Below are 60948 nucleotides of genomic sequence, written 5' to 3'. Positions count from 1 at the left end.
CCATCCTCTTCTATAACCCGATTTCCCCTTGTTTCCCCAAATGGCCCAGGCCCAGCCAAGTCCCCTGGGGACTGGTTGTGGACTGTCAGACAGACAGACAGCTGGGCTGACCTGGATGTTTGTCAACAGCCCAACGGAAATCTCCTCTTTATGCTTAAAATAAAACCTACATCAAACCTGTCACCAGGGCCCCCATTAGAGCTTCCTGTTTCTGAGTGCTGCAGCCCAGGCAGCCTGCGGGAGAGGAAGCACCACCCAGCCCTGCCACCCACCCCCACGGGAAAAGGGGATACAGAGGCCACCCAGGCTCTCACCCTTTGTGTGCCCGGCCCTGGTTGCTTCACCAGCCAAGGGTGGGGGACGGGGGTCTCCTAGCAGGTAACTAACCTGGAGGGAGACGGGAAGGAGCCGAGACCTCAAAGCCCAGTGCCAGCCACCTCCTTCCCCTTCCCCCAACCCAAACAGGACCGTGCCTCCAACTCTCCCACTGAGGCCCACAGAGGGAGGACTGGCTTGCCGAGGGTCACCTAGAGTTGGAGGCAAGGCCACTCATTTTTGCTATCCACCTCAAGTCCCTCTTCCTCTAAGAACTTCCACTTCCAATCTCCAATCGATGGCCTGTGTGACCTCAAGTTCAGGGCTTGCCCTCTCTGAGCTTCCTGCCCTCTTGGGAACTGGGCTGGGATGGGAAAGGGCAGAACACTTAACGGTTGGGGAGGGTCCATGTACCTGTCAGCCTTTCCCAGGCAGGTCCCCTTCCTGGTGCAGGGGCAAGTCCCCAGTCCTCTTTCCAGTTCTTTCCCGATTCACTGTGGCCAGACCCAGCGTCCTCCACTATGAAGGAGGCCCATCAGCTAGCCTCCCAGAGGGGTTATGAGGGTGCCCTGTGAGGCAAGCCTCAGGCAGAGCCAGCCAGCCACTGGCCTCATGCCCCCCCCCAGATACTGGGGTGGACAATCACTGAGTTTTGAAGGCCCCACCCCAAGACTTCCCCCACCCCTTCCCCTTGTGTACACAGAAGAGTCTGATGACCCAGCCCTTGAAAAACAAGCATTTGTGTTTATTAACCAAGAGGAGGGAAGTCAGAGCAGTGCAGACTCCTACCAGTCCTTTCTGTAGTCTACCCACCTACGCCCAGGCTGGCAAGCCCCTTAAAGAATGTGGATAGGCCACTCCTTCCTACCCCCACCCCAGGGTGAGTTCCCAGGGAACCAAGGCCCACTGGGTAAGGAAGAGGAAGTCAGTAAAGGACAGAGGCCAAGGAAGGAAGAAAGAAACAGAGCTGCTGGGCAGACAGCTCTGGTGAGATCCCTTAGTCCCTCACTCTCAGTGGGAAGGGCTAAGTGCCCCAAATCCAAACCTACAAGCAGCGGTACATCCATGTCAAAACCCTACATGTGAGGCGTAGGCGGTAGTCCAAAGTCAAGAGCCAACTCTCTCCGGGTCAGTCCTTGTCAGATGGATGCTGGTCCAGCCTCTGAGCCTTTGCCTCTATAGCAAGTTCACACGAGGCAGCAGCCTCTGGTCTGCCCCAAGCCAGGGAATGGATGCAGGAGAGGTCAAGGGGCTTCTCTAAGATCTGTCCCGTGGCGAATGTCGAGTCCCATGGAGGCCTAGCCCTCAGCTGCTGGAGTCTCCCGCGCTTGTCGCAACCCATACAGCCATTTGATCACCCGGGCGTTGCGCTCTATCACTGACACACCATAGGGGACGCGCTCCCGAGCCAGCTCCTCGATGGTGGCAGAGCTGCGGCGGGAGCAGCCCCCCTCGGAGCTAGCCGGCCCAGCACTGGGCCCAGCCAGGGACACGATGTCTGAGTTGGCCCGGGCTAGGTGGGCCACACCCAATCCCCGTGCCTCCTCCTGGTCCAGGCCGCAGAAGTTAAAAAATCGCTCCAGGTCAGCTGCTGCCCGGGAGAAGCGCTCACTCAGGTCTGACTTGGAGCGTTGCAAACCTGGGGGCCGGGCCGGGCTAGAGATGGCAGCAGTGCCTGGTGATGGGCAGGGCTGGGCAGGTGACGCCGGCAGGGGAAGGACATCCACTCGACGGACTGCAGCAATACTGGGTGGTGGGCGTGGGGGGGTGGCTGGGGGAGCCTGGCGGGCCCCCTCTGACCGTCCGGGGGTACGGCTGGCCTCAGCAGGGGACACAGGACTATCACACAAGTTGATGAGGCTGCTCAGGATGTCCAGGTCCAGCTGGGGCCGGCGGCCGGGGCCAGGCAGGACTCGGCGGCTAGGCGTGAGCACCGTGCGACGAGTTCCAGCACTGAAGAGTGGCTGTTTGCACAGCAGGGGCTGCACAGGTTCCTGGCGGGTACTGGCCACATGCAGGCTCTTGACGTACTTGGCCTTGTCGGCCTCCAGGCGCTCTACAGCACTAGGTTTCCGGGCTCCACAGTCTGCTGGCCGCTGTAGCAGGTAGCCGGGGACCTTGGTCTGTAGGCGGAAAGGTAGGGCGGGGGTGTCTCGGGTTCCCGGAGTCAGCGTGTCCACAGGCATGGCTGTTACATACCCCGAGGGCTTCTCTCTGAGGAGACTGGAGAAATGAGGAGACAGAGATCCAGGCAGAAAGCTGGCAGCTGGACACCGCAACGGCTGCAGGGGAGGAAAGAAAGAAAGGGTCAGAGCACACTCAGACAAAGGCTCAGCAAAGACTGAGAGAGGCTGAAGACGCCTTCCCCGTTAAAAGGTGAAGGCCACGCCTCTGATTCACAGAGAGCCAATCAGCAGGCAGAAAGCACCCGTTCACGGCCCTGTGGCTCCGCCCATCCCCCCTCCTTCTCCGAGGGCCCAGCCCAGCTGAGGCAGAGAGAAAAAAAAGGTGCCAAAGAAGAAAGACACGGGCAGCCTGTGCAGAAAAGACGGGACATGGCACATTTTAAAGGAAGCAAAGGGGGTTCCAGGCTGAGTGCTGGGCACCAGCCGGCTCAACTTTAGTGGGTCCTCTTCACAGTTCCATCTTGCAAATGGGTAAACTGAACCCCAGGGAGGCGAGCTTGATTAACCTAATTCAGCAAGTTGGTGGCTCTGCCCCTTGCCTCCAAGCAGGGAGGTGCTTGCGCAGGGGTCTTGGGGTTGAGTGACCAAGAGAAAGGGCTCCAACCCCACACCCCACCTGGAATACCCACAGGAAGCCTGGTACCACCTCCACCCCACTCTCACCCAGGCAGGAAGCTGCCCTGTGCCACCCGCCTAGACATGCCAGGCCCCAGGCATAGCAGCAGAGCTTGTGGAGGAGGAGTGTAGAAAGTCCCCGCCCCTGCCCCAGTGGAGTCCAGACACCCATTAGCTTCCAGTATGAAATTCCAATGCCAGGCCCACAGTGATCCATGGATGCCTGTCAGGTGGAAACGTCAGCCCTGAGCTATGCTGCTCTGAGAGAAGCTGGAAATGCCCAAGATCACACAGCCCTGCTTAGGAGCATCCAGCAGACTCTGGATCTGCCAGCAGCAGTAGGATGGACACGCATAGGCAGGAGGGCCCACATCTGGATGCACAAGTCTCCACATGATCACCTAAGCATCAGGGCCCAGTACCCCAGCCATCAGGCCACCCCTGTCCCTTTTTCCAAGGAAGGGCTAGAGCCACAAATTGCCCCCCGCAGTCCCCTGGAGATGGGCCGGAAGAAAACCCATAGAGCAAGTCCTGAACCCTTTCATGTGTAAAATGGGGGAAAGGGACTCTGTCTAGGTGATCCTCAAGAGGACCTGTAGCTCAGGCCATCTAAACCTGTATTGTCTCATTCAACAGCCACTAGCCACATATGACTACTCAGCCTTAACTTTAAATTTATAGTAAATACACACAATTCAGTTCCTGAATCACACTAGCCACATTTTAAGGGCTCAATAGTCATATGTGGCCAGTGGTCACTATACTAGACAGCACAGATTAGAGCATTTCCAGCCATAGCAGAAAGCTATGTTGGACAGCCCCACCTAGATATCCAGAATGCCAAGAGGGAAGAGTCTGGATTGGGGAGGGGAGAGAGGAATCTGTCTTCTAGACATTTGACACCATCCTCTCCTGTAATCTTCCAAGTCTGGGATACGGGTCATTGTCACCTCATTTTTACAGATGGAGAAACTGAGACTCAAAGAAGTGACCAACCTAGGTCCCAGAGACAATAAATAAGACACAAATTCATATGAAGCCTAATTCACTTATCTAAAAAAAACGAATAGTTGTACTCATTGTTGCTCACATTCTCCTAAAACAGCTCCATGAAGGGGGTGGGGGTGGGGGGGTGTCTGTTTTGTTCACTGTATCTCAGTTTCAAGATATTGCCCTTTACACATAATAGGCAGTCAATAAATTTTTACTGAGCTGAAATACCTATGGGGACCAAATGTAAGCAGGCAGACCAGGGATAAGCTAGAGAGGGGCCTACCCACCCTACTGCAGGCATATGGGTCCAAGATGGTAGGTATAGAATGTTCTAGGAAGCTGGGAATCCAGAGTGCATGGAAACTCTAGATTCTTAGCATATTTGATAATAATAATTTTAAAAACAGTGCATGGACAGGGCAAACAAAACATGCCTGCAAACATATCTGCCCCCCGCCCCAGTCTGGCCCCCAGCCCCCAGTCTGAGACCTCTGCAGCAAAGGCAAGTTGACAATAGAACCTTGGAGGCTGTTGGCCCAGAGCCAGAGCTGCTCCCGAGTTAGAAGGGATAGAGTAGGTGGGAGAGAAAGGCTGCCCCACTCAGGGCCCACCCCCAAGGAGACCTCAGGAGGGAAAGGTCACGGGAAAGGCAGCCTTGCTGAGCCCTGTCAATGTAGCTAGACTCTGCCCTACCCCCCGGCCGCCGCCTCCCAAACCAGTCCAACCCGTTGGTGGCAGCGGTTTCCTCCCGGGCACCATCCCGGGAAACAGAAGGAGGAAGGAGGTCAGATGGGCAGGGCTAGGGCAAACGTTCTGCGACACCCCCCCCCCTCCGCCCTCCACCCGGCTCGAGCCCCCACCCCCTCCGGCCGGACATGCAGACCCCAGGGGCTCTTCCGGCGGGACCCGGACAGATGCTAGAAGCCAAGCCCGGCTTTGGGGCCGCTGGCCGTCTCGCCCGGAGCTGGCCCCCTCGCCCGCTGTGCGCCTTGCGCAAGCAGCTGCGCCTCTTCCAGACTTGGTTTCCTTATGTGTGAAATGCTGTTAAAAATACACCTTCCTGATCCTCCAGGTCACCGTGAGGATGGAGCGATAAAAACAAGTTGAGGACTTTCCTCAGCACCTGTTAAAAAGGCGGCGCTGCATGAACTGGGCTCCTTGTTTTTATTATGAATTTGACCTAACTCCTGAGACCGCCCCTCTCGCAGGGGTCTCTAAGCATTCTCCAGAAGAGTCTGCCCGAGCCTAAGCGGCGGACAAAGGAGGCTGATCAGTGAACAAGACTCATTTCACAGGTGGGCAAAGCACGATGTGTTGTGGCTCCTGCAAGTTGAAGCCAGGGTCCCGGTCCCCACGTGGGACTCGTGTTCTCTCTGAGGCCTCGTCTCATCGCCCAACGCCCCACCCACGGATTTCAAACACTACCCACAAATGACCGCAGAAGCGCCGGCCCCGGACCCTTCTCATTGGCATCCCCGGGGCACGCAGCCTCACCTTGCTCACTCCCCACCGGCTTCCCTGGCGTCAGCCTCAGGTGGCTGCGGAGGGGGAGTACGGAGAGCACGGATCCCTGGTCTGGCTTTTGCCCTTCCCAATTGGGGGCAATCTTGGAGACTCCCAGCGGCGCAGGACGCCAAGAGCCCGGCGGCATGCTCTGTGATTCTGTCTGCTCGCCGCCCCTCTCTGAGCCCGGGTTGTCCTGGCTCTTAAATGAGGGAGCTGATGGCACGATTCCACAGCCTCGTCTAGGCCTGAAGGTGAGGCCCTGCCCGGGCCCCGCCTTCCCCGAGGAGGAGGGAGAGGTGCCCGGGCAGCCCCCGACCCCGGCCCGTTGCCCCCCGGCTCCGGCCCGCACGTACCTGGCTGCGCCCTTGCCGCCGCTCTGCGCTGCTCCGGCCCGGCCCACCTGGGCTCAGGTAACACGCGTTTGCGCAACTTCCGGCGGCCGGCCCCGGGCAGGTGAACACGCCGGCCCAGGTATTACTCGAAAAGGGAGAACGAAAGCCAGGCAGCGGCGGGGACCCGACCCCAGCCGCCCCCGGCCTACCCCAGGAAGCTCTTCCGACAGCCAGGCCCACCTATCCCACAGCTGCACTGGCCCGCACGTCTGGCGCACAGAGTCTTAGTGGCCAGCTCAGGCAACCGCACCCATCTTGGAGATGGAAAAACTGAGTCCCCCTTTCTCACAGCCACAATGACCACCAGTTAATGTATTAACTTCTCCTGGTGTTAATTAACCCATTTTAATCTTCCCAACAACCCCTACAAGGGGAGCTCTATTATTATCCACATTTGACTAATGGAAAACTGAGGCTGGGACAGGCTGAGTCAGTTGCCAAAGTCACCCTGGAGAGTCCAACCTGGGCACTTTCCCCCAGACCAAGCCTTAATTAATGCCACCCCTTTCTAGCTGTGTGTCCCCAAGCAGGTTGCTGGACCTCTCTGGCCTTCCATTCTGTCAATAAAGGAAAGCCCCACCTTCCAGGCCAGGTCAGTGTGAGTTCTTAGAGCTTGAGAGTGCCTGTAGAAGCTTTGTGCAAGCTGTAAACATTAGTAAGGACAGCAATAATAGAAATAATAATAACTAGAATTTTTGAGTGCCAGACACTGTGCTTATTTAAATCTCTGGACCGCCCTGGGAGGGAGGAACTATTTGATCCCCATTTTACATATGAAGAGACTGTAGCCCTGCAGGAAGGAACTCCTGGGAGGGAGGTGATTGTCTCTTCTGCCAGCCCAAGCTCTATTATGTCACTTCAGGTGGGACATTTGATTAAGCCAGTTTCCACTGGGATTCTGAGGCCCAGAGAAGGAATTGCGCACTGGGCTCCGACCTGAGCCCCAGGGAGGTCAAAGAGGGCCCACTTCCATGTCTGTGCCTGGTAGGGGCTGCACCAGGGTTGAGGTGGAGGGCATGAGGGGACAGGAAGTGACTCAAGGAACAGCTCTCCTCCACCTGGGAGTGAGTCAGCCCTGAAGCCACTTCCAGCCCCTGGGTCCTGATTTTACGGGGATAAGGGAGGTGACAAGACCATCATTCTCCACAGCAGCCTACTGGGTCCCTGCCTAGCCCTCTACTAAGGCAGCAGTGGGGAAGGATTAGGGGGAGTGGTTGTGCTCAGTTAGGTTCTAACAGTAGTAAAAGCAAGACAACAATGACAATTTTTATAAAATGGGTAAGACCTTTTCCAAGTGCTTTCTTTGTACCTGGCATTTGTTCTAAGCTCTTTATATGTGTAAACACATTTAATCCTCACACCTACACTATAAGGTAGATACTACTATTATGACCATTTTACAGTTGAGAAAACTGAGGCATGGAGAGGTGGGGCCACTTGCCTGAGGTCACACAGCTGGTAAATGGCAGAGCCAGAACTTGAACCCAGGCCCGGGTCTGGGGGGCAGGGGTGTGGAGAAGACAGTCCTCAGTATTGGGCTTTGGCCACTCACTGGGGAACTCCTAAGGAATCTATAGCCTCTCTCTCTGGGCCCCAGAGGGAGAAGCCACCTTAGGAATCACTCCCTGGCTATGGTTCTGGGTCTTGTTTCCTCAGCTATAAAATGAGGGCAATAATGGCAATGTTTTCCCAACAGAAATCAGATGTCATCACAGCTCTGCTTAAACCACCCCATCCCCAGCCCCCAAGGCTCCCCATCTCCTTAGAATAAAATCCAAACTCTCCACTTGGCCCTCAGGCCCTCCAAGATCCAGTCCCTGCCCTCCTCTCCCACCTCATCTCCAGCTTTTCCTGCTCTAGCCATAGAGTCCTCCCTGCTGTTGCTGAGCACACCAAGGTCTTTCCTGCCTCAGGGCCTTTGCACCATCCTTTCTCTGCCTGGAACCTCTTCCCTCTTCGCCTCTTCAGAGAGGCTTCCCTGACCACCCTGAGGCTCCTGCCAACTCTCTTACCCAGTCTGTTCCCTTCCAAGCATTCATCTCACCCTGTCATTTTAGATATTCACTATCACTTGTTTCCTATTTCGCCCATTGGGCTAAGAACTCCATCATACTCTTCCATATTTCCTTCCTCCAGTGACAAAGCACAAGAGGGGATGCCATTGACCAAGTGGCAGGACTAAAACCCAGGCCACCTCAAAGACCAAGGCCCCTCAGCACCAAGCCTCCTCCCACCCCCAACCCTCCTCCCACCCCCAACCCTGACCCAGGCCTTCCCCCACCTGTCCCACTCCTCCTCCAGCCTCCAGGAGCCCCTATTCAAGCTGGGATCCAGACAGCTCTAGCTGAGCCCTGTCCGTCCTCCAAAGCTGCCACATCCAAATCTCTGCACACGCTGGGTCCACTGCCGGCAATGCCCTTTTCCACTCCAGCGCCCTGGACACCCCTGTAGCATGGACTCTAGGACCAGCCTGAGTGAGTTCAAATCCCAGGTCCACCAGTGATTAGCTATGAAACTTGGGTAAGATACTTAACTTCTCCATGCTTTGATTTCCCCAGCTGTAAAACAGGATCCCTAACAGTGCCTCCCTCCCAGTGTGAGGCCTGTACATGACAAGCGCCACCAAAATGTGAGCTGTGATAACTATTCAACGAAACAGATGCTCCAATGCCCAACTCCTGGGTGAGGTCTTCATCAGCCCAGACTGAATGTTGACCACTTCTCTCAGAGGTTACAAATCTAAGAATGCAGACTCACTTGAGTAGCTATTTCTCCAAAAGAAGGTATACAAATGGCCAATAAGCACAAGAAAAGATGCTCACCATCACTTATCATTAGGGAAATGCAAATCAAAACCAGAATGAGATACCATATCACACCCATAAGATAGCCATTATCAAACATACAAACAAACAAACAAAAACAGAAAATAACAAGTGTTGATGAGGATGAGGAGAAATTAGAAACCTTGTGCACTGTTGGGAATATAAAATGGTGCAGCCACTGTGGAAATGGTGTGGCGGTTAGGCAAAATTTTTCAATAGAATTACTATAGGATCCAGCAATTCTACTTCTGGGTATATGCCCAAAAGAACTGAAAGCAGGGACTTGAACAGACATTTGTACACCAATGTTCATAGTAGCATTATTCACAATAGCCAAAAGGTGGAAACAACCCAAGTGTCCATTGACAGATAAATAAACAAAATGTGGTATATGGTATATACATACAGTGGAATGTTATTTAACCTTAAAAATGATGGAAATTCTGACACATGCTACAACATGGATGAACCTTGAAGTCATTATGCTAAGTGAAATAAGCCAGCCACAAAAGGACAAATACTGTATGATTCCACTTATATGATGTACCTCGAGTAGTCAAATTCATAGAGGCAGAAAGTAGAAAGGTGATTGCCAGGGGCTGGAGGGAGAAGAGAATGAGGAGTTACTACTGTTCAATGGGTATGGAGTTTCCATTAGTGATGGTTGCACAACAATGTGAATGAACTTAATGCCACTGGACTGTACACTTAAAAATGGTTAAAATGGGGCTTCCCTGGTGGCGTAGTGGTTGAGAATCTGCCTGCCAATGCAGGGGACAGGGGTTCGAGCCCTGGTCTGGGAGGATCCCACATGCCGCGCAGCGACTAGGCCCGTGAGCCACAATTGCTGAGCCTGCGCGTTTGGAGCCTGTGCTCCGCAACAAGAGAGGCCGCGATAGTGAGAGGCCCACGCACCGCGATGAAGAGTGGCCCCCGCTTGCCGCAACTGGGGAAAGCCCTCGCACAGAAACGAAGACCCAACATAGCCATAAGTAAATAAATAAATAAAATTTAAAAAAAAAAAAAAAGCAATCCTTAAAAGCTGTGAGAAGAGAGAGAAAAAAAAATAGTTAAAATGGTAAATTGTATTTTATATACATTAAAAAAAAAAAAAGAAAAAAAAGAGGGTGCAGAGTCTGGAGCCAGACTCCTTGGATTCCAATTCCAGCTCTAGGTGCAAGTTATTAAACATCTCTTGTGCTCAGTTTCCCTTCATAAGGAGAAAATAACAGCAATAATAACTACCATACATCATAGAATTGAGAGAATTAAAGGAGTTCATACTTGTAAAGTACTTAGCACACAGTAAGGGCTCAAGAGGTGTCAGGGATTTCTATTTTTTGCTAAGGGGGCAGGAGGTGTGGTTTCTGATGTTTTTCATTTTCATGACATCGTGCACTCCCACCTCACCCCTCCCTTCCACCTGCTTCTCATTCTATTCAGCAAAAGCTCGGCCCAGACTTGGGCGGAGACAGGGAGGCCCTCTCCTGCCCCAGAGGGATTCAGGAAGGCTCCTGGCAGCAGAGACAGCCAGCCAGTAGGACAGCCCAGCTCGATTTCAGCCCAGCTGTCAGGGTCAGAGACACCCAGCTGGGCATCCTCCAGGGCCACACCAAACCCCACACTATTTCTGGAATTTTCCCAGATGCTCATGCCCTGGCTTGCCTGGAGTCAGCCTTGCCCAGGGCAACCTTGCACAGACCTTAGGAAGGGAGAGGCAAACAGGCTGTGGGAGGGGTGTGGGTGCAGCCACCTAAGACAGCGATCTACTGTTTGGCCCACGACCTCACACATCCACCAACTCAATCCGCTGGGCCTCAGGTTTGCACCTGAGCTTGCAAAATGAGGACAAAGGGACTTGCAGTGGAGACTGAGTAAGAGAGATACCACATGCAAAGCCTTAGGGAAGGGCCTGGCACACAGGATAGGGTAGGGAAGGTGGGGTTGGGACAGACCCACAACCTAGCCCACTTCCTGGCCCAGACTGCCCTCTGCCTGGGCCTGAGCTCACCATCATGGCTTCTTTTCTCGGCCCAAGGAAGTGAAGAAACTTGCCCAAAGTCACAAGCAAGTTAATGACAGATCACAGACAGGGCAGTGGTCTCATGATTAGATAAATAATCTAAAATACATACATACATACTTTTTTCAACCAGATGATACATGTGCATGGCTCAAAATTCAAAAGCTATAAAGGGAATGAAGTTTAAAAAAAAAAAAACTCCCTCCATTCCTATCCCCAGCCACCCAGTTCCCCTCCCTGCAGGAATCGTGTGATCAAACGGTTGTATGTCCTTCCACGGACATTTTAGGCACATATAAGCAATGATGGACATATATTCTTTCTATTTTTTATGCATGTGGCAACATGCTCTGTGCACTGTTTTTGTCTTGCTCTTTCACTGAATAATATATGTTGTTCTTAATAATACGTGTTATTAACATATTATTAATTATAATGTTATTAATAAACTTAATATATGTTGTGCTACATCAGTACATAAAGAGCCCATCAGCCCCTACCGATGGCCATTGAGCGTGTGTGTCTAGTCTCTATTACAAACCACACTGCAGCCTCACTGTGCCTACGTCATTCTGCCTAGAAGTGGGACAGCTAGGTCAGGGGGATGCATGTGTAATTGTGACAGAGATGGGGGACTGTGCTCCATGGAGGCCATACCAGTTGGTCTCCCACCAGCAGAACACAGAGTAAATGATCAATGTTAGCTTTAGTCATTTGATTACTGGGGCTTTGGGTACCCCTCAATTTTGCACTGGAGGCAACTACCTCATTTGTCTCACCCTAGCCCCTCCCTGTATCACATTCCAGTCAGGGAAGATAATAAACTCGCTAATAAGTGAAATTATATGACATCAGATGGGGTAAACGCGACTGAGAAAAACAAAATAGACAAAGCGGAGGGCAGGGCATAGGAAGGCAGTAAATATTTGTTGAAAGAATGAAGGAAAGACTTGTTTTCTTTCTGATCTCCCAGAGCTCCTCTACCCAAAGCCAGGAGACGGGTTTGGAGGAGAGAGGGTAAGTAACTCCCCTTGAAGAGATTCAAGACTCCCAGATGCTACAATTCTGAGTGTCTAGGATTCTAAGATGGAAGCCAGATAGACTGGGAACCAGCCCCAGAGTTGCCAAGTCTGACCATGTGACTTTGAGCAAGGGGCTTAACTTCTTAGAACCTCAGTTTCCCCACCTACAAAAGGAAAACAACAATAGCAACCTGTGGTGGGAGCTCTCCAGGAAGCAAGGACTGGTACAGGTCAGATGCTCTACCAGGAGGGGTCCCGGGCCCACCCCCAACTCCAAAGTCTCTGGTGACTTGTGTCTTCCGTTGAGGGTGTGCCTCTACCTTTTCCCCCAACCTGGGGTAGATTCCCAAGAGTCCTACAGCCAAAGGTCCAAGAGTCCAGGACCAAACCATCAGCTGCTGACCTGGCACCTAGCTCAGGAATGTCAGTCCCTCCCGATCCCCCCAGCTCTTTTTTCTGAGAGGGACAGCACTGTAATTCAGAGCCCCGTGAGCGGAAGGATCCCAAGTGAGCCCTAAATCCACCCGCTGGCTTTCCGGAGAAGTGAAGACAGATGCCCTGGAGGAGACCCCAGGACGCTGCGGGGAAGAGGCAGCCGGGAGGGGATGCAGCCAGGGCTCTACTGGCCATGTTCCGGTTGATAAGAGGCTAAGAAAGTGACCACCGGTTACCCGTCTGGGTTTCTCAAGGTAAATCTAGATCTACCCAGACTAGAGGCTGAGAGATGGAGCAGAAGGACCTGAATCGGATTCTCTGCCAGACTTCGCCTGAGCAAGACACTTGCCTTCCTGGGCCTCAGCGTTCTCATCTGTGAAATGGGGTACCACAACCTCTCGGCAGGTACGACTCGGGAAGGACGCGCACCGCAGGCGCTCGGTGAATGGAGCCCCCCCCCAGACCCGGGCTCGCGCCCCGGACCACCCGTGCCCTCACCTGGAGCCCACGCTAGGCGAGTCCGGCTCCTCCAGTGCGGGTCTTGAAGAGGCTGACAGCTCGGACCCAGGCGGGGAATGGCCGCACCCAACGCGGCTCGAGAGGCCTCAGCCCCACGTGAGGACCCGCGGGGCCTCTTCGGAGCTGTCCTCCTTAACTGAGATAAGCCGGGGGACCTGACTGTCCCAAGGCCCCCAACAGAGCGAAGGTCCTAGGGCGCAGGGGAAGGGGAAGTGAGCGCGCCGCCCCACTCCCACCCCCGACACCGGAATGGTTTGCCCTGGAAATCCTGATTGGTTTCTCTCTTCCGTTCGAACGCCGCGCGGCCCGCGTTGCCAGGCGACCGCTTAGCTTCGGCCGGGCGAGGAAGCACCCCGGCTCCGCAGCCCCTCCCCGCCGCTCACCTCCCCAGTGACCTCAGGTTCTTCCGGCAGCCTCTTTAGCTCAGGCACCTAATTCTTTTCCTTGCTCACCCGGGACTTTCTCTTGGTCCCCAGCTGGTTCCTAGTCCCGACTTCAGCTAACGCGCTGTGTGAGCCAGTGCAAGCCCATTTCCCTCTCTGTTCCCGTAACTGCACAATTATGAGTGGGTTAGCGTTAAGATGTGCATGCCCAGCAGTCCAGAAATTTACTAAGGAAATAACCAAAGATGTGAGCAAAGATTAATATAGTCCAGCGTTATTTATCATAGCAAAATAATGGAAATAACTTCAGTGCTCAGTGAAAGGAGATTGGTTATATAAATCCATCCTGCAGAAGAACTGAGTTTTTTACATACCAGTTAGCTTTGCATGACAAAACTCTTGTCAGTGCTCATGGCATAACCCTCTGAGATAGGTACCTTTAATTATCCCCACTTTCTGATGAGGAATATTATGCAGTCATTAAAAATGATGCAGTTAAAATACACTTAAAGTATGGGGAAAACACTAAGAAAGTATTAAATTTTTAAAAAGTATGTTTCAAAGCACTATGTACAACATAAATATGCATTAAATACATAATGGTAATATCACATGTACTATATTTATGTATAAACATTTATAATAACAGCAGTTAATTTCTTCTTTCTGCTTGTATGAATTTTCCAAATTTCCAATAGTTAAACCAGTCAAGGGAAAAAAAAGAATGCCTTTTTTTTAAAGAGGATTAGAAAAATTAACTCTAACACCCCTTCCAGATGAGCAAATTTTTTACCTGTGAGTCACTGTTTGGGTGTAGGGCATTGCTCAGTTTGGACTCAGCCTCTTTCTATCCCAGGTGGTGTTTTTCATTCTCTGATTGAATTGTCAGTGACTGAGCACTGACTGTGTACATGCCTTGGACAGGTGTGGGAGGAGGCCTAATAATAAACAGCTAACAATGACTGCATGTTCTGGCATGGGCACCAGCTAACCATATCAGAACAGATACTATCATAAACAGGGAGTCTGTGAGGACCAGCTAAATATCAAACCTGGCACTAACTGTGCCCTCTGCTAGACTGTGCTCAAATGCACCCACATTTTCTCATTTGCCTTCATTACTGTCTGAGGAGAGAGATTCTATTAATATTCCTATTTTATAGATGAGAAAACTAAGGTTTGTCTGGATCCACCAGGAGTCCTCTCAGCCATTCTGTTCTATTACCGTGTAACTGCAGTTTGACAGTAGCAGTGAGGAGAGGCAAGGAGGGTCTGTGATCCTAAAAGACAGAGAGAAAACTGAGTAGGAGCAGGTCCAGACTTTGTACTTCCTGGGGCTTAAACAATTTAGGGAGTGTTATTTAAGAAAAGGACTACATAATTACAGATATAAAATTAGGTAATAAAGTGGTGATTTGGTTAGAAAGATAAAAGAAACCTCAACAAATGACAAATTCTACAAAGATTACAAAGTCCAGAAAAATAACATTATTTTTATGAATTACCTGTTTGACATACCTCCATAAAACTTTCCATAAACAAGCTTCCGGTTCCATGTATACATTCCAAACCTCTCCTCTACTACCTCATACTGGTGGTATTGGGCACCGTAAGACCATCCATGTATATGGAGCTGCGACCTCTGACTCTGCACTTTCATGTCACAGTGCCAGGTGAGTCAGCTCAGTGTGCCAGGTAGGGGTATTCCTGGAAGCCATTCCTATACTAGGGCAGTTGGTAATAATTATCTACTCACAAAAGTGACTGGAAACAACATAAATAAAACCACTGAACCCAAATTAAATGTCAGGGTCCTCTTAGCCAGATCCCCACAATGCTCACACTCACTCCAACATCAGCTGACACAAGGGGAAGTCGGAATGGAAGGAGATGGTGGTATTAACAGAATGAGGTTAAATTACCTCACTTTGGAAAATTTTACAAAAGCATATGACCATATGAACACATTACTAGAGTGCCTCTCAGACCTCGGCTTCCCTGTAATTAAAATAGGAATGACAACAATGGTGTCATGGTCTAATTTTTCTCTGAAATGTATAGTTTTAATCAGGAGCTGGGAGATATTTGAGATGCCTGGATAAAGGCCCTGCTGACTCTTGCATCTTCGAAGCTTGCCTCTGCCCTGCACGCCCTGGAGCTTAAAACAAACAACACCAAAACCCTGAGCCTCATTCCCAGATTAAGAAAGTGAGGCAAACGGAGGGCAGAAGGAACTTCCCCCGGATTCCAAATCAGGCCACACAAAGAGAGATTATTTGGACACACTCAGATTCCAGGACGCTGAGCATCTTCATGTGCCAACAACATACTGGTAACGACCTCTATTTCAAGGATTTGTTAAGCACCTGGTGCCAGTTTAGAGTCATTGAAAGCGTCCCAGTCCTTCCCCTTCCCCACTGTGTGGGGTGGGGAGGGAGAGCCCGTAAGAATAAGAAGGTGGCCAAGCTGTCCTTAGTGTGTCCAGAGCGGAGGGAGCTGGAGGATCCTTATGCCTTATCTTGACCCAGCACGTGAGCAACAGTAACATCCCGCCCTGTACACAGGCCTGTGGCTGCTCCGGTGCCTCCTCCGGCAGCCTGACCTTGGCAGTGTTTTCTTTTTTTTTTTTTAATTGGGGTATAGTTGCTTTACAATGTTGTGTTAGTTTCTGCTGTACGGCGAAGTGAATCGGCTATATGTATACATACATTACTTCTTTTTTGGTTTTCCTCCCCATTTAGGTCACCACAGAGCACTGAGTAGAGTTCCCTGTGCTATACAGCAGGCTCTCATTAGTTATCTATTTTATACATGTTAGTGTATATATGTCAATCCCAATCTCCCAATCTCATTCCATGCCCCCTTTTCCCCTCTTGGTGTCCATACGTTTGTTCTCTACATCTGTGTCTCTATTTCTGCCTTGCAAACAGGCAAATGGCCAATCTGTATCATTTTTCTAGATTTCACATATATGTGTTAATATACAATATTTGTTTTTCTCTTTCTGCCTTACTTCACTGTGTATGAGAGTCTCTAGGTCCATCCACGTCTCTATAAATGACCCAATTTCATTCCTTTTTATGGCTGAGTAATATTCCATTGTATATATGTACCCTGTCTTCTTTACCCATTCATCTGTTGACAGACATTTAGGTTGCTTCCATGATCTGGCTATTGTAAATAGTGCTGCAATGAACTGTGGTGCATGTGTCTTTTTGAATTATGGTTTGCTCAGGGTGTATGCTTGGCAGTGTTTTCTTCACTCAGCTTGAAACCAAGATGAAATCAGCCTCAGATGTCAGTTCCCTATTTTCTGTGCACCCCATGGCTGTATTTTGTTTTGTTTCATTTAATTCAAAGGGTGTTCTCTCCATACACATTTCCTTGTATCTGAATTTCTCTGGAAGGACTCACCAGAAACTGGTCCTAGTGGTGGCTACTGGGCTGACTGGGGAAAAGGGGAAAGAGAAAAGCTTTTTAGAAAGTATTTTTTAAACCTTTTGGATTTTGTACCTTATAAACATATTATCTATTTTAAAAAAATAAACAACACTTTTAAGGATATTCTATGAGAGAACAGAATAAGGTAGTGAATTAAAAGAAAACTCAGCCCAAATATGTCCCTCCCAACACAGCAGCTGAGAGAGTCAATTGAGATGTTCTTTCTGGAGGGCAACAGAGTCAATTTTCTCAAAAAATTTTGAGAAATTTTGTGCTGTGTCAATAGTCCTGTATTTCTGATCTAGCAACTGTTTCTAAAAAGAAACTGACCCTAACCAAATAATGAAAGAGATTCAGAAAGATTTAACAACAATAATATTTACTATAACATTGCTATTAATGCCCCTCCACCCCCAAAAAAAACCTTAACCTAATTTCCTGGCCACAGGGCAATGCATGGTGAATGGGACTGGAACAGAATACCATACAGCCATTAAAAATGATGTTTTTGAAGAATATTAAGTGATATGGAAAGATTTTTAAAATATTCTCTCAATTCATTTATTTGTTCCAGAAATATTTTTGAGCACCTACTATGTAGATGCAAGCACTTCTTTCTAAGCCTAAGTTTCCTCACCTGGAAAACAGGTGTTAACCATGCCTACCTCCCAGGTTTATCAGAGGCATGATACCCTGACTGACCCTCTACACCCTATGGCTGTTGTTTCTGCTACCGTTCTTATGAGGTTGTTTGATAGTACAAGCTCTTGAGGCAGCGTGTCCCCAGGCACCATCACTCCCTGCCCAAACCCTCCAAGGGCTCCCCAACAAGCTTTGAATACGGGGGCCTTTGGAAGCTGATCCCTGTCAACCCCATGTCCTATCACCTTCCCCCTCAGCCCATCTTGCTCCAGCCACCGAACCTCCTGTTGTTTCTCAAATACACCAAGCACCCTCCTGCCTCAGGGCCTTTGCACATGCTATTCCCACTGCCTGGGCCTCTCTTCCCCTAGACACAGCTGCCTCCTCACCTCCTCCCTCACGTCCTTCCAGTCTCTGCTCAGTGTCATCCTCCCAGGGAAAACCCTCATCCTCCCCCCCATCATTCACATTTCTTTCCATAGCTCTCCAGCCTCCTGACATTCAGTGTGTTCTTGTGTCTGGATCTCCTCTACCAACTGTGAGCTCCCAGAAGGCAGGGTCCACACTTCTTTGCCCACTTTTCCTGCAGTTAGAGATTGGCAATGCACTTAACCATAGTAAAGACTCTGAGAAGGCCTGGAGCAGAAACTCCTCTTTCTCTTTGCTTCCTCCATTGTTTCCCAAACATACTCAACCCTGAAGTCCTGTGTCCTTAGAACACTTCCTAAACAGCCCACAGGAACAGTGAAAACACCATGTATAGAAGGTGCGTCTCCAGGATGTGACAAGGGGCCCTTCCTCCTCTGCCAGTGCCTCGCTTAAACTACAGGCTGCTTCCCCTGGGACCAGATTTCCCAGACCCAGGAACTGTCCTCAGTCTCCAGTCCCCACCACACATGCCTCTCAAACTACCGCAGTGCCTCCAGGGGGCCAGGTTCCACCTGCCAAAGAATCAGGCCCAGCTTCCAATGGGGATATTCCAGGACACGCCCTGCTGGCCCTTCCTATCTCTGAGCCTCAATTGCTCCATCTGTACAATGGAGGTAGTAACATTCAACTTGAGTGGACTCAGAAAGGTGCCCTGAATACGCAACCCAAGCGAGATTCTGGGTTTCTGTCCTTAGAAAGGATTTGATTCTAAACTAGGCAGGATCAGAGCAACCACAGAGCCATGAGATGGGGCACCAGTCCCCCTGGATTCCCAGGAAGAAGCAGCCAGGAGACGCAGCAGGGGAGAGCTCAGCTCAGCAGGAGCACCCGGAGAGCCTAGCCTTCGCAGCCTCCACTCTCCCACCCCCAGCCCTGTGCAGCCCACCCTACAACATCCAGCTGCTTGGAGCTGTGCCCACCCACCACCCTGATGTTCCCCTGTGTGCCCACCACCTGCCATGCTCTTCCTGGCTCACTCCGCCTTGTCCTGTGGAAGTCACTTCCTGGAGCCTTTCCTGTCCCCCTCCCCGGCTGAGCTGGGAGACCCTTTTCCGAGTCTCCTGGATTTTTCCCGATGTATCAGATTGTGTTGCATGTCCACTTACAGGTCCACTCTCCCCATGAAGGCAACAGTGAGCACTAGGGGTGGCAGGGACTGGCCTGCTCCTCTCCCACACCCCAGGGTCCAGCCCAGTGTACACAGCAGGCACTCAATTAATATTTGAGAACAGAACTGAGAAAGAGCCTGTCCACTGCTCCCGTACATCCCCCATCCTCCCTGCTTCTCTCCTCCCAAGGGCCTTCCAGAGGGGTGACTGGTGCAGGTCGGGGGCCCTGATGGACTTGTGTTCAAATGCTGGTTCCACATTCTCTTGGCTGTGTGATCCTGGAAAAGTGGCTCCACCTCTCTGAGCTACGTCTCCGCCACTACAAACTGGGAATGGTGATATCGCTTCACAAGGACGTTATGAGAGTCAAATGAGGCAATGGGAACCAAGCATTCTGCACGGGACTTGTCACATATGGTAAGTGATCAACAAACCTCATGATTACTACCACCACTACTATTGGAATTACTGGTATGGGTCAGAGTGAAAATCTGGTTCCACTAAAAAGTTTCTGGCTTGAATCCTGGGCTGTTCCATCAGAGTAAAACCCAACAGTGAGTAAAGCTCACTGTGGACAGGTCTGTGGCCCCTTTCTATTGTGTCGGGGAGGGAGATTGGACGCAGAGTCTGTTCTTTTCAACCCCTTGCCCCAGCAAGGGCTGAGAGTGAAGCCAGCACCTGCAGAGACAGGAAACCTGGGACCCCTGCTCTGACACTACAGTGACCCTCCCAGCTGGGAGAGTCTCCTGACCTTGCAGGCTTCGGGCTTTTATCAGGTAAATGGAGGTGATGAGAGCTCCCAGGATATAGCATCTGAGAAAGGGCTTGGCAAGTATAAAAACAGGGCTGAGCTGTCCAGGTGGGACTGTTATCACTGAGCTGCTGCTGGGGCTGAGCATGCCTCCGCCTCTCCATCTTTCTGAGGCTCAGCTTTCTGTCTGGACAATTAGGAGATGGCAGCTACTTGTTTGGAGGCCCCTGCAGACCTCCCTCCTTGACTTCCTCTTGTCTTATTTCAAGATGTATTCACTCATTCAACAAATATTATCTGAGCCCCTGGTCTGTGCCAATTACTAGGAAGAGAGATGAAAACACAAGGAGTTACATTCTAGTGAGGGAGACAGAACAATAGATGAGCAAGTGAACCAAGAAATGAGAAATGTTATAAATAAAAATGAAGCAAAGTAAAGAAACAGGCATGAAAGAAAAGAGGCTGCTTTATATAGAATGTTCAGGGAGGCCTCTCCTCTGAGGTGAGACACGAAGGGTAAGAAAGAGGCAGCCATGTGGAAATCAAGAGGAAGGATGAGAGGGAGCAGCATGTGCAAAGGGCCTGGGGTAAGAATGAGCTTAGTACATGTGAGCCAAAAAGCCAGTGGCTAGAATGGAGGCAGAGGAAGAGACTGATGTTAAATTGCTGAGAGTCTGTGGGCCACAGAGGGGAGTTTCGATCTTAAACATAAAGAGCAGCAGTTTAAGGTCAAGACTGGGAATTCTGGGGTCAGCCAGTCATGGTTCCAATCCCAGCTCTACCACCCACTGACTTGGGAAAGTTCCTTCAACTCTGCACTTTCCGTTTCCTCATCTGTAATCAGAAGAATAATTTCACCTACATTGTAAGGTGTTACCTTGAGCACCCAAGATGATGCCAGCAAAACCTGGCCAGAGTGTGGCTCAATAAAAAAGGTGCTATGCTAATGACAATATCAGAGATTATACAGCACAATCACGGGGGCTCCTGATAGATCTCCTCAAATCCTGGTAGAGAGCACACGGGCTTGGGTCCTGGAGCCAGGAAGCCAGCTGCACCAGGTGCCAGCACAAACTAGGGCATCCAACAGTTTTCTGGGGGTAGGCGGCAGTGGGCTGCCGAGGGAAGTAGGGGAGGTAGCAGACAAGCCTGAGGATCAGGGGGGATTTGGCCCCAGCTGAGCTCCATCAGCTCTCCACTCCCAAATCCTTCAGGTTTCAGGAGTGGGGACAAGTTTTGAACCTGAAAATCCCAGAATTTTTAAATCCTGAGGTCATCAAATCCTTAGAATCCCTTCAGTCTAAAACCCTAGATGCCCATCATGTTCATCCCTTAGACTGTGATGGTGAAATGGTCCTTAGGCCATCACCTGACACCAGGGCAAGTCAGAGTGGAAAGAGATGATAGTCAAGGTCCTACTGTATAGCACAGGGAACTATACTCAATATCATGTAATAACCTATAATAGGAAAGAGTCTAAAAAAGAATATATATATAAAAAACTCAATCACTTTGTGCTACACCTGAAATCAATACAATATTGCAAATCAACTATATTTCAATAAAAATTTTTTTTTAAAGTACAATACCCTAAAAAAAAAAAAAAAGAAAGAAAGAGATGGTGGTTTTCACTGTGAGGTTAAAAATCAAACCCAGTGTTTCCCACAGTAGGAGAAAAGAGGGATAACTATTTTTAATTAGATGTACCAACTAAATCCTCTAGGGCAGCACTGTCTGCTAGAATGTTCTGTGTGGGTGAAATGTTCTATATTTGTCCTGTAGAGTAGCCACTAGCCACACATGGATATTGAGACCTTGAAATGTGATTAAGCACAACTGAGGAACTGAATTTTAAATTTTATTGAATTTTAATTAATTTAAATGAAAATAACCACACAAGGCTAGTGGCTATTGTACTCAATGGTATAGCTCTAGAGTCAAAGTTACTCCTCTTCTCCTCCCTTGCACCAAGTCTGGTTACCTCAAGGAAATAAATGTGCCCGGCTTCTTTTACTTGAAGGTAGACTAGAATTTAATAACACCGTTTTGTTCCTATTCCATTATATTTTCCCCAGTATTTTTCTAATTGTGACAAATGATACTCCACCCAATTCCACCTCTGCGTGTGACACATGGGGAAACCAAGGCCCAGAAAGGGGAGGTGACTAGCCTGGATCACGCTGATGAGGCGGCAGAAGCAAGAGGACGCCTGTGCAGACCAGGACAGATGGTGGAGGCTGGGAGGGGAGGCTTGGGTCTCCTCAGGGCTCGGGGGTCTCCCCTCCCCAACCCTACAGCCTGTGAGCCTGGAAGGTCAGAGGCTGTGCCTGACAGATGGGATTTTGCAGGGGAAGAGTGTTCTGAGAGTGAGGGACCTTTGTTCTCCTAGTGTTCCAACCCCAGATGGCAGGGCCAGGCCAGAGTGCAGTTGGGGGGAGTAGAGCCCCTCTAGAACTGGAAGGTCGTGGCCCCAGAGACAGAATCTTTGTGGAAACTTAACACCCAAGACCCTCCACCTAAGGGCCTGGAGCAGGCCTTTTCAGCTTTCAACTTGACCTCTCTATTCTATATGCAAATCAGATGCAAATGAGCCTGCGGTGCTGCAGGAGCCCCACCTCCCCTTCTCTCTTGCTGGGGCCCAACCCGCAGGTCCAGACACTGCAAGCCCCAGGCCCATTCTCATCACAGATTCCTCAGACTCCTCACCCTGGGGATGGGCACAAAATGGGCTCACCTGTCCCATCTATGCCTGGACCCTGCTTCAGACTCTGGGCCACTCCTGCCCTCTCTCCCCACATCCATCTTCCACCCAGTGCAGGCAGATCTTTTAAAAACATCAATCAATATTACAAAACTATAGTAATCAAAACAGTATGTTACTGGTATTAAAAACAATCGAGGGCCCAGAAATAAACCCATGCATATATGGTCAACTAATATTTGACAAAGGAACCAAGAATGCTCAATGAGGAAAAGATAGTCTCTTCAATAAATAGTGCTTGGAAAAGTGGATATCCACATGCAAAAAATGCAATTGGACCCCTATCTTACAACACTCAAAATATTAACTGGAAATGGATTAAAAGCTTAAACCTAAGATTTGAAACTGTGAAATTCCTACAAGAAAACATGAGTATAAAATGCCTCGACATTGGTTTTGGCAATATTTTAGATATGACACCAAAAGCACAAGCAACAAAAGCAAAAGTCAACAACTAGGACTACATCAAACGAAAAAGCTTCTGTACAGCAAAAGAAACAATTAACAGGACTTCCTCATGGCACAGTGGTTAAAATCCACCTGCCAATGCAGGGAACATGGGTTTGAGCCCTGGTCTGGGAAGATCCCACATACCACAGAGCAACTCAGCCCGTGTGCCACAACTACTGAGCCTGCGCTCTAGAGCCCGCAAGCCACAACTACTGAGCCCACATGCCACAACTACTGAAGCCTGCGTGCCTAGAGCCCATGCTCTGCAACAAGAGAAGCCCCCACTGGCTGCAACTAGAGAAAGCCTGCGTGCAGCAACCAAGACCCAATGTAGCCAAAAATTAAATAAATAAATAAATTTATTTTTTAAAAAAGAAGAAACAATTAACAAAATAAAAAGGCAACCGAAAGGATGGAAGAAAATATTTGCAAATCATATATCTCATAAGGAATTGATCCTGTAAAGTACTTTTTCTTTTTTTAATTTATTTTTGGCTGTGTTGGGTCTTCGTTGCTGTGCACAGGCTTTCTCTAGTTGCGTCGAGCAGGGGGGCCATTCTTCATTGCAGTGCATGGGCTTCAAGGGATTGATCCTTGAATAGACATTTCTCTAAGGAAGACATACAAATGGCCAACAGGTACATGAAAAGGTACTCACCATCACTAATCATCAGGGAAATGCAAGTCAAAACCACTGAGATATCACCTCACACCTGTTAGAATGATTGTCATCAAAAAGACAAGAGATTTAAAAAAAAAAAATGACAAGAGATAACAAGTGTTGGTGAGGATGTGGAGAAAGGGAAACCATTGTGCACTATTGGTGAGAAGGTAAACTGGCACAACCACTCTGGAAAACAGTATGGAAGTTTCTCAAAAAATTAAAAATAGAACTACCATGCCAGCAATTCCACTCCCAAGTATAGCCCCAAAGGAAACGAAATCACTATCTCAAGGAGATTTCTGCACCCCCATATTCATTGTAGCATTATTTACAATAGCCAAAACATGGAAACAATGTGTCTATCAACAGATGAATGGAGAAAGAAAATGTAAATATATATATATATATATATATATATATGTGAGTGAATGAAGGACCAAATGCCCATTCTGAAACCCCTGAAGAGGCAAAGAGATTGGGATGAGAAATGCAATAATAATCATTTGTTCATTCAACAAATTTATGAGCTCCTACTATGTGCCAGGCACTGGGGTAGGGGCTGGGGATACAGTGGTGAACAAGACAGAAGCTCTCTGCTTTCCATGCCCACAGCCAGTGGGGGAGACAGAGAAGGCACAGGGATTACAGTTGTGAGTGATCACAGGCAGCTGTGGGGTCCAGACGAGGGGGCAGGGCAGGCTTCTAGAAGGAAGTCACGTCTGGGCTGCAGCCCAGAGAGTGAGCAGGAAGACCCAGCCAGAGCACAGGAGGGGAACAGAGAAAGAGGTATGGAGCTGGAAGAGATGGGAAGCCAGGGCACGAAGGTCACGCAGGTCCTCAGGATCCCTGGCAGGAGCGGGGGAGGGGTGGGGTGGAAGACCTGTCCTGGCATCACTATTTCCCCAGCTTTACAGACAGAAACACAGAGGCCCAAATCAGAGCAGGGACAGATCCACCCCTTCCCAACTCCCCTCCAGTGTTCTTCCCGCTGCAGCATGGTCTTCCAGGAATCCCAGGTCCTTCCCCAGAACCTTCTGGAGTCTTGGGAATGGGCCACTTTCCTGGCCCGCCCACACCTCCCCACCCCTGCAGACCAGTCCTGCATTAAATAACTCTGACCCCAATGTGGAAAAGGTGATTCCCTTTCTGAGTCCTTTTCAAGTCTCCTTACATCAGTGAGAAAGTCTTCTCTGCTGCTCTGTGTTTAACACCAGTGCCCACTAGTCTCCTGCATAACAAGTAGAGAGCAGGCCTCAGCTGCAGCCTGGGCACTGCATCAGCCTGAAACACTGTCTCCATTTCCAGAGGTACATTCTATTCATGACAGAAGATACATGCTTTTCATTTCGTGTGTCAAGTTTCCTTTTACAATGAATCCATGGTCAATTGTAAAACACATTTTGGAGAAAATTAAGGAAGTCAGTTGTGCACTAAATATTAGATATCAGAGAAATGTTGATATTATTAAGTGAAACAGTGGTCCTGGAAATAGCCTTACTTTTTGGACATGCAAACTAAAGTATTTGGGGACAAAAATTGATGCTATCTATAATTCACATTGATACTTCATAAAGAAATAGATGAAGCAAATATGGAAAATGCCAATGTTAAATTTGGGTATTGGGTATGTAGTTCATAATGTCATTCTGTATTTTTCTGTGTGTCTAAAATTATTCGAATTCAATCTTAGCCAGTTGATTTAAAGAAAAAACGTTAAGAAACAATCATTATGGCAGACTCTGGGCATGGCCAAAATTGTGAACATGCCATGAGAGTGAAGGAAGCCTGGGCGAGGTGGGAAGAATGTTCTGGGTTGGGAAAACCAGAAGCTTGGGGCTCCTTCCCCTGGGACCCCCTGATTCTCCCCTCAGGGTTGGCTTCTGGTGCTCTGAGCAGCTCCCCAGGCCTTGCCACTGATTGTTCCCTCCCCGGTATATTTGCTCTCAGGTTTGGAGCCAGGGAGGAAGCCAACAGCTTAGCTGTCCTCGAGGGGCCCGGCCACACTGCCAGTGTCTGGAGTGGGGAGGGGCAGAGGGCACAGCCCCTTCACATCAGCCCATCCCCCCCTTTGGACCTGGGCCTGGGCATCTGCCTCTCACTGGCTACCTCACTAGACAGATGGGGAAACAGGCCCAGGCCTGACCCAGATGCCCTGTCTCCAGGGTCTGGGTGCTTCCTGAGGACCCAGGACACACAGTCCTGCAGAGGGAAGAGGTGAAGACAAGGCCTGTGGCACCAAAGGGGTCAGAAGCCTGCCTCTGGCCCCCAGCAAGTCAGCGGCATTGCGGGAGGGTGGGGGAGAGAAGTGTGAGGAGGTTGAGATGAGGGTGTGGTGCCCCCCAGCAGGAGAGGATTCCCCCTCCATCAGTGCAGCCCAGCTCCCCTCCACCTGTCACTCACACATGGACCTGAAATCACTCTTACCCTCATGCCCAGCTGTCCCTTCTCAAGGTCTCCCCTGTCACTCATCAGTCAACAAATATTTCCTGAGCTTATCTGTGTGCCAGGCACAAACTAGGTACCAGGGCCTCAGCCAGGAACAAATCAGACATGGTCCCCACCCTTGCCGAGCTGATGCTGGTGGGAGTCAGACACCAAACAAGGTATCTGAGAGAACACGTAACACAGCATCAAGGGCACAGTGAAGAAAACGGGAACGGCATGTGCAGGGAGACAGAGTCGGCAACCAGGCTATTTTAATAAGGGGTCACCTCTGAAGGGTGAGTTTGAGCAGAGACCTTAATAAAGTGAGGGAGGGGCCATGGGGTTGCCTGGAGAAAGAGCCCCAGGTAGAGGGAACAGCAAGGGCAAAGGTCCTGAGGCAGGGCACGAGTTTGACACATGAGAGACAGCAGGGAGGCCAGTGTGGCTGGAGTGGACAGTGAGGGGGGAGGGAGGAAGCCATGCTCAGTATGATGGGAGCAGAACCCCACAGGGCCGGTCCATGGGGAGGAACCGAGCAGGGCTGGGAGGGTTCTGAGCAGAGGCAGGATAGGCTCTGAGCCGTGTTGTGAAGGGCAGAAGGGGGAGAAGTAGGATGGCCAGTGAAGAGATGACCGCAGAAGTCCAGGCAGGACATGAAGGAGGCTGGACAGGGTGGTGGCAGTGGAAGGGTACCGAGTGGCCCGATTCTGGGTCCCAAAGGATCTGCTAAGAGATTAGATGTGGGGTGTGCGAGAAAAACAGGAGCTGGGAGAGGAGAGAGCAGCTCCATTGCAGAGACCGTGTTCCTTGCTGTATCCCTGGTGCAGGGACAGAGTTAATCTCAATCAATATTCAGGTAAAAGAGAGATAAAGGAAGACAGAGATTCCCAGCCTCAGGTTCCTCTTCAGACCAGGCTGGCTTTTTTCTTTTTCAAGCCTGTCAGAGGCGACCTCTGGTGGCTAATGATTGGAACTGCAAATCCTCAGGTTGAGGGCCATAAGGAAAAGTATGAACCCTGGAACATCCTTGGCTGGAAAAAAATCAGAGACCATACCCCAGCCCTCACCCATTTTACAGATGAAGATACTGAGGCCCACCTACGGTTGAGGTCTGATCTCCATCTCAATGGCTGCTCCTTCTGGCCTCCCAGCTGTTGTATCCCAGAGCTGAGTGGGCATTTCACTAAATCCCCCACAACCTCCCATAGGATGCTGGGAGTCCATCCTTGGCATTCCTACATTCCTAGGAAGCATCATGATGCCTCATCTTGCATACATTCCAAATCCCCAAATTAGCCCACACCTTCCCTACTTAGCTAGATGGGAAATCTCTACCCCATCTGGGCTGGAATTTCCACCATCATTCGCTCCTGGAATCCTGCCCCAGGGCGCCCAGCAGAGGTCTGTCAGCAGGGACCCATTTGCCACATACACACCTGAAAGTTGTTCCCATTCCAGCCCAGTTTTTTTCAACTTGGGTAAGGGGCGTGCTCCCCCATCTGCACACCCCATTCAGGTGGCACCACAATTCCCCCCAACTTCAGCTCTTGGCGTGCCTTGAGCTGTCATTGTTCTTCACACAGGACAGAGCCAAGGAGAGGAAAGGAGGTCCTAGGTATGCTCTCAGCAGAGCAGAGGAGGCTGTCACCCCCCTTGAGCTGCATGGAAGACTTCTATTGATGCGACACTAGGATGGCATTTGATGTTTCTTTTATTTCTTTTTCTTCATTTTTTTTCTTTTTTTCAGCAATTTTTAATTTTAGGTTACACAACTAACAGGGTTATAGACTCCTAGAAAAGTAAAATATTTCATTTAAGTCTAAAGTCCTCTTCAATCACTTCCCATTCCACTTCCTACTCCCTGACCCCCTCCACACACACAGTCCCAAAGGTAACCACTGTTGTCAATTTGAAATTCATCTTTCCAGATTTTTTCCTATAGACGTATATGTGGTAAACACACACACAGCCCTAAAGAATATGTAGCTTTTATTTGTGGAGAATATAATTTTTTTACACAAATGGAATCATCATACTGTACATATTTATCTTGTGAATTTTTTCTCCAGTCTGTTCTGGACTCTTGAGTTCAATTCATGGATATGAGATTGTATTCCCTTTGGTGGGGTCTGCACCATGCTGCGAGCCCTGATCAGGGAGCAAACAAGTCCTGAAACTGGTCTGGGGGCACCCTTGGAAGCCCCTTTCCCTAATCCTCTTCTCCCGCGTCTTCTTTTCCCCTGCTCTCTTTCCTCCTTCCTACCACCTTCCACCTTTTTCTCACCTTGGCACTTAGGCCCCACACAACCCCAGTGAGAAGGTTCTAAGCGTCCAGATGCCCTTTACAAGGTCCATCTCCCCGGAGTTTGGGGCTTCCTGCACCCCCTGGTGGCTTCTCTGAGTAACGGCAGTGGCGCCTTCAGCCCCTAATCCAATTGCCCATCAACCCATTCAGAAAGCGCTGCACACCTCCGCAACTGCAAGTGACCCCCGCAACTGCAAGTGAACCTCCGCAACTGCAAGTGAACCCCCGCAATTGCAAGTGAACCTCCGGTGCCTGCCTTGGGGGACCCGCCACGAGTCAGCTGATGTCTGCCCTGGAAACTCTCCTGGTGGAATGTGAGTGACCTCCTGACCGGCCAGAAGAGTCTACCTGTTTGAGAGCGCCCGGGGCAGCGCTTTGTGGAGGACTCGTGGTCCTGGTGCAGCGTCCTTGGAGAGCAACTGGGTGATCGCTCTCAAGTATGTTGTAGTTCACGGCCAGGGATTGATTCTACAGGTATTTCACACCTGGGCAAAAAGACAGATCGCCACGGTATTTGTTGCAGCGTTGTTCTTGATGGCAAATGACAGGCACCCTGCAATAGGGCCAGGCTAAGTTCATCCCTGTGCTTTTAGGTGATGGAACACTGCTAGGTCCTGCCGTTCCCGGCCTGAGACTCCCTCAAAGTGGCTCTACAGGCTCCCTGCACTCTGCAACCTGCCCCCGCTAGGTCCTTCCCCACTCCACCTCCCCCTCACCCTGCTCTCTCTTTTTTCTACAGAGCATATCCTCTAACGTACTGAATAATTTCCTTATTCTTTACCATTTACTGTCCATCTTGCTCCACCAGAAAGAATATCAGCTCTCCAAGGACAACAGCTTTGTCTATTTTGTTCAATTTTATATCCTAAGCTTCTCTCACAGTGCCTGACATACAACTGACACTTAATAAAAGTTTGTTGAATGAATGAAGCCAATGAATGAAGGTCTCAATGCTGGGAATATAGAAAGATCTGTAAGATATTAAGCCGTAAAAGCAAGCTTCAGAATGACGTGGATGATGTGCTCCCACTGTATTGCCCCACTGTATAAAGAATGTTTTCCCATAAACCTAAAACTGCTAACAACTTTTAATTAATTAATTAATGTCTATTAATTAAACAACAAAGACTATAAAAATATCTGGAGATGACAAGGAAGGGGGGAACATTTTGGCTGGGGTTCCTTCATTCACATATGCAACAAACATTAAATTCCCAGGGTATACTGGTTATATTAGACACAGATGTCAAGAAAGGTTTCTTTGGAGGAGGTGGTATTTGAGATTGGCTTTGAAACATATGTAGGATTGTGGCAGAAAAAGATGGGGCAGAACGGATATTCTAATAGAAGGATCAGTACGGAAATTTTGGTGGCTTAAAAGTACTGTAAACACTTAGAGAATTGTGAGCAGTTCTGGCTGTAAGTAGCAAAGGCTACATATAAGAAAGAGGAAGTGATAAAGTTGTCAGGATTTATTGGTCCCAGCTGAGAAAGGATGTAACTGCGAGGCTTGGGCATTTCTCTTCGTTTGGTGAGCAACGGGGAAGTCTTTGAAGGTTGACAATAAAGACATATATATATAGATATATATAGATTTTTTTTTTTTTTTTTTTTTTTTTGCCGCGCCACTGGCATGCGGGATCTTAGTTCCCCAACCAGGGATCGAACACGCACCCCCTGCAGTGGAAGCTCGGAGCCCTAACCACTGGACCGCCAGGGAATTCCCCAAAGATATATTTTTAAGTTAAAAATAAAAATGACATAAGGAGCACCTGTGAGATGGATGTGGGTCACACCTAAGACAGAACTCTCTGAGAGTCGGGAGGGGGCATCACTGGGAAGGAGAGATTTGGGGGGGGCAGCAGCCTCACGGCTGCATCCTGGTAGAGGACGAGCAAATTCTTGTGTCCCTACGACCCAAAGTGTTGGGTTCATCACTTCCTGAGCCCCTGCCAGCTGAGAGAGGGGCCCGGTCTCCTCCCCTGGAGTCTGCTTACCTCTCACCCCAAGCATTTGCCAGGGGAGTGATTGCTTATCAAGTAAATGACTGTCTCAGAGAATAAGACAAAAAGCAAGCCAGAATTATTCGTAGACCTCAACACACAGTGAGCCAGGCCCTGTGAGATTCATTTCACACCGTGTGTGCACAAGTTTGAGTCTGGGTTCAAATCCTGACCTGCACTTACCGGCTATAGCACCTTGAGGGAGTCACTTAACCTCTTTGAGCCTCGGTTTCCCCATCTACAAAGTAGGGAATAAAAGTAGCACCTGCCTAGGATTATTGACAGATTTAATTGGATATGAACTATTACTATTTGGCAGAGTAGTATTTGTCAGTGGATATCAGAGACTACCTCTGCCAGACTCTTGACTTCTCTGGGCCTCCGGTTCCTCATTCGTAAAATGGGGATAGTAGCTGTATCTCCCCCAAAAGCCTGTGGTAGGGCTTCCCTGGTGGCACAGTGGTTAAGAATCCTCCTGCCAATGCAGGGGACACAGGTTCGAGCCCTGGTCCGGGAAGATCCCGCATGCCGCAGAGCAACTAAGCCCACGGGCCACAACTACTGAGCCTGTGCTCTAGAGCTCGTGAGCCACAACTACTGAGCCCACGTGCCACAACTACTGAAGCCCGCGCGCCTAGAGCCTGTGCTGCACAACAAGAGAAGTCGCCACAATGAGAAGCCCGCACACCGCAACTATAGAAAGCCCACGTGCAGCAACGAAGACCCAACGCAGCCAAAAATAAATAAATAATAAATTTTTTTAAAAAGCCTGTGGTAGATTAAACGTATTAATGCACGTCAAGCTCAGGGCCTGGCACGGGTCCGCTCAGCACACACTTGCTGTTTTGACTTCTGCTCTACAAGGAGGGCGTTATTATTATCCCCACTTTCCAAGTGACTTATTTAAGCACCACTATTTGCACCAAGAGTTTCTGCTCCAGGGGGCGCCATTCCTGCACGAAGGGAATTACGGTGGCCCGAAGGTGGGGCCGGAGCCAATGCCTGGGCAGCCCTTTAGTCTTCTGGGGGTTAAAGCACTGGGTAATGAGCCCTTTATTGTTAAGTTGAATCATCAGGAGCCTCTGGATTGGGCTGCTTGGGCTGATTCAGACACACAGTTAGGCTCTCGGTGCGCCCCGCCCACCCTGTCCCCGCCTTTGCCCCTCCTTGGGGCGGGGACAGGTTAATACTAACCGGCTGCCTCTGGCCCCTCCCATGCAGAGCCACTTGGGAACAGGACCAGCAGGTAAGCTGGCCGAGCTGGGCGGCTCAGGCCTGTAAGTGCACAGCTGCAAGTACCAGGGGCCAGTCTAGTCTGGGAACAGCAGGTGGCCCATGGCCTTTCCCCTGGCCGTGGGGAAAGGAAATTTCAGCTGCTGGGTTGGAGGCGGAGGGATAGCGGGGAAGAAGGGCCTCCTCCTCCGCTGGCCCGCAGGTCCGGCTGGAGTTGGGGCACCCTGAGCCGGCTGGGTGGACTCCAGACACCTCCTCCCCAGGCCAAAAGGCTGCACCCCCCCTGACCTCTACCCGGCTGCATCTCCACGCCAATGGGACAGCCGTTCCTACCAGGTGGGGGCCGGAATCTCACCAGCCTGGCACGGAGACCGAGGGATGGGCACTGAGGGGAGAGGAAGCCAGCCAAGGTCAGCCCCTTGGGAGGCCTGAAGCCCTTCCAGGCCCTGGGAGAGGCGAGGGGGAGAAAGGGAACTCAGTCCCCACTGGCTGGCTGGGCTCCCGTTATCTCCTTGTTTCCTCCCTGGCAGCCAAGCCCTAAAAGCCTGGGCATCCTCAGACCCTTTGGAGACACAAAGACCCAGAGAAGGTGAGCATGTGGCTTGAGGATGCACAGCCAAGCGAGCACAGGCCTGGTTGACCAGGGGTTGGACAAGGTGCGGGCAAGCACTGCTTCCTCTCTGGGCCTGGTTTCCCCACATCTGTGAGATGGGAACGTTGAGATGGGATGAGGCCCAGGGTAACGCCAAGCTTATGGCGAGGAGAGGTGAAGCCCTCTTGATACACGTGGATGTGAGCCACGAGGGCGGTGGCTTACCTGGGCCGGGCCTCCAGCACACACAGACTCCCCTCTGCTTCTACCTCCTGTTCATCTCAGCCCGTCCTTTTGCCCTGCCTCTGTGCCTCTGTCTTCCTGCCCATTTCCAATTCTAGCTTTTGGTTCTTTGTGTCCCTCTGTGTCTCAGTCTCTGTCTATATCTCCCCATCTCTTCTTCTAGGTTTTTTGTTTTTGCCCCTGTCTGTCTCCCTGTTCTGTCCACTCAAAGCCATCTTGCTCCTGCCTGGACCACATCCCCACCCCTCTAGTCTTACTAGGAGTCTGGAACCTGGGACAACATTGACTCAGACCCTTGTCTGGGAGCAGTGTGTGGCCAGTGCCCATGCCGTCACCTGGCACTGCCCGGGCTGCCCTGGCCGACTTAACCCACATGGTTGAGGCAGGCTCGATCAGGTGGTCCAGCCCTTAGCAAACCAGGTGGCCATCTGGACACTGGGAGAGAGGACAGGGCCGGGCTCACGTGGGAGAGAGCAGCACTCGTGGGAGAGAGCAGCACTCGACAGATAGACACATAAACTGCCGTCCCCAAGCTGATGCCCAGTGATGCTGTAAAGGGAGAAAGCAGAGAGCAGGACAGAGTGCAGGGTTGGAGGCTCGGGCTCTGATGGGCAAGGCTGGACAAGGCCCTTCCTGCCTGGTTGGGGAGGAGACGGCCCAGCCCACACACTGAGAGTGTGCTGGCCCCTCACCCCCTACTCCCTTCACTCCCTTGGGCCTGAGACTCAGCTTTCCATGCAAGAATGTGAAGGAAAGAGACACCTTTGCCTGAGGCTGTCCTTCTGGCTTCCCTGTGTGTTTGCCTATCTGTTGTGGGAGCATCTCAAGTGTCTCACTCAAAGCCTTAGGTTTCTGGTCTCCCACAGTCACTGAAGGGGCCCGGGAAACAGATATGTCTTGGAGCCTCTCCCAGGTTCTCCAGGGCCTGAACCCCATTTCTCCCTTTCCCAGCCCAAGTGCTGGGGAGGCTGGAGGTGAGTGGAGAGGGGTCCTGCTCAGCTTGGCCCCTGCAGCAGCTTCCTAACCCCCTCATCCACAGGGCCCTGCTCAGGCTGGTTGATGGGGCTGGGTCCACAGTCAGATATGCCTGGGCTCAAACCTCAGCTCCCAGATGACCAGCTGTGTGACCTCGGGCAAGTGACTTTCCCTTTCTGAGCCTCAGTTTCCTCATCTCTTAAATGGAGACAATTATAATGCTTGTCCCAGGATTGTTGAGAGGATTTGATGGATAGTGTGTGTGAAGTGCTTAGCGCCAGGCCTGCAAGACAAGCAGCAAGAAATAGCAGCCATTGTTGTAGTTGTTGTTACTGTTATTGTTTTTATCTTTTCTGCCTGGAGAACTGTACCAGCTTCCTAATGGGTTAATAGGTTTCACTCCTGCTTCTACCCTGGCCCCCCATTATTCTCCTCACAACAGCCAGTATGATTCTGTTAAAAACAAAATTAGAGCTGGTCCCACCTCTGTCCAGCAATGGAGATTTTAGCTCAGAGAAAACCCCCGGACTCTTGCCTACAGGGCCCTACATGACCTGCCCATTCCTCCCCACGGGAACTGCGGTAGCCACGCTGGCCTCCTGGCTATTCTTCCAACACCAATACCTGTGTCTGGCTGGGACAAGACAGGTGAGGCCCCGCCCCAGGGCCTTTGCAATTGCTGCGCCCTCCCCCACCACCACTCTTTCCCCTGACATGGCTCACTCCCAGGCTTCCTTCAAGTTCCCTCTGACAACCCCATTTACGATTGCAGCTACCCTTCCCGATTGCCTGCTCCCCCGGCCAGCTTCTTCCCTCCACAGCCCTATCACCAGCTGACTTGCTCTGTGTTCCTACTTTGCTTAGTGATTGTTTCTTCCCACACTTTCCTGAGAGCAGAGATTGTGTCCAGCACACACCAAGTATCCAATAAATACTGGATAAATGAATGAACAAGAACTGCAAGGTCACTGTAGAAAAAACAGATAACAGAGATGTGCACTTTTAAACAATATCCCCAACACACTCTGAGCCACTCCTTAGATCTCTGAAGAAACGAGGCCTCTGCACAGGCAAGTCCCTCTGCCTAGGACATCCCCCATCCACTGCCATTGATGGCTGTGTCACCGGGGTCCAGGAGCACATGGCACTTGGTGTGGCTGGCTGGGAGTAAGCCAAGGCAGGGGAACCATAAAGGAGATGGGTCATGCTGGACCATACACCACTGTGACTTTTTTCCAGATGAAGAAACAGAGACTTGCAGAGCCAAATCAGTTCCCTCGCAGCTGTGGTGGCACCTTCCTAAGGACCCAGAGAAAGCTCTGTGGGCCGTGGGGATTTAGGCTCTCAGTGCATGGGACCCATTGCACATAAATGAAATTCAGGTTCCTTACCTCCCCTGTCTGCCCTCTTCTCCCCATTAAGCCCACTGTTCCAGCCACACTGGCCTAGGCTCATTCCTGCCCCAGGACCTTTGCACAAGCTGTTCCCTCTGCCTATATGTTCTTTGGGGTATTTTTATGATTTTTTTTTTTAATTTAAAAAATATTTAAACATTTGATCCAGCTAAAATTGATATTTTTTTTGATGGGGGTGGGGGCTGAGTAAGAGATAAGAAAGAGGTCCAGCTTTATTTATTTTTCCTAAATGACTACCCAATAGAAGTCTTATTTTCTAACTGGTTCTATTCAGGAAAACTACATATTTGTAAATGTGTAAGTGGCCACCTTGCTGACCTCATAGTTGAATAGCTGTTCAAGTGATAAAAGGTAACCATCTTCTGCAAATTCGCTTCCTCCCTTTAATTATTTACTTATTCCTTAAGAGACATAGGCATATGCCTATCATATCATTTATTGCATATCATATTTATTGGCATATCATTTATTGCCTCTTCTATATTCTTGTTTATTTTTTACTTTCTTCTGCTCTCAAGTCCTGGAACAATGAGTCAAAACCCCACCATTTACTGTGCTTCTGTCCTTTTCTCCCAGCATTTCTGAGGCTTCTGGAGAATGTTATTCAGAATATAGATATTCATTACTGTTTTGACTCGATTATGAATTTGTCTTTATCAATATGAAATGACTCTGGGTCTCAGTTCCTACTTTTGACTTTTGCCATCAAATTCCATATTGAGAGCTACCTCTCCCTCCCTCTCCCCCACCCTCTGCATTTTTCTGGAAGACCTTTGCCCCCACATTTACTCCTAACCTTTTCCTTTTGGTATCTCTTTAAGGTGTGTCTCAACAACTAATTTTGTTTGATTTTGGTTTTTGATCAGATCCTAGTTGTGGCAGGACCTGAGTTTCTGAGTCCGGGCTTTGATAGTAAATGAGATAAATGTACTCATTAGTTTTTGACTACTATTGTAACCAGAAGTGGGGTCCAGCTGCTCGCAGCTCAAAAGCCAATAAAGAGGCAAGGTTGGTGGAAAGGAAAGTTTGCTTTATTTTGGATGCCAGCAACCGGGGTGGTGGGGGTGGCAGGCAGATGCCTGTCCAAAGGCCGACGTCCCCCCCACCCCGCCACCCCTACAATCAGGGGAAAAGCGCTTTTACAGACAGAGGGAGGGGGCTACGTGCAGAAACAGCATAGTCAGCTCTGACAGTCATCTTGAAATTGATCATCAGTGGTCTGACCAGTGTCATCCTGATTAAGTACAATTAATCTTTAGTTCCAGGGTTGGTTTGTTTCCATTTCTTGAGGCCAGTTCTCGGAATTGTGGCAGCTTATGTCAGGGCTACATCCTGATCATCGTGCAGTTAACTTCTCCACCTGGTGGGGGTTTCACTATCTATGAGACTGCTCATAGAATATGGCTCAGAATATTATCTATAGCCCTTTGAGAAGGAAATAAAGGTCCTTGACTATGCTTAATGGCTAAACTATTATTATTTAGTTTTGTTGGACTGTTTTCCTTTGTTTCTGCATTTTCTCACTTCTCTGATTAAACTTATTCTTTGGCTAAAGTTTTTCCACAGACAAAAGGTAGGCTGAGGACCTGGGGGGCAAGGACCGTAGGGTCCTGCTCCATTTCACTATCACTGGTCAATATACATCCTTGAACATATATCTCCGTACACTTAGCCAGTGCTTTGCTAGTTATAAAATAAGAGTGGCTTAAGCAAGATAGAAACTTATTTATACCTTAACAACATTAAACAAGCAAAATGGTCCAATGGTAGACAGAACAGGGCTGGTGTGGCAGGTCTGGGCCACAAAGTCCTGAGGGGGTCTAGTCGCCATCTAGCCCCCGTGTCATCTCCCATTGTGCAAAATGGCTGCTGGCGTTCTGGCTATCACATCTGAATTCTAGACAGCAGGATAAGGAAGAACAGAAGGACACACTCCCTTTAAGGAGACTTGCCAAGTCGCTTCCAACTTCATTGGCCTGGTCTTGATTGGATGGTCATGTCCAGCTACAAGGGAAGCTGGGAAATGTAGTCCTTTAGCTCAGTGGCCATTTGCCCAACCAAAGATCTGGTCTCAGTAATAACTAAGGAAGAAGGAAGAGTGGCCAGTGGGAAGCAGCTAGTAGCCTCAGCCTTGGAATATCATACAATGCTCTACCTTTTCTTTCCTTCTGTATTGTTTCACCAATCCTAGGCAGAACTCTACCTTAACTGACATGGGTCAGCTTTTTTTCAGTGGGATTCTGCCTGCTTTATACCAGAGCCTGGTCTCAGGTGGGAGTGGGCAGGCAGCACCTATTTCTGGGTCTACTTGGACAGCACTTTGGGCAGCCGAGAAGCTGCAATGAATTGCTGGCTTTTGAAAAAGGTCCTCTGCCTCTTCCACTCCACTGATCCTCCAGGGCGGGACAGCCCCTGTTTTGCAGCCATTGAGTTACCTGCCTTGGCCAAGGTAGGGTGGTGTATTGCCGGAAGCCTGCTTTCAGTTTCAAGGTTCGTTGGATTCGCTGGCAAAATAACCACTCGTCTCACACAACTGAACAGATTTAATTAATTTCTTTAATAGAAGATTATTTAACATAATTTCAATATACAGTCATTAGAAGGGGATGAATAAAAGTATTAGAGAGATATAACCAAGTATACATCACCAGATTGGACCAACACTTTCATCCAGATTCAAACAGCAGCTGGGAAGTCCCGAGTAACAGCAATCTGAAGTCCCAGTTGGGAAGGGTCCTGGGCAGCGCGTCCACCCCACGGGTGAGACTTCAAATTGTAGTTCTGGGGGCTTCCGTTTATAATTCCAGGCCGCAAACTGGTATCATCTGTTTGCGCGCAAAAATGCAGCTCTGGTTCAATTGTAACAATGCTGTTGATTTTACCATGTGAGTCACAAGATTTTCCAGACCGCAGGGGACTGACCAGGTCCCTAGGGCTCAAGAAATTCCAAGACCCACTCCCTTTCTTATGGTAAGTGCTGCTTGACTAGTTAGTAACAATTGTGAAGTGTGTAAGCAGGCACGCAGTGCAGTCCAGGCAGGGTCACAAGTCAGTCAGAGGCCTACTTCTGCCTCTGAAGCCTGAACAAGACTACTTTACCAGTTTTCCCAGCAGGTGGGAAACCCTGCCTTTCCATCCAGTCCCAGCCACTGCACCCTCCCCTCTACCTGCAACTCTGCCTGCTTTGGCCCATGATGCCTCTGGGTCCTGCAGCCCACACACCTCTTCCTTACACTTTTCTCTGGGCATAGCCCCTGTGGCTTTTCTGCTTGCATCCCTCACAGCACTGGACACAAAGTAGGTGCCTGATAATCCCTGGTTGATTGTTAAGGGGGAAGTGATGACAAAATGTTGCCATCAGGAATTATGTGTGTTGTGGTATCTAGAAGCGTGTTCAGGAAAATTGTGTGTTTTTAAATGCAACTGACATGTTTGCTGAAATCGTAATCATGATCGTTCACGTTTACTGAGCACTTACTATGTGTCAGGCATCATGCTAGCATTTTGCAAGTTCATGGTCCTAACAATTCTGATGTTGGTACTGGGACCCTCCCATTTTGCACAAGAGGAATCAGATAGCAGAGGTTAAGTTGTTTGCGCAGGGTTGAAGCTGCAGTTTGAGCCCAGGCGTCTGCCTCCAGGTGGCTGGAGTCAGTGCCCGGAGTCCAGGACTGAGGCCCAAGGTTGGATCCCAGCCCCCACTTTGCCCCCAACTAGTTGGGGAGCCTGGGCAAGCCACATCTTGCTCTCAGAAATAAGGGCTAGGCTTGATCAGGGGTTGCAGTGTCTACCGGGCCTGGAGGGGCCCAGGCAGGTGCCCTAAGTTACAGAGGGCCAAGGGTGATTGTTGCCATGTGAGCACGTTGTCCTGGTGTGGTCTTCCAGAATATTCCCGAGAAGCCAGAAATCCTGAGTTTTGTATGCCACCTCCTTCCTGACTTGTGGATTTCAGTAACTAATTATTTACAACACGCCACACATCAAAATAATACATCTGCTGCTCGCCTGCGGCCAGTGAGTTACCAGTTTACAAATCCGGAGCTAGGTCATCTGTAAAGGCTCTTCTGCGGTCAAAATGCCAGATTCCAAAGCAGCCCCTGCCCTCCAGGGGCTTCAGTCTCCCCGGGAAATGTACCAGCATACACCCACACCAGGAAAACCCTAAATGGAGGGTCCTGGGTCCCAGGGCTGGGCAGCCAGAGGTTTCCTGGGGGGTGGGGTCCTGCAGAAATCTGGGATATGGACGGGAGAGGGATGGTGCCCCAGGCAAGGAGCACTGCACAGGCAAAGGCAGAATATTGCCCTCTCTCCATGGGTCCTCTGGGCATGCCCACAACCAGGCCTGTCCTGAGCTGTTAGTGGGCCAGCTTCGCAGGTGAGGAAACGGAGCTTAGTGACTCACCTAAGGCTCCCAGACAGGAGGTGGTGAAGTGGGACTGAAAGCAGGTGGGGCTGCATTCTGCATTCTGCCTCCCAGAGAGGAAGAGGTGGCAGCCCGAGGATTGGGCTCCCTCCAAGGAGGAAGGAGGAAAGGAGTCTGGAACTGGAGAGTCAGTTCTGTATGTGGGAACCTGGAGAGGAGCTTCCTGGGTGGGGCGTAGCCACAGGGCTGCCCCTGCGGGTTCTAGAAGAGAGACAAGGAGTTAAAGGCTGACCATGTGAATTGAGCAGAACCGAGATTAGCGTCTTGAGGAGAGGTAGGCGGAGCCAAGTGCTGCAGGGGACCCGCTCCAAATCCCATCACCAGCCTCAGGAGAGCCCCTACACCCCTGCAGACCCTACCCCTTTTCCCATCGGTAAAAGGAGGTAATTGGCCCAATCAACATCTCTTTCCAAAATGGTGCATGTGCCACCAGTATTTCAGGTGGTACCTCATGGGGAACTTTTTTTCCTTTATTAATTTTAATAGTCATATGTTAATTTTCATGCAAATTAGAAAAAAAATAACTGTCACCAAACCTGGCGTTGCACCATACATAGCAATAACAGCTAACCCTTAGTGAGCGTTTTCTGTGCGGCAGGCACTGAGACAACACATGCTCATTAATACATTGCATCTCATTACAAACCATGAGGTTGATACTATCACTGCTCTCTATTTACAGAGGGGGGAATTGAGGCAGAGAAGCATGAGTTCAGTTGTCCAAAATCATCCAGTTAGTTAAGAGGCAGAGCTGTGTTCAAGTCCAGGCAGCTGGCTCCGGAGTCTCACTCAAAACTGTAAACAAAGAATGTTGTCTGACATTCCAGCTCTACAAGGATCTAGTTGCAACCCACAGAAGTTGACCACCGACAGGGCTCCCTGGGGGGAATTCAGGATGGAAAAACAGCATGAAGCATTCTGTTTTGGATATACAGCCCCTAGACAGTTAAGATGCATATCTAAGGAAGAATTTCAATGACCCAGAAATCTTGCATCTTCCCTTACATAGAAAAACACTAAAATCATTAACTTGAGCTATCTGGGTTTGTGTGTGTTTATGTGTGTGTGATTAGCAGTAATCTTTTACCAAGATGTATGCATGACTACATGTATTTCCCAGCCAAGAAATTCCTACATATCCTGGCTCCTCCCCTACCTCTCGGGAGCAGTTCCTCAGAGGCTATAGTCCTCAGTAAGACCCCTGAATAAAAACTGGAACTCACTGCCCTTATGTTGTGCGGTGCTGACTTTTTTTTTTCACTTGACAAAGCCTCTCCAATATTTTTCCTTAGACTGAGGGTAACTGCACAGGTGATATGACACAGGTAACTGGGAAGGTGGTAAACAGATCACAGAATGGCTCCAGGGGGGCTACAGTCAGGCGGTCTCCCAGGGCCTGTCCAGAGAGGGAGCTCTATAATTTGAGGAGAAAAACTCCAGACTGCAATTTTATATCAGATAACCTTATTTTTGTAACAGACAGTATTTTTTTTAATGTTTTTTTGACAATGATCCTGACTTTTTTTAATATTTATTTTATTTTTTTGTTTTGGCTGCATCGGGTCTTCATCGTGGGATGCGGCTTCTTCGTTGCAGCATGCGGGATCTTTTTGTTGCAGCGCTCAGCCTCTTCGTTGCAGCATGTGGGCTTCTCTCTAGTTGTGGCGTGTGGGTTTTCTCTCTCTAGTTGAGGTGTGTGGGCTCAGTAGTTGCAGCGCATGAGCTTAGTTGCCCCACGGCATGTGGGATCTTAGTTCCCCGACCAGGGATCGAACCCACATCCCCTGCGTTGGAAGGTGGATTCTTTACCACTGGACCACCAGGGAAGTCCCCAGATAGTATGTTTACATGGTTCACAAATCAAAGTTATATAAAAAGATCTATACTGAGGTGCTGCAAACATCCCAGCGGTTTCTGTGTGTCCTTCAAGGGCTGCTTTGTGCAAATACAAGAAAAGAGAACATATTCTTCCTCCTTTTCTCCTGTCTACCTACCTTGATGTTGTTCACTTATCAGCTCGGCCTCGAGGCCGGTCGTTATCCTATCAGCCAGTGAGCTCTCCTGCATCCCTCTCCTTGTAACAGGTGTGTGCTATTCCAAGAGACAGCCATCCCTTCCACTAGCCCCTCTTCTGTGGGTAGCAGGGAGGTTGTCTCCCATATTTTGCTATTACCAACAAGGCCGCAAGAAATAATAACCTCGTACATACATCATTTTGTCCAGGGCAGGTAAACATTGGCTTTGGGACAATCTCACAGTGCGAAATGGCACCTTGGAGTCACTGTTAATTGACATTTCCCATGGTGAATGAAGGTAATCTTTTCATGTCTAAGACTTATTTGTACTTTTTCCTCTGAGCTGTTCATATCCTTTGTCTACTTCTCTATTGGGTCTTTTTGTTCTTAATCTATAAAACTCTTTATACATTAGGAAGATAAATCTTCTGTCTGTGATTTACATTGCAGTATTTTCACCCAGGATGTCATCTGTCTTTTGATCTTGTTGTTGGTATTTTTTGGCATTTTTTGCAGAGGCTGTTTTGTTTGTTTGTTTGTTTGCTTGCTTTTGTGTGTTCTAATATTTATGCAGTTGAATGTATCAAATTTTTCTTTTGTAGTCTCTGGATTTACAAGTCATGATTAGGAAAGCCTTCCCCACTGGAAGCTTACTTATAAGGGAATTTGTCCATGTGTTCTGCTAATAAAAAGCCACCTTGTTCATGGGGAGGGCCCAGAAGCACAGTCTTTCGCTAGATGGTGAACCTGACATTGCTCACCTAGTATTTTTCTCCATCAAACACTGCAGGCTGATCTGTGGAGGCAGCAGCCTCCGGCCCAGGGCAGACGTCACCATGGCCTTCCTGATACACCTGCTGGTTTGCACCTTCGGGATGGGCTCCTGGGTGGCCATCAACGGGCTCTGGGTAGAGCTGCCCCTGCTGGTAACGGAGCTGCCCGAGGGCTGGTACCTGCCCTCCTACCTCACAGTAATCATCCAGCTGGCCAACATCGGCCCCCTGCTGGTCACCCTACTCCATCACTTCCAAGCCGGCTGCCTTTCTGAGGTGCCTATCATCTTCACTGTGCTGGGGGTGGGCACCATCGCCTGCACCCTCTTCGCCTTCCTCTGGAATGTCACCTCCTGGGTGCTGGGCAGCCACCACAGCATCGCCTTCCTGGTCCTCACCTTCTTCCTGGCCCTGGTGGACTGCACCTCCTCCGTCACCTTCCTGCCCTTCATGAGCAGGCTGCCCACCCACTACCTCACCACCTTCTTTGTGGGTGAAGGACTCAGCGGCCTCCTGCCTGCTCTGGTGGCTCTTGCCCAGGGCTCGGGTCTCACCACCTGTGTCAACATCACTGAGACATCAGACACCACCCCGATCCCTGAGACCACCAGGAACATGGACAGCCCACAGGTACCTGGCATTACCCAGAGCTGTTGCAGCTCTGTTCTTGGTCATAAGCAAGATCATACGGAGGGCTGGTGTCTCCCAGATGTTGGGTAGACCAGTGTTCTTGACCTGGCCGTACTTTAGATCACCTGGGGGAGCTGCTGAGACATACCAGCGGGCACCCCCCTCACCCCCATCTCTGAAATCCTTGGGGTCAGATGTGTTTTGGAATCTGGAGTTTCAGATTTTGGAACACACTTACCCCAAGTCTGGGACAGGGCCTGTGACTCAGCAGTGCAGCACAGTGACCCCCGCTGCCCACAGCCCGGGGCATTCATGCCCAGTAGGCAGATGAAGGCTGTAAACAGACTCATATCCAGCTCAAGTGTTGCTGTCAACTGAGTCACAGAAAAATTCTGGCTTTTAGAGCTTTCTGGATTTCAGAATTGCAGATAAGGGATTGTAAACTTGTATGTATTCAAAATTCCCCAGGTGTCGCTAATGTACAGCCAGGGCTGAGAACCATAGACTTTAGACATTGCTTCAATACCTCGTGTTGTTACAACATCAAACTTCCTCACCGGGTATTGGACAATATATACATCTAACACTATCCAAACCACCGCAGTACAGCCATGGTTGCAAACCAGTGGCCTGGGCCACCATAGCCTGAAAGCATTTTTCTTTTTCAAGAGCTTGAATTAGTTGATAACATTTAAATGTTTTGATTTCACACACATAAATCTAGATGCATGATATCTCTTGGAAAAAAGTCGCCACAGGGCGCCTTTGGGTGGGGCTGCTTTCCCGTCTCCAGCCAGCCCCTCCTCTGAACATGTATGTTGTGGTTACCAGCCCTGGAGGGCAGTAAGGGGGGGAAGCTGTAGCTTCCGGGTCAGAAAGAACCAAGTGCACTGGCTTCGCCACATACTCCCCGGGACCCTCAGGTAAGACAAACCGTCCTGACACCTCTGTGCCCTCTAAAACCAGGGGTAACGGACCCCACTGCACGGGGCCGTCAGAAGGCGCACACGAGCTGCTACATGCACACTGCTGCTGCCCAGTGAGCAATCAGTCAGTGTGAGCATTTATTATCCATCACTTACTTATTAATAATAATGCCTAATATTATTGTATACGGCAGACCTTGGAGATAATTGAGGGTTTGGTTCCAGATCACTGCAATAAAGCAATATTGCAATAAAGAGAGTCACACAAATATTTTTTGGTTTCCCAGTGCATATAAAAATTATGTTTACACTATATGTAGTCTATTAAATGTACAATAGCATTATGTCTAAAACAACAATGTACAAACCTTAATTAAAAAATACTTTATTGCTAAAAAATGCTAACCATCATCTGAGCCTTCAGCAGGTCGTAATCTTTTTGTTAGTGGAGGGTTTGAAATATTTCAAGAATTACCAGAATGTGACCCAGAGATACAAAGTGAACAAATGCTGTTGGGAAAATGGCACCAGTAGACTTGCTCGATGTAGGGTTGCCACAAAACTTCAGTTTGTATACACACACAAAAAATGCAATATCTGCGAAGTGTAACAAAGTGAAGCACAATAAAGCAAGGTGTGCCTGTACTGTCATCATTAATTGTGTTGTTACCTGTACCCTGACATCACCCAGGGATCCGACTGACCCTTTTTTGTCTTTCCCAGGGAGCTAGCAGCACTTTGGTGTCTGAGCTCGCTAGGACGGCACCCTCCGTGGTCCATCTGGAAAGCCACTACCTCCCCGCCAACTTCTCGCCCTTGGTCTTCTTCCTCCTGCTCTCCTTCATGATGGCCTGCTGCCTCATTGCTTTCTTTTTCCTCCAGCGTCAACCCAGGCGCTGGGAAGCTTCCATAGAAGACCTCCTCACCTCTCAGGTCACCCTCCACTCCATCCGGCCGCAGGAAGGGAAGGACCTGGGCCCCCCAGGCCCGGAGGACAGCGGCAAGGGCCAGGAGCCTCTGGAGGAGAAGACAGCCCCCCGGCACCTGGCCCACCTGACCTTCATCTACATCCTGGTGGCCTTTGTGAACGCGCTCACCAACGGCGTGCTACCCTCCGTGCAGACCTACTCCTGCCTGTCCTACGGGCCTGTGGCCTACCACCTGTCTTCCACCCTCAGCTCCATGGCCAACCCTCTCGCCTGCTTCCTCTCCATGTTTCTGCCTAACAGGTCTACCCTCACCTGGCCCTGGAGAACTCTGGTTGGGGGCACACTTCATGTCAGAACCCAGAATCCCACACCCACCTATCAGGCTGGATGTGTAGCGGTTAAGAATATGGTTTCTGGGGCTCAACTGCCTGGGTTCAAATCCCGGCTCTGCCACTTACTAGCTTTGTGATACTGGACAAGTCACTCCACCTCTCTGTGCCTCAGGAATCTAAAAAATGGGGATAATAATAGATCTTCTTCCTAGGTTGCTGGGAGCATAAGACGAGCTAATTTCGTAAAGCTTTTAGAGCAGTGGCTCATGTCAGGTCCACTGTCACCGCCATTGGCCCATGTGGAGGAGCAAGCAGGAATTGAGTTTCCCATTTACAAATGGAAACCCTGAGGCTTGGAGAAAGGGTCTGCCGTGGTCTAATTCCCAGGATTTCAGCCCTGCCCTCCTGCCTCCGGCCCATGTCAGCTCCCTTACAGCTGCAGTTCTAGAAGAATGGCTGGGCAAATTGATAAAATGCAGATTGAGCCAGGCTAGATTTCAATTTTTTTTTAATATAAATATTTATTTGTTTTTGGCTGTGTTGGGTCTTCGTTGCTGTGCGCGGGCTTTCTCTAGTTGCGGCGAAGCGGGGGCTGCTCTTCGTTGCGGTGCGCGGGCTTCTCATTGCAGTGGCTTCTCTTGTTGCGGAACACGGGCTCTAGGCGCGCGGGCTTCAGTAGTTGCGGCACACGGGCTCAGCAGTTGTGGCTCATGGGCTCTAGAGCGCAGGCTCAGTAGTTGTGGCGCACGTGCTTAGTTGCTCCATGGCATGTGGGATCTTCCCGGACCAGGGCTCAAACCCGTGTCCCCTGCATTGGCAGGCAGATTCTTAACCACTGTGCCATCAGGGAATTCCCAATTTCAAATTTTAATAAGCAACCTAAGTGGTTCTGATGCAGGGGCTTTGGATCTGCACAGGAGAAACACCCACCTTGGGGTCATGAAACTTTAGGTCTCCCTGCCTCCCACGTGCTCCTCTGCCCTGCCTGGGCTCACAGCCTCTCAGCCCTGCCCACCCCCCACCCCCCAGCCCGGGAAGGAGGAGTAATGAGGACAGGAGAGCTGGACAGAAGATGTCACTTTGCCAGAAAGCTGATTTTTCTCCCTTGAGGTTTAAAAACTGTGGAGGGAAGCTGGAGATTTCTGAGGGAGCAGGACCAGAGGCCACAGACCTGTGGACACTGAGACGCCCAGAATGTTAGAAATACAGAGTCTGAGGGCTTCCCTGGTGGTGCAGTGGTTAAGAATCTGCCTGCCAATGCAGGGGACACGGGTTCGAGCCCTGGTCTGGGAAGATCCCACATGCCACGGAGCAACTAGGCCCGTGAGCCACAACTGCTGAGCCTGCGCGTCTGGAGCCTGTGCTCCGCAACAAGAGAGGCCGCGATAGTGAGAGGCCCGTGCACCGCGATGAAGAGTGGCCCCCGCTTGCCGCAACTAGAGAAAGCCCTCGCACAGAAACGAAGACCCAACACAGCCAAAAATAAATAATAAATAAATAATAAATAAATTAAAGAAATAAATATGTATTAAAAAAAAAAAAAAAAAAAAAAAGAAATACAGAGTCTGAGAGTCCCAGAATTCAAGAATCTTGGAGCAGAACGAGTCCTTAGAGGCAGGGCAGCCCCTCCACTCTCACCTAGGGGTGCATACCTGTCAGTGTTCTGAAGAATGTGGCCAGGGAGACCCCAGGGAAAAGGCCTCAAATGAAGGATGGTGTCCTCAGTGGTCAGACCGAGGGCCTACATGGAAGGCCACCAGTGTAGTGCATCTAAGCCAGCCACCAGGACCCCCAGATCATGCAAACCTCACGTTGTAGACAAGGTAGCTGAGGCTGGAGGGATAAGGGTCACCCGAGGTCACACAGCGCACCCTGCAGTGCCAGTGCCATGATCCAAGCCTCCTGCTCATCAGTGCGGCTTCCTGGCTGGGCTGGGGAGTATCGCAGGAGGAAGTGGCAGCAGATGGTACCAGGTGGGCCCACAGCCAGGGCCAGGCCCTGCACACTCTGCTCCCCAGCCCCACAAGACTCATTACGCAGGTGAGGAAACTGAGGCTTAAGGACCAGTCCTGCAGGTGGAACTGGGATTTGAACCAGGCTCATGTAGCACTAGCGTCTGTTCTGTTTTTCCTGCTGGGATGCTAGGCCCTGCCGTTAACACTCAGGATGACTTAGGCCAGCCTTGACCCCAGGAACGTCGCTGACCCACTTGAACTGGGTAGCCTGGAAGTTTCCACGTGGGTCTAACCTCTAAGCCTGGAGACGCTGACCACTCCGTGTGGCCCCCTGGGGCTGGGGCAGGGTGGGGGAGTAGGGGCAGAGGTCAGGCTACTCACCTCCTCCATTCACCCCCCTCCCCCGCTCTGTCCTAGGTCTCTGCCATTCCTGGGGGTCCTTACAGTGCTCGGGACCGGCTTTGGGGCCTACAACATGGCCATGGCCGTGATGAGCCCCTGCCCCCTCATGCAGGGCCACTGGGGTGGAGAAGTCCTCATCGTAAGTATCTGGCCTGTGGAGCTGTCCGCCTCCCACCCCCCAGCTAGCCAAGGCCTGGGAGGTCGAGAGTATAGCCCCTTCTATTGACCAAAGTCTTTGTGGTTACTCACTCAGGAAGCCCAAGGTTGGGGGGAGGGGGAGGGATGCTTCTCATTTGGGAATAGAGGCTTAAGAAGGTGAGCTGGCTGGTCCAAGGTGACAGTCCAGCTTCTCCCCTGAATGCCACACTCTTTCCACTATGTGTATGTCAGCGTGGCCTTCTCTTAGTTGCCCTTGACTTGATCATGAGACAGAAAAGCTATTGGGCTCTCCTTTGTCCTTGGGGAGGTCAACTCAGGGGGCCCCATTAGTCCAGCAGAGTCACCCCCAAAAGGCTCTCCTTGAACTTAGAGGTTATTCCATGGGGTCCCCTTAGCCCTGTTAGGTCACCCTAGAAGCGCCCTTCGCCCCTGGGGCTCGCCCCAAAGTTACCTTCACTGCTGAGTCTCTCCCAACCAATCCCCGCAGGTGGCTTCGTGGGTGCTGTTCATTGGCTGTCTGAGCTATGTCAAGGTGATGCTGGGCGTGATCCTGCGTGACCGTAGCCGCAGCGCCCTCTTGTGGTGCGGGGCGGCGGTGCAGCTGGGCTCGCTCCTCGGAGCGCTTATCATGTTCCCACTGGTCAACGTGTTGAGGCTCTTCTCATCCGCTGACTTCTGCAGCCTGCAGTGCTCCACCTAGGCCAACTGAAGTGGCGTGGTCCATCATAAGGCCCCGCCCCCATTACTAACACCCGGAAACTGGGACCCCTCGAGGCAAGGCGTGTGCCCAAGGTCACAGAGCCAGTTGTAGGGAGCTGGGAGGCAGAGCTTTTTTTTTTTTTTTTTTTTTTTTTTCTTTTTTTTTTTCAGAGCTTTTAACTGATCTGCAGCACCCAGCTGGAGGATGTTAGAAGCGGAACAGCTGGGAGGTTGAGCTGCCCTTTATAAGCTATGTGACCTTGGGGAAGTCACTTGATTGCTCTATCCCTCAGTTTCTTCATCCATAAAATGGGGATTATAATAAATAGCACCTACTTCATAGGTGTGGCACAGGGATAACATGCAGAAGCACCCAGCGCATTCTGATCTGACGCCCAACAGTAATAACAGGAGTGACAATCTACAAAGCCTAGAAGTGGCCAGAGGCGTTGAGAGATGACCCCTTCCCCATATCCTTTTTCCCCCTATCGTTTCAGAGAAGCTTCTAGAAAACAGATGGCTAACAGTAGAATCTCAGGCACCTTGGCTTCCCAATTCCCAGTATGGAGGAACGTTGCACCCCATGCACCCCTTCCTGTCACCCCCTGCTGACCCAGTAAGGCCCACTCCTTGGAGATTAAGTGACCTCCTAAGAGGCAGAGAGAGGATTGGGGCGGAGGGGCCACAGCAAGACTCTGAACATGAGTCCCCCCACCCCATTCACCGGCCGACACTGAACTGGGAGGCAGTCCTCTGAACTGGGGGGAGGAGGAGAGTGGGGAAGAGTATGTTAGCTACCTGATAGTTTTTTGGTTTTACTTTTTGTTTTTCTTTTTTTAAATAAAGACATTCCCTGCTTTTACACTAAGGTCAGCCTTCCAAGAAAAAGTCCAGCATGAACATTAAAAAAAAAGTTTCAATATAATCAGCTTTCAGTTGGTTCTAAGGTCAAGGCCGAGCTCAGAAATAAACAGAATCAAGGGCTTAGAGAATGTCTGGTCCTGGGACTTCTTTTCTTTAGAGGTTTGTTTTGTTTGCTTGCCACCACCCTTCCTTTTTAATTTTGAATAGATAATATAGTCACATGTTTCAAAAATCAGAAAATATAAAATGATGTTCAGCAAAAAAATTCCATCCCTGTCCACTCCCCCCTCTGCCCAGTTCCCCTTAACACATACATGAGCACTTTTATTTGTTCCCTGTTTACTCTTCCAGAGATTATGCAAATGTAAGCAAATTCAAATATAGAGCCTTTTTACATAAAAAGTAGTAAACTACTGTGTACTTTGCACTTTCAAGCAACAGTGAAAATGCGGAGAGCCGTCTTCTTCTTTGTCGTGACTGCATAGTATTCCACTGTGTGGAGGTGCCAGATTTGTTCAACCAGCCCTCCGTAGAAAGACATTTGAAGGTGTTGGAGACAAAATTAAACACTAAATCTCCCACCAACCCCAAAAACCTCTCCACAAAAGTAGAAAAGAAAGAAAATAGTTTTACTATTGAATATATGTTCAACCTGATTGTGGTGCACATCACAGACAGTCTGCTAAAGAGATTGCACAGGCGGAAAGAAACTCTACCCTTCTGTAGAATCCAGCAGACACAACCTATTACATCAGGTTCTCAAATGATAACCTCAAGAGAAGTAGATAACGCCGTTTGTCATCCTGAACTCAGCTAGTGATTGGGGTGGCTCTCTGTGTTAGCTAATTGTCCTTAACCACAGGAAAGAAGAACTCATATCTTCATGAAAGGAGGTGGCTTGGCAACTTGGAGCCAAACCCTGAGTTAAGCTCCTACACTCCAGAGACTGGGTGATAGGGGTGTGGCTTCCTGATATTTACATTGCAGAGGGTTCCCTTGAGAAAAACATTCCTGGGTGGTAAAACTGGCAAGAGGTTGATTCAGCTTTTTTAAAAGCCTCGCATACATGCAAAAAGGAGCAGAGAAAGAATTTATGTTTTCTAAGGTAAATGCTCTTAAGAAAAGGGAGTGGGGATGTCTCTTTCCCTTTTTGGCACCAGAAAGAAATGTTTTTATTTGTATTTGCCCTTACAAGGGCATTTGGGTTGTTTTCAGTCGTTCTCTCCCAGAAAAGATATTGGAGTAGGTAATGAGCAAGAAGACCATCTCTCTGTACTGACGTGGGAAGATGCTCCAAGATTAATTACACACACGGGAAGCAGATGCAGAAGAATGTGTAGAGTGCGGTGCTAGCCATGCTAATACACTCTGTCAAGCACTAGGTGGGAGGGCAGGTGACTTGCTGTTTGGAAAAGGCACCTCCATCTGACAGCCCTCTCTATGGTTTTGCTTTGGCCCTCCTCCTTGGAAGTCTTTGTGACCTTGACAACCTTTTAGTTACCATGCACAAGTCAGCTGTCCTCCATCTCCTCCTCTGTACAATGGAGACAATAAAAGCCCCTCCCTCTCAGGGTTGTTGTGAGGGTTAATTAGCCCCACACCTGCAAACAGTGAGTGTTCAATAACTGTCATTAAAAAGCTTCCACTTTGAGAGAATATCTGCTATGGACCCTGGATGCCCCTTCCACCCCACCCCCACCCACCCCCTCCCTGAACTTAAGTCCAGTTGACCCACGTCACGTGATGTCTCTACAGTCCAACCAAGGAAGTTTCCCTGAAGAATGGGAGCGGGACTCTGGACTCTGCCTAGGGTTGGCAGCGGGTGGGCATCCCTGAGGACAACCCCACTTCCCAAGCTGGTATCTCAAGGTGGTTGGAGGGAAGGAGGTAAAGCAAGAAGGAAGGGGCCTTCCGGGCAGCAAAAACTGCATTTGCAAAAGAGGTGGGGCAGGAGGCAGCAGGCCGCATTCAAGCACCTAAAAGGAGGCCAGGTTAGGGAGGCCAGGGGCAGGCACAGAGGCAAGGGCCTGAGAGGCCAAGGTTGTGTAGGGGTGGAGGGTTGTGTTGGCCTCTGTGGGTTTTGGCGGGGAGGTGGTGATATTGCAGGGAACCACAGCAGATACAAACAGACTTGGAAACTACTGCAGCCATCTGGGCAGAAAGGTCCCTGCACTGGGTGAGCCATGCAAAGGCCAGCTTATCACACAGACTGAAATATATGATTTGTCCTTTTTGGTCTCCTAAGAAATTTTCCTGGACGTCAATGACTGATTGAGCAAAGGGACTCTAAATAAAAAGGACAGAACGACCCTCCTTCCACCCCAGGCCATGGATGGGGGCTAAAGGGATCTGAGTACGGAGAGCATGTAGGGTCCCAGCCTCTGCCCCAAGAAACCAGAGCAAGAGGGGCTGCTCTGGTTTGAAGCTGGCCACCCAAACTCCCGAGTGGGGGTCCCCAGGAGACATTCCCTCCCACCATTTTGCTGGTAGTATACTCTGAGAAATATTTAGAACTGTCTGGAAAACAGAGCCTGAAAAGTGGCACCTGGGGCAGGAGTCTCACAGGCCCCGGTGCTCTGGGGAGATTGACCTGGTCAGAGCTGCCCTAGGTTTAGGCAAGTCCAGCCAGCCTCTGTCCAAGAGCGCTGAACCCGAACCCAGCTTCCGCCCCACCCTGTCATTTTCTGCAGTGGAGACACCCTGCAAACCACCTTCCAGAGAAACTGCAGAGAGCAGGGGGCATGGCGTTATGGTTTGATTCATACCTTCTAATGCTTTAGACAGATGGCACATGGGCCTCTGAGTGGGTCCCGGGCCTCTGAGTGGGTCCCAGGCCCTGCAAATAGGGTCATGTGCGAGCAGTGGTCCATGCTTTTCAGGGCTCTGAGCTCCATGAGGGAAGGCTTGCATCTGGACTGTTTATCCTGGACCCGCAGGCCTCAGCACCATGCCTTGCCCTGAGTAGGGCTCAGCAAATATTACTTAGTGGTGGGAAGAATGGCCTCTCCAAAGCTGTGCATGCCCTAATTCCTGAAACCTGTAAATATGTTACATTACACGGCAAAAGGGAGTTTACTGTTGGAATTAAGGTTACAGACCTAAAAATAACGAGGTTATTTTGGATTTCTTGAGTGGGCCCAATCTAATCACATGAATCTTTAAAAAACAGAGAATCAGAAGAGATTCAGTTGAAGAAATGAGAAGAAAGATGCAGCACCATACACTACAACAGCAAAAAACACAAACAATACTATTAAAACTGGACAAAGGACCTCAATATATGTTTTTCCAAAAAAGACACACACATGACCAACAGGTACATGAAAAGGTGTTCAACATCACTAATCATCAGGGAAATGCAAATTAAAACCACAATGAGATATCTACCACATGGCTGTTATCAAAAAGACAAGAGTTAAGTGTGGGTGGGGATGTGGAGAAAGGGCAACCCTTGTGCACTGTTGGCAGGAGTGTAAATTCGCGCAGCCACTATGGAGAACAGTATGGCGGTTCCTCCAAAAAATAAAGATAGAACTACCAGATGATCCAGCAATCGCACTTCTAGGTACATAACTGAAGGAAATAAAATAACTATCTCAAAGAGATATCTGCACCTTCATGTTTTTTGCAGCATTGTTTACAATAGCCAAGACATGGAAACAACCTAAGTGTCCATCAACAGATTACTGGATAAAGAAATGTATTTTTATACACAGTGGAATAATAATCAGCTATAAAAAATAAAGAAATCCTGCCATTTGTGATAATATGGATGGACCTTGAGGGGCACTATGTTAAGTGCAGTAAGTCAGACAGAGAAAGGCAAATACTGTATATTCTCACTTATATGTGGAATCTTAAAAAAACTGAACTGATAGAAACAGAGTAGATTGGTGGTTGCTGGTGAAACCGTGCATCTCAGATTGGGACTTGAACCCACATGCCAGGACTCGAACCCAGCCAAAACCCAGATTGGGACTTGAACCCACAGTCTTTTAACTGTAATCACACACCTGGTCTCAGGACTTAATGAAGCTCAGGTTCTTGATGTCTCATCACAGAATGAATTCAGTGAGAGACAAAGTGATAGGTAAGAAGTGGATTTATTTAGAGAGAAACACACTCCATAGACAGAGCGTGGACCATCTCAGAAGGCGAGAGCAGCCCCAGGGTATGGGGTTGTCAGTTTTTATAGGGGTGGGTAATTTCATAGGCTAATGAGTGGGAGGAGTATTCCAGATATTTGGGGGAAGGGGTAGGGATTTCCAGGAATTGGGCCACCGCCCACTTTTTGAACTTTATGGTCAGCCTTGGAACCGTCATGGCACCTGTGGGTATGTAATTGAGCATGCTGATGTGTATAAACCTCAGCGTATACTGAGGCTTAAGGTCTAGTGGAAGTCTTGTCTGCCATCCTGGACCTAGTTGGTTCTAACCATTTATGTCTTGTCATATGGCTATGTCGTTCTTTTAAAGGTTGTGCCCTGCCCCCTTCCCTCCTGTTTCACCAGGGGCTAGGGGTGGAGGAAATGAGGAAATGTTAGTCAAAGAGTACAAACTTCCAGTTACAAGATGAATAAGTCCTGGGAAAGTAATGTACAGCATGATGACTATAGTTAACAATAATACTGTATTGTATACTTGAGGACTTCTCTAGCAGTCCAGCGGTTAAGACTCCATGTTTCCAATGCTACGCGGTGCAGCAAAAACAAACAAACAAACAAACCAAAAAAACTGTATTGGGACTTCCCTGGTGGCGCAGTGGATAAGAATCCGCCTGCCAATGCAAGGGACATGGGTTTGATCCCTGCTCCGCGAAGATCCCTCATGCCGCGGAGCAACTAAGCCCATGCACCACAACTACTGAGCCTGCACTCTAGAGCTCGCGTGCCACAACTACTGAAGCCCGCGCGACTAGAGCCCGAGTTCTGCAAAAGAAAAGCCACCGCAATGAGAAGTCCGCGCACCGCAATGAAGAGTAGCTCCCGCTCGCCGCAACTAGAGAAAGCCGGAGCGCAGCAACGAAGACCCAATGAGGAAGACCCAATGCAGCCAAAAATAAATAAATGAATTTATTTTTTTTAACTGTATTATATGCTTGAAAGTCACTAAGAGAGTAGATGTTAAATATTCTCACCACACACAAAATAGTAACTATTTGAGGTGATGAATGTGTTAAGTAACCTCATTGTGGTAACCGTATATTATACATGTATCAGATCATCAGAATATACACCTTAAACTTACACAGTGTTATATGTCAATTATATCTCAATAAAGCTGAAGAGAGAAAGAAAGAGAGGAACGGAGAAAGAAAGAAAGAGAGAGAGAGAAAGAAAGAGAGAGGGAGAGAGGAAGGAAGGAAGGGAGAAAGGGAGAGAGAGAGGGAGAGAAAGGGAGAGCGGGAGGGAGGGAGAAAGGGAGGGAGAGAAGGAAGGAAGCAAGGAAGGAAGGAAGAGAAAAGAGAAAAGAAAGAAAGAGAGGAAGAAAAAGAAAAAAGGAAAGAGAGAAAGAAGAGGGAGAAAAAGGAGGAGGAGGAAGGAAGGAAGGAAGAAAGGAAGGAAGGGAGGAAGGAAAAAACAAAGACTTGGCAGAAGTCAGAGAGATGCCAAGTGTCCTGGCTCTGAGATTCAGGAAAAACCCACATGCAAAGACCAAGAGAGGCCCTGAGGAGCCAAGCGCAGCCCTGGCTGACAGCCATCGAGGAAGCAGGAACCTGCAACTGCAAGGAACTTGATTCTGCCAGTGACCTGAATGGCACGGAAGCAGATTCTCCCCCTGTGGACACCTTGATTTAGCCCTGTGAGACCTGTTTCCGACTTCTAACTTAAGAATTGTGAGATAATAAATTGACATCGTTTTAAGCTGCTGTTTGAGGCAATTTGTTACAGCAGCAACAGAAAACGGATACAGTGGTGTTCCCTCTCTTGTTCTCACAGCCCCTTTAAGCTTGTAAGATACATTCACGTGCATTATGACAGTCACCCCCAGAGTCCGACATCACACTGCAGATGTGGAAGCAGAGGTCCAGATGGGGAGTGACCGAGCCAGAGTGCCCCAGAAAATGGGCTGCAGAGACAGGGCACAGACACTGGCTCTGAATCTAGGGTTCTTTCTAATGAGCTGTTGGCATAAATACTGAGGTATCACACGTCAGCTTTATCCTGGAGGAAGGTGGTCCCAAGAACTTGGAAGCATAAAATCAGGACTGCTCTGAGGAGAGACCCACAGAGTCATCTGAAAGGGAATTGAGAGGCATTCCAACATGCTTCCTCGGGTTGGTCAGCACTGGAATCCCCGAAAAAGAAGCATCCACCATGTCTACCCCCACTCATGTCCACCATGGTGACCATTAACTTAGTGGCTATAAAGAGCTTCCCACTGATGCCCTTCCTGGTGGGCCAGATGCCAGGGCACAGGGCCATTGCCAAGGGCCTCCACATGCCCTGGGCTCCTCCTGAGCCTTTACTCATTTAAATCTCACAGAAGTATTATGAAATACTTTCTATTATTATCAGTCATATTTTGCTCATGAAGAAACTGAGGCACAAAAAGGTTAAGTTACATGAGGTCACATAGCCAGTGAGTGGCAGAACCAGGACCCAGAATGCCTAGGCTCTGTATTACATGATCTTTCTGTGTCAGCGACATGAGTCTCAAAGCACGTGAACTCGTCAGGAAAACCTTGGCTTCAGACGAGGAAACTGGGCCACAGAGAGATACAGCGCCTCCCGGGCTCATGGTCATCTGGTTTGAAATAGAAACAGAAAACTCCAATCCACCTGGCCCCAACTTCATCACCATCCAACACACACACACACACACACACACACGCACACATGCACACTCCAACTCCTCTGGAAGTGAAAAGAAGAAATTAGTGCTTTTGTAGGCAGGATGTGATTTACACATGCAGAGACTAGTGGTATCCCTTTAAGAATGAGTAGCAGAGGCGCTAGAAGTTGCCAGAGTTTTGTCACATACAACGCCTTGAAATTCTGATTTTGCCATTGCATGGCCTTTCCTGATTCACTTCATGATGTTTATAGAGGTAAAACCTGGGGGAAGTGCCATGACAATTTTTGGTGTTTCCAGGACTCTGCCTTTCATTTGGAAACTGGTGGGTGATCAGCTGGCTTCTGGGTGTGCCTTAAGAAAGAAAGGCTGCTCTATTACAACTTGCAATTTGGCCCAGACCCGTGTCTTCTCACGGGGCTCAGTGGTTAGAATGTAAGCTACATAGCTTTCTCTCTTGATAGGAAAGATACTATTATTAAGAGAACAAAGATAAGCAACAAATAGCACTGCTAGTTGCTACAATGTCCATTCTCCTGTCTCTTTCATAGTCATAGAACCCGATTTTATTTATTTATTTATTTTTATTTTTTATTTATTTTTGGCTGCATTGGGTCTTTGTTGCTGCACGCAAGCTTTCTCTAGTTGCAGTGAGCGGGGGCTACTCTTCGCTGTGGTGCACAGGCTTCTCATTGCGGTGGCTTCTCTTGTTGCAGAGCACGGGGCTCTTCTAGGCATGTGGGCTTCAGTAGCTGCAGCGCACGGGCTCGGTAGTTGTGGTGCACGGGCTTAGTTGCTCTGCGGCATGTGGGATCTTCCTGGACCAGGGTTCAAACCCGTGTCCCTTGCATTGGCAGGCAGATTCTTAACCCGTGCGTCACCAGGGAAGTCCATAGAACCCCTGATTTTAGCTGGGCACATAGTAGCCCAGAATAAAGGCCACATTTCCCAGGCTTCCTTGTGGCTGGGAATGACCACGTGACTAAGTTTAGACAAATGTTACAAGAATAACGCTTATAACTTCCAGGTTGTGTACTTAAAAGGCAGAGCAGGACCTCCAATTCCCATTTCCCCCTTCCTGCTGGCAGAAATGCAGATGTGATGACTGGATCTGGAGCAGCTACCTTAGACCAAGAGGAGGAAGCCGCAAGTTGAGAATAATACAGCAAGAATATAGAAGGAGGCTGAAACCATGATGATTGTGGAGCTACCATTCTGCCTGGAACCCAGATTTAACGTGACAGAGAAATAAATTTCTGTTTTTTAAGCGTCTATAATGTGGGGGACATTTTGTTACAGCAGTGGAATTCTCATATTTGTATATGTATGTTTCTCTATATGTGTGTGTGTGTGTGTGTATATATATATGCACGCTCACAGTCAGTCACACAGAAAGAGGAGAGGACCTGGAAAGATATATACTGAAATGTTAGCCTAGTTAATTCTGGAGGAAGGGATTTCTGGTGATTTCTTTTTTCTTCTTGACACTTTGCTGTAATCTGAATTTTTTTCTTTGAGCATGTGTTATTTCAAAACTTGACGAAAATAAAGAAAAGCCTAAAGAAAGGGAGCATCCTATAAATAGATCCTATTGTTTAAATCACCTTCATTTGCTTCATATGAGCCTTCATAGGTCACTCACACACACACACACACGAACATAAGATTTTACAGAATATTTGGCTTTGTTTCCTGTGGGTTGTGGAACTTTTTTTCAGATGTTCTTTTTACCGAACAAAATGTCTTGGAGATGGTTCCATGTCCCTATGTGTAGGGTGGCCTCATTTCTTGTAACCAGCACAAAGCACTCCCTGGCTGGGCATGCCAGGTTTACAGAAAAGCTCTGTTGATAAACCTCTGCAGTTTCCAATTTTAAGCTACTGAAAACAACACAGTGATGAAAGTCCTGAGACCTGCCTCTCTGCACTTGTGTGGAGCTTTGAAGCTTCTAATCTGGCTCCCCTGCTTATTCACTGTGTGACCTCAGGCAACATACCGTGCATCTCTGAGTCTCTATCTTCTCACCTGTAAAATACGGGAAATAACGAAGCTTGCTCCATAACATTATTGTGAGGATAATAACATCAAAAATTTATCACGTGCTTACTGCATGCCAGGCACTTTTCTAAGTGCTTCTCAAGAGTTAACTAATTTAATGCTCACAACAGGGTGACATGAGGTAATGCTTAGACAGATGCCCTGAAAGTTTTCTAGAATCTTCCAGCTTTCACACAACCACCATGAAATCCTCTGGCTAAATCTTCATGTGGAGCCATTTCAGAGACTTCTTAGAGTTGGTGGTCAAAGAAGATATTTGTATGATTTCAATCTTTTAAAATTTATTGAGATTCATTTTGTGGCCTGACATATGGTCTATCCTAGAGAACTTCCGATGTGCATTTAAGAAGAATGTATTCTGCTCTTGTTGGGTGGGATGTTCTACAAATGTCTTTTAGATCTAGTTAGTTTATAGTGTTGTCCAAGTCTTCTATTTCCTTGTTGATCTTCTGCCTAGTTGTTCTATCCACTATTGAAAGTGGGGCATTAAAGTGTCCACCTATTATTATTGAATTGTCTATTTCTCCTTTTAGTTCTGTCCATTTTTGTTTTGGGTTTTTTTGTTTGTTTGTTTTAATATTTATTTATTTATTTATTGGCTGCGTCAAGTCTTAGTTGTGGCATGCAGGATCTTTCATTGTGGTGCATGGGTTTCTCTCTATTTGTGTCACACAGTCTCATTACTTGCGACACACAGGCTCTGTAGTTGTGGCACGTGGGTTTAGTTGCACCACAGCACGTGAGATCTCAGTTCCCTGACCAGGGATCGGACTGGCATCCCCTGAGTTGCACGATGGATTCCCAACCACTGGACTACCAAGGAAGTCCCCATTTTTGCTTCATATATTTTGGGGCTCTGTTGTTAGGTGTGTATGTGTTTATAGTTTTTATAAAATCATCCTGATGGGTTGACCCTCTGATATTGCTGTTTGCATGATATATATATTTCCATCCTTTAACTCTCAACCTATCTGTATCTTTGAATCTAGAATGTGTCTCCAGTAGACAGTATATAGTTAGAGCTTGGTATTTTTATCCAGTCAGAATATCTCTGCCTTTTGATCGAATCCATTCAAATTTAATGCTATTAAGAATAGAACTAGATTTACATCTGCCATTTTACTTTATGTTTTCTATATGTCTCATGTCTTTTTTGTTCCTCTATTCTTCCTTACTGCTTTCTTTTATATTAAATGAGTAACTTTTATTATAACACTTTATCTTCTTTAATAGTTTTTTCACTTTTTTAAAATGACTGCTCTAGGTTTACTATATACATCTTATCAGAATCTATGTCAGATTGACACTAACTTAATTACAGTGAGATATAGAAGTGTTACTCCTCTATTGCTCTATTTCTTTTTCCCCCTTTTTGTACTATTCTTGTTATATGCATTACATCTTATATGTTTAAAAAGCCCACAACACTCCCTCTAGGAGTGTTCACTAGCAAGAAGGGAGGCAAGAGGAGGGAATATTTGGTTAGATCACCTGCTTCCCCCAAAATCTGTTCCAGGCTCCAAAGCTAATAGCAGCTTTCCCTCCAAGGAACTCGAGGAGTCTCCTTATCCCCTAACTGCCATGCACACAGCCAAAAAGGTTCATAAAGATCTGGCCTGCTGGTGCCTCAAGACACCCTCCATTAGGGCTGTTGGATAGCAGGAATATTAAATAATATCCCCCAAACTGAGAAGGAACTTTGAGACCTAAAAATGAAGCAGGCAACTCCATAAAGTGCAATTATGAAGTTTATTGTGGGTAACTTACAGACAGGCAAAATTGAGCAGACAGCAATCCAGAGGCACTCCGCGCAGCCAAAAGGGATACAGGAGGATTTAAAGGGGCCAAAGTTAAAAACAGAATCTGACTAGCAAGGGAGAAGTACGTCTGCACTGATGGGAACCGGGGTTTTTTTCCTCTCCCGGGGGGTCTCATGGCCATTATTCCTTGCAGACCATTAACCATCTGTGTCAGCAAAAGGCATTCTTTCAGTTTTCATATCAGATGAAGGAAAGGGTAAAAGTTGATAAGGAACTTTTCTGGCTTGGGCACATTCTTTGTGAGTAGGTTAAAGGTCAGTCACACAAAAGAGGAGGGAGTAGGACTGCAGGTCTAAGATGGAACTGCCAAATGGAATCCGTGTGGTTCAGCCACACAGGGGCCTTGACCTGAGGATACACATTGCCCTGGTCAAGTTCCGCCCCACCCACTTTTTTAAAAAAATAAATTTATTTATTTATTTGGCTGCGTTGGGTCTTCGTTGCTGCGCTCGGGCTTTCTCTAGTTGCGGCAAGAAGGGGGGGCTACTCTTCGTTGCGGTGTGAGGGCTTCTTATTGCGGTGGCTTCTCTTTTGCGGAGCACGGGCTCTAGGTGCGTGGGCTTCAGTAGTTGTGGCACGCAGGCTCAATAGTTGTGGCTTGCAGGCTCAACAGGTGTGGCTCGCAGGCTCTAGAGCTCAGGCTCAGTAGTTGTGGTACATGGGCTTAGCTGCTCTGCAGCATGTGGGATCTTCCCGGACCAGGGCTTGAACCCATGTCCCCTGCATTGGCAGGCAGATTCTTCACCACTGCGCCACCAGGGAAGTCTCTGTCAAGTTCCCTCTTTGACACAGCAAGTCCCATTCCCGTCACTCCCTTTCCTAGAGTGGGGAAACAAGAAAGTTCCTCCACCTCCTAGGCTGATTTATAATATTAATAAGTAACATTTATTGTTCAAAGAGAGCAATAATTATGGAGTAACATGGATGCTCTCATGAAACCCCTAATGAAATAGGTAATCATCTTATGGATGAGACTACTGAGGCTCAGAGAAGTTAAGTAACTGAACCAGGTCACATAGCTGGTAAGTAATAGTTAGAGTTTGAACGCAGGGAGTGTGGCTCCAGAGCCAACAGGTGAGATCACTCCACTGTGCCACTCCCTGAAAGTAGTCATTAGAGGATCCATTTCCTCCTGGCAGTGGTAAATGTTTAACATCTCTAAAGGGAAATCCCCCTGTTTGTACCACTGCCAATTTCCATGGTGTAATTACTCTCACCGTTGCCGATTTCAAGCTACAAATATGTTACTGAAAGCAGCATCGGGAAAAGATGCACACAATCAGCTCTCCCAGGCTGGTGCAGACTGAAAGCCCAAGGAGGGGGTCAACGGGAGGTGGGCAAGGGAGGACAGAGGATCTTTAAAGAGGTTTCCCACCGAGGAGTTCGTTGGGCCCTTCAGCAATCTGAAGTGCTGACTCTTTTTTTTTTTTTTAATAGATAATGATGTTTTTTATGTTTATAATCCATTTTTTAAATTAATTTTTATTTATTTATTTATGGTTGTGTTGGGTCTTCGT

At 48.9% G+C, this 60948-nt stretch overlaps 2 protein-coding genes across 7 annotated transcripts; one reads left to right on the top strand and one right to left on the bottom strand.

Annotated features, from left to right (window-relative positions):
* Nucleotides 1-1039: 1039 nt before the first annotated feature.
* On the bottom strand, nucleotides 1040-13086 carry FAM110A (family with sequence similarity 110 member A). 3 transcript variants are annotated; one of them, XM_082428288.1, is made up of 2 exons: nucleotides 12811-13086; nucleotides 1040-2597 (listed from the first exon to the last, which is right to left on the bottom strand). In XM_082428288.1, exon 2 carries the CDS (start codon nucleotides 2499-2501, stop codon nucleotides 1614-1616), a length of 888 nt encoding a protein of 295 aa, XP_082284414.1. In that variant the 5' UTR covers nucleotides 2502-2597; nucleotides 12811-13086; the 3' UTR covers nucleotides 1040-1613. The 3 variants fall into 3 exon arrangements, with proteins under 3 accessions (XP_082284414.1, XP_082284415.1, XP_082284413.1); XM_082428289.1 differs by lacking the exon at nucleotides 12811-13086 and adding an exon at nucleotides 5969-6152; XM_082428287.1 differs by lacking the exon at nucleotides 12811-13086 and adding an exon at nucleotides 5604-5959.
* An 18332-nt stretch (nucleotides 13087-31418) lies between these two features.
* On the top strand, nucleotides 31419-48886 carry SLC52A3 (solute carrier family 52 member 3). 4 transcript variants are annotated; one of them, XM_082431890.1, is made up of 6 exons: nucleotides 31419-31439; nucleotides 41298-41387; nucleotides 41880-42492; nucleotides 44142-44647; nucleotides 47052-47175; nucleotides 47683-48886. In XM_082431890.1, the coding sequence occupies exons 3-6, from the start codon at nucleotides 41926-41928 to the stop codon at nucleotides 47893-47895; spliced, it is 1410 nt and encodes a 469-aa protein (XP_082288016.1). In that variant the 5' UTR covers nucleotides 31419-31439; nucleotides 41298-41387; nucleotides 41880-41925; the 3' UTR covers nucleotides 47896-48886. The 4 variants fall into 4 exon arrangements, with proteins under 4 accessions (XP_082288016.1, XP_082288017.1, XP_082288018.1 ...); XM_082431891.1 differs by lacking the exon at nucleotides 41298-41387 and having other exon boundaries at nucleotides 31425-31439; XM_082431892.1 differs by lacking the exon at nucleotides 31419-31439 and having other exon boundaries at nucleotides 39189-41387; nucleotides 44301-44647.
* Nucleotides 48887-60948: the final 12062 nt, after the last annotated feature.

This window comes from Balaenoptera physalus (assembly GCF_965194825.1).
Source record: "Balaenoptera physalus genome assembly, chromosome: 16".
Classification (NCBI taxonomy): domain Eukaryota; kingdom Metazoa; phylum Chordata; class Mammalia; order Artiodactyla; family Balaenopteridae; genus Balaenoptera; species Balaenoptera physalus.
Note: the sequence above shows the minus strand (reverse complement) of the source record. Positions and strands in the feature narration are given on the sequence as shown.

Bases quoted from the DNA above. Each gene is read 5' to 3' on its own strand.
- SLC52A3 (XM_082431890.1), top strand. From the start codon at position 41,926: ATGGCCTTCCTGATACACCTGCTGGTTTGCACCTTCGGGATGGGCTCC. The intron at 44,648-47,051 runs GTCTACCCTCAC...GCTCTGTCCTAG, and splicing joins TCCATGTTTCTGCCTAACAG to GTCTCTGCCATTCCTGGGGG. The intron at 47,176-47,682 runs GTAAGTATCTGG...CAATCCCCGCAG, and splicing joins GGGGTGGAGAAGTCCTCATC to GTGGCTTCGTGGGTGCTGTT.
- FAM110A (XM_082428288.1), bottom strand. From the start codon at position 2,501: ATGCCTGTGGACACGCTGACTCCGGGAACCCGAGACACCCCCGCCCTA.